Source organism: Natator depressus, chromosome 3 (assembly GCF_965152275.1).
Source record: "Natator depressus isolate rNatDep1 chromosome 3, rNatDep2.hap1, whole genome shotgun sequence".
NCBI lineage: Eukaryota > Metazoa > Chordata > Testudines > Cheloniidae > Natator > Natator depressus.
In genome coordinates, this window is record NC_134236.1 from 179,279,575 (window position 1) to 179,351,663 (window position 72,089).

Consider the following 72,089-nt stretch of genomic DNA (forward strand, 5'->3'; position numbering starts at 1 on the left):
CACGTACATAGCAAAACTTCCTATACAATGCTAGCACGTACAACTTAACAGGATATTATCGTTAAACAGATTAAGACTCTTAAAATGATACCTCACAAGGCATACTTTGTATGAAACAAGTCATTATTATAGCACCACAGTGAATATGAGGTGCAGAGTGTCTCACCCACCCTGCCATGGTCACTAAGGGGTTAAGAGAGAGAGTGGATTCCTCCCCAGCTGCAGCTAATTGGCAGACCAACAGCTCGGTTAAGAGCCTGCAGACCAGGCAGAAGGGGCTGCCTGGGAGCCTGAGTGGATTGTATCAGCCACAAACTGGCAAGAAGCCATGCAAAGAGCTGGAAATTCTTGGGAGAAAGCATTGGAAGGAGTTGCTCTGTTGAAAGGCCTAGTGGCAGATAAAAGTAGGAGGGTGGCCCAGAGAATCATAGAATCATAGAATATCAGGGTTGGAAGGGACCCCAGAAGGTCATCTAGTCCAACCCCCTGCTCGAAGCAGGACCAATTCCCAGTTAAATCATCCCAGCCAGGGCTTTGTCAAGCCTGACCTTAAAAACCTCTAAGGAAGGAGATTCTACCACCTCCCTAGGTAACGCATTCCAGTGTTTCACCACCCTCTTAGTGAAAAAGTTTTTCCTAATATCCAATCTAAACCTCCCCCATTGCAACTTGAGACCATTACTCCTCGTTCTGTCATCTGCTACCATTGAGAACAGTCTAGAGCCATCCTCTTTGGAACCCCCTTTCAGGTAGTTGAAAGCAGCTATCAAATCCCCCCTCATTCTTCTCTTCCGCAGACTAAACAATCCCAGCTCCCTCAGCCTCTCCTCATAAGTCATGTGCTCTAGACCCCTAATCATTTTTGTTGCCCTTCGCTGGACTCTCTCCAATTTATCCACATCCTTCTTGTAGTGATTCTGAGGAAACTGCACTGCTTAGTATAGGGTCCTTGGCTGGATCCCAGAGGAAAGGGAGGGACTGGGTTGTCCTACCAGGCACTAGGAAATGGGATGTCAAAGCTCTCCAGATGCAAGGGGGAAGGACTACTCAGCCCAGGGTGGGTCTGAAGATCAGCGGCCTGGCTGGAGGGTTGGGTCATGAGAAGGGGCAAACCACCACAGACTCAAGGGACCACTGTCAGGGGGTGCCAAAGTAGAAGAGGCTACTGCACTGTGACCAGCCAAAAGGAGGTGTATTGGCTGGTGAGTGACTGTTCTACATACTTGTAATAACTATACGGTGGGAAGATAGCACTTGCTATAGAACACTTCCCATGACAAGTCCTTGTTTTCAGTTGCTTATAACTTTACCGAATTTAAATAATTTGGACTGAAATTTTCCATGCCAGGTGTGCACCTCAGGTTGAATAGTTTTAGAAAGTTTTAGCTAAAATGGTTTGCCTGTTTCTAATACTGAGCACTAGGAAAAATACATTGTTTTTGCCCATGTTTAAAAATGTCTTTGTAATTGCTTTGTTGAGACATTTTGGTGCCTCCATACTTTGTAGCAGGGACTTGATTTTGGCAAGAGGGTCACCTTGGTATCAAGGATGTTCCTTTTGACCACTCGTAGAGGCAGCCTTAATTCTTGCACTTCCTAAAACTTTTGAGTGCTTGACTTTGCATCCTTAATTTTCCATGTAGTTTTTTGGATGTCACAAGTGCATATTCAACTATTGAAGGCAGGTTCCCAAGAAGTGTGGGATAAGCTAAGGTTTTTATTCTAAAAATGAACATTTCCTCATGCTATTCTTCCTTTCATATACTAAAATATGCAAGATTGTTCTCAACTCCTAAAGGAAATAGCTGCTCAGTTACACTTTTGGGCAACTTCACAACTCCATGTAGAATGAATCCCTACACTGAAAATTGTTTAATAGATTATTTATTATAAATTCATCATGATCTATACTCTCATTTCACAAAAAGAAGTGTCTAACTTTGCTTTAGGTGCTCCTTTAAACATTTTAAAAATACAGTTATAAAATAGACCATTCCAATACTTTGCCCAGTAATTAACATACAATAATCCAGGAGCTGAAAACATATTTAAGGTCTTTTCCAACTCCCAGCAGAATTCTTCCAATCCCTCACAGCTAAGGAAAACAAATATTGACCCTGTTCTTTGTTTCTAGTTGTCCTCCATGAGGTATCGATGTAGGTGGTTCTTGACATCCTTTACATTAGTACTCTTAAATATTCTTTTTGCAAAATTTGAAACAAAAATAAATAAAAAGCAAGTAGTTTGGTCTTCAGAGTACAAATGAGTGACCCATCCTGGGACCTAACCTCAGCAATTAGCAACTTGGCTTATATAAAAGGAGAAAGTTCATCTACATTCTGAGACATTTTTTGTGACAAACTTTATTAACCGTTTATTACAATGTACCAAATGGCACTCTATAGTAACATTTAAAAGGTAAAGCTTAGCTTACATTTTAAGTATTCTCTTTTAAATTCAACATTCTAGAATCTGAAAAAGTACTGTAAGATTGATTTTTTGAAATTAGACATTAAATTTCACTATCAGGAAGAGATTCACAATACTTAAGGAATGCTTTCTCTAGCTAATATGGCAATTCAGGCAACTTAATTAGGTAACACTAACTTTTTTAAGGCACTACTGGATCTACTCCAGCAAATAAAACTGAAGCTTTTCTGTTCTATTTCTTTTAAGTGGCTATGAATTATAAAACCTCTAGTAATGTGTACATCTACTGTGGCATTATAAAGCTATCTAACAGTACTCTGTCAGATCTTTCAAAGACAGAATGACTTCTTGATGGGACCTCCAAACAATAGGGCAGTAGAGAAAGTCATCCTGCTGCTATCAAACTATTTCAGTGGTTAACTGATCAAGATTCTTAAGGGCTATAAATGTTTTAATTTGGCATACTGCTGAAGTGCAGGAGGAAAAGGCACTATTTTCATGGTTTATATTTCATCACAGTTCCATGAGTCTTGGATCACACTAGCATATACAGTTGGAAATTGTCCAATAATAGAGATGTGACTGTTAATATTTGTGATGAGAAAAATTGGGTTTCTGTTCATAGTCAGTCTTCTGTTCCTAGATCCTTAGTGCTTCTTGTGCTGCTGACATATCGAGCAGTCCAGTTCCTTCACTGATTATGGTCGCTCACTAATTGTGGTACTTCTTCCTAGGTGATGCCAATACCATTCCACATCCTCTCTTTGTCTTCTGCTAGTTCTTCCTTAGCCTTCCTTGCTCACTGTCCTCCCTTGGACACCCAATTCAATGCTTGCTTAGCATGTCTCCCATCTTCCATATGGTGTATATGTCCCTACCACACTTCCACACTTATATTCTGCTTCTGTGCTACATGCAATCTCCTGTCTCCAGGCCATCCCCTACATACATTGCCCACATTTGTCTTCCCTTTCACTTCACAGTATCCAACCTCCACACTTTCCTTTCTCCCCTCCCCAGTTAGCCTGTACTTCCTCAGTGTCCTCACAAACCAGTTTCAGTTTTCCCTGCTCCCCACATTCTTCTGTCCCTTTTGGTGGTCTCCCTCTTTGCACTTTATATTCCATGTACATTTTCATTGGTATGCTTCTTCTCTTGCCTGATATTATATGCCCACTGATAGGTACTAAGTTTCAGGTTATCTCCATGTTGTTCCCAGGGTGTTCCAACTCACATTTCTTTAATCTGGTTCTTGTGTGAGTAATAGTGCCAAATTTACAAACAAATGATCAAGGCCATTGTGCAGCCACAGTGGAAATACTGTGGAAAATGAACATAATATATTTCAGATAATTCAGATCTGCTTTCCAAAAGCTTTTCCCTTGGAAATTAGGGAATTGCAAACACCAACTAAAATACCAGAATCTGTGGATATCAAAAGTGGCTTTGGTTTTTAAAACAATCAACTGATTACCAAATGGCAAAACTGACAGACATTCATCTTTCCTACTAGGAAAAGTTTTACTTCACATAGCTCCCCTGAGCATGTTTCTGTACCAAAGCCATAGGTGGCATGCAAGTGGAGTTATGAATATTTTCTCCTTACATTTTGTGGTGTGTGTGTAAACAGATGGAATTTTATTTTCACAGTTGCTATGAACCGAGAATAACAAGTCTTAAATGGCCACTGAATAGGTGGAAAGGTAAAATGCCAACATGCTGCAGCAGTCTGGACCCTGAAATACAGAAATATGAGCTGCTCTGCAAAATTACCACAAGTAGTTCATGATTTATGGATTACACTCCATCATACAACAGGCCCTCAACCATTTACTAATTAATTTAGTACTTACAATTTAAAGTCTTTTGACACATTAATAACAGACCTACACTTAGGAGGCAGAAATGAGTAAATGAAACCCCTGTTTGCCTCAGTGTTTAATAGCTTATTAAATAAAAAGGGGTAAGATATTACTTACTGAATGATAGGGACAAAAAGATATCACCACTGCTATGTTTCCATATGTAAACACCAGACAAATATATTACTAATAGTTTGTTTTCAGGTGCCAGCTTTCCTGGAAAACTTTTTTTACACTTTACGCATTACATATGTCAGCACAGATGCTGGGATGCTTTGCGGGTGCTTCATGTTGGCAGAGTCTGGCCCTAAAGGTGGTATATCTGGCTACAGGAGGGTCATCCCAGTGAAGGAAGATGCTCTGGTGTCATACAGCTGTGCAGGAAAAGGAAGTATTGGAAGTGTACCTGAGGCCTTCCTATCTACTCATCCCTGGCTGCTGTATCAGCCCTTTGAGACCATTGGCAGCTGTTCTGAGTTACTCCAGTCAACATGGCCTGATCCATGGCTAGTGCAGCACGGGGAAGCAGGCTCTTTGCACCCCTCCAGCTGTGCTGTGTTCTCCTTAGTGTGTTAGATTTCAGTTGACTTGGCCAAACCCCAGGCAAACATTGAAACTAAGGGTATAGCTACACTTTGAGCTGGAGGTGGAGGAGCAAAACCCATGTTAACTCTGAGATAGTGCTCTAAAAACAGCTGTGGTGATGGGAGGGCTAGCTGCCTGAGTACATGCATGGCATTGTGGGATTGCACTTGGTGGCTAGCCCATCGAGCTGCTTGTGCTGCTGTGGTTACACTTCTATTTCTAGCATGCTAGCTCAATCAGAGGTATTGTGAGTGTCTCCTTGAGCTGGGAATTACACTTCCAACTTGAACTGTAGATATACCTGCGACATTGCTTGGAATTGGCAACTGAACCATCAGTTTAGTCACTCTTTCCCCATTTAAGCCTTGGAGAGGGCTGACTAAAAGAGAGGAGTTCCTGATTTCCCAGCCCCCATCTGATCTGGTAGCTAGTGAGCTAATTACCCCATTAACAAGGAGACTGGATAAAAGCGCACAAGAAGGAGGGGGAGGGGAGAGCAGAAGCGAGCAAAAAAGCTAGCAGGGCCTATGTGATGGGGCATCTGCCCCACACTGACAGAAGGAGGGGTTAAAACAGCAGTGGAGGAGGCTGTGCAGGAGGCAGCCAATTAGGAAAGGGCTTGTAGAGACAGTCAATCAGGAGAAGGGTTAGAGACAGCTGATCAGGGCCAGGCTGGGCCGTATAAAAAGGGCTGCTGAACAGAGAAGCTTCAGTCACTCCCTGGAGTTTGAGGAGGGAGGACTGGTTGCCCTAAAGGAGGGAGAAGAGACAGCACCATGGTCAGAGCAGCATGAGTGAGCTGACTGCTGCCAGACTGGGGCCCTGATACAAGGGCAGGGAAGGTGCTAGGGCTGCAGGGAAATGGCCCAGGGAAACAGATGGTGGGGGTTGGAGGTGATGCAGTGCATGACTACCTCCCCCCCACCGCTTTGGCCCCAGTTGCCACTAACGCAGGTGGCTAGACCCTGGACTGCAGCCTGCCACTGAGGCAAGTGGCTGGACAGAGGACTGCTGCCCTCCACACCCAGAAAAGGGGGATGGGGGAAGAACCAAGTGGGGCACAGCCAGAGGGCTGTGGACAGAAGAGGGCACTGTGGTCCTGAGAGCAACATGGGTCCTCATGACAGAAGCGATGGCAGCAAGATGCCACTAGATGAGAGTGCACTGACAAACCAGAGCTAATTCCCAGGACAGCCAGCAGGAGGCGCCACAGTGGTGAGTTGTGCCCCGTCAGTCTGATAAAAGGAGTTCTCTGGGTGGAGACATCTTCCCTCTCTTGTTCTCCCCGATGGCCCCTTGAGGAGCAGGGGTAGTGAAGCTGGACAGTACTGTAAATAGTGACTGCACCAGTACTTAAAGGTGGCAGAGTGAAATGCTATCAATAAACTGCACAGTGGTATCTGCAAAAGAGAAGGTCTTTGAGTGGTCTTTGTGAAGCTTAGACCATGGGAGTAGTGAAGTGTCATTATAATACCCTAAAGGCAATCAACCACAAAAGGAAAAATATAAAGGACCATATTCTTCATCCATGTAATCCCATTGACTTCAGTGGGGTTGCATGGATGCCACAGAACATGGTTTATTTTTGCATTTGTTTCAGGGCTTAAACTGACAGAAGTGGTCATGGTAAGTAAGGCCCTGACCCAGAAAAGCATTAAGCATGTGCTTAACCTCAGGCATGTGAATAGTGTAGACTAACACCTTTTAAACCATGTTAGCTTGTTGAGTTGTAAACCAGGGGGCAGGGAAGGCCTAGACTACAAACCAAGACTGTCTTCCCAGCAGAAAGAGATGTGCCTTTACATCGAGACAGCCAACTCAAATTGGTTATCTCTGTGTAAAATTGTAGTGGAGACAAGGCACAGGTAGTTTGTTGTTTGTCTAGTGATGAGAAGCCCTGTGGGTGTTTAATGGAATTAGAATGCAAGCCGGGGGATAGAGGGGTCAGGGACAAGGATGGGAAAGTTTAATGCTGTTTCAAGCATAGTGCCCCGCAGGTACATGCAAAAGGCTTCATGTTCCATTTCGCAACCCCCTGCACAGCCTTCCATTGATTCTCTGCACCAGAGTGATTTTCATCCTCTGTTCATTAGTATCTCTTCCATGCACAAGTTCTTAAAGTAGGTAATGACCAGAGATGAGCAAAAGTCACTATCTTGTTTTGAATTTAATAAATATAATATGAACCTATTGTACATCTATGTGGATGCAACTGGGAATATTAGACAGTTACTCTAACTGGTAGGCTGACAAAAGTTATGGCTAGCAACTAGAAGTCTTAAAAACGTGGTAGAAACACTAGGAATTTCATTTTTATCTTCCTTTTGGAGAAAAAAGCCATGACATTCAAATTTACTATACATGTGCTTCACTAAACTGTAGAAAGATTTTTTGATTCTGTCATATGGAAATATGGACAACAATGCTTGAAATTGGATTTACACTTTAGTTCATTAGTTAAGCTCAAGAACTGCACAATCAACAGTTAGTAGCTGAAACTGCCACTATAATCGAGACTAATTGGGTATTGGAAAAATAAAGGGCTTGCAGGGATCAGAAATGCATCCTATTCCAGTCAGTGCAGGGATGCCAGCAGGTTTCATGACTGCATACGTTTAGGTTTTCATCATAATCGGGTATAATGTTTTCCCATAACATCTTGCATAATCTTTCCACTTAATGATCCTGCAAATGTTTTCTTTTACAGTATAAAAAAGTCCAGACACAATTTCAAATAGCATAAGATTCATTGTTTTAAAATAACCCTCCCAGACATACTCGTGCCTGCCCCACTCTCCATGTTGAATTTTTATTTATTTGCTGACTTAGGCAATGTCTACACCAGTGAGCTTGCAGCAGCACAGCTGTACCACTGCAGCGGTGCCACTGCAAGATCTCTCATGTAGCCGCTGTATGCTGATGGGAGATTAATATTTCCTTTTAAAACATGGATAACAGATACTCTGAATCCACTATTTTTCTAATTGGAACATATTCTTTCATGGTTTTGGAAATATCTGAAGTTTACGGATTGCAAAGAGAGCTGCAGTACCTAATTGCAAAGCCAAGGAAGACTGATTACATAAATCGGTAGAGAGGGGTACATAAAAAAACAAGACAAGCGGACAATGATACCAAGAATGAGAGCTCAGAAAGTAATAGTGACAGTTAATTCAGAAATTGGGGAAACAAAACAGCACTCTTTCAAACAGTGGTTTAGCAGTGTACTGGCAATGAGCAGAAAGGCCACAGTACAAATCTATTGCATTGGGAGAAACGAAATATTTAACTGAATGATTTTACACCATTGTGGCAGAGACAGGTCAGTGTTGCTGCTCCCAGGCAATCAAAGATTTTCTTTCTCTCAAAGAATTTAATAGTACTTTCCCCAGAGCTCAGTTCTTCCACCTGTTATGTTCTATTTATTCCACACAGTGATGAATAGTGGATAGGCCACTGAACTAGGAGCCAGGAGACTTGAATTCTATTCCCAGGCTAGCCACAGACCTGCTGTGTGGCCTGCAAGTCACTTCACACCTCCGTTTTCCCTCCCATTCCTTGTCTGTTTTGTTAATTTAGATTAGGGCAGGGACTGTTTCTTGCTGTGTGCATGTATCATGCCTTGCACAATGGGAGCCTTGATTACAGTTGGGGCTCATAGGCACTACTGGAATATAAATAACATGTAACAAATGATCCACAAAGCTCCATGCACAGCCACTTGGAGTAACTGTAGCTGTGGTATGAGGAGCTCACTTGGGCCTAAATCCCATGCAGCCATGCACAACCCCTGTATCTGGCTGTATGGTGGTCTGCTGTGTGTATGACGAATCCTAGGTTATGGAGCCATTCCACAGCCCTGAGACTTCAGTCGCCTCAGTCTGATCTGCCCATGGCCTGCTCCATCCTGCTTTACTTTTGCTGCCAGGGAAGTTTGAGTTGAGATTTGTCCACATTCTCTATATAAACAATTTTCAGGAAGATCCAAAACATAGGAGATCTTAAATGGCCCAGGGCTAGTTCAGGCCATGAAGGGAGTAATAGTTGTGGGATGAATGAATTGCAGGAAAATCAGGATATGTATGGCAAAAGGCAGTAACTAGGCCATAGCCTCAAACCCAAATTATAAGAGTACCAAGGAGCAGAAAATAGTCTTGAAGTATGGCTAGAAACATGTTCTTACATGACTTGCTGAACAAATGGGTCAGAGGCAAATATGGATCCAATCCATTATAATACATAGATGCCATGAGGTTCAGTGCCCTGTAAATAAATAAATGCTCAAATATGATGTACAAAATTGGTATTTCAAGGACTTAATGATTAGAAATTATGCCTATTACAATCTGGTATACCTCATCAATGTACTAAATGCCCCAATAACTACGTGTTTGAAATCATTTCTATTCTCTTGCACGAACTCACACAGACAAAGATAAGAAACACCATATCATCAGTGGTCAAACACCCCTCTCAAAATGATCATTCCATGTTTGACACCTCAGTCATCCTCAAAAGAAACCTGCACAACACCTTCAAAAGATGAGCCTGGGAAGCTAAATTCCTAACTAGGCTAGACACCAAAAATCATGGGTTTAATAAAGCACTGTAACCTGTGAAATCACTTACACTCAGCAAAATCTGGTGGCTATTGTGGGGGTCTTAAAATGAAACTCTTAAACAGATAGTCACTGCAGCTATCTTCCTAGGTACTTCTATGGGCCACGTTGTTATAACATGAATGCCTCTCAGACACTACTGAATTTATCCCCTCAATACTTCCGTGATGTAGGGAAGTGCTATTAATGCAATTTTACAGCTTGGGAACTGAGGCAGATGGATTAATTTGCCCAAAGTTATGCAGGAAGTCTGTTGCTGAACCAGGGCATCAAAGTCCCAGTCCCATGCCTTAAGTACAAGACTATCCTCCTTCCCCTACATACTAAAGGTAAGATACTTTGTTAGTATGAAAGCAGGGAAATTGGTGTTTAATTTAAATGGCAGCTGCTTTAGAAGGAAAGATATTATGAACAGAATACTCAATGGGATGTTTTTGAAACAGTTCTTGACTCTATATTATAGAATAATTTCATTTCTTCCCTTTGATTTTTCTCATCCAGAGTTTGCTGTTGATAAAAGAAATAGAGATATCAAGAAACAAACCAGTTGAAAGGGATATATATATATATATATATATATATAATATATTTAATCAATAGCTTGGACTAGCAAATGATGTAAATATAGGGGTAATGAACTAAAAGAAATATGAAAGTCATTCAGCACTGATCAGGACAGGGATTTGGAGGGCAAAAAACAAAATCACCAAGCTATCAGATGAGTATTGTCCAGCATTAATAATTTGATACTTTTGTTAATATATCACAGGAACACACTTTCTGTATAAAGCACTGGTTAAACTTAATTTAAGAAGGTGTTTGCTAAAGTAGCATTGCTCAAACAGGTGAGGAATTAAAAAGAATAAGGGCCACAATCTATACGGTTAAACACAGACCAACATTTTCAAATGTGGGTACCTAAAGTTAGTCCTCCTAATTTATAGTCAGACCCCTAAATAAAAGCAGCTTAATTTTGCTGAGCATCTGCAGCTCATATTGACTTCAGTAGAGTTGCAGGTTGTCATCTCTAAAAATCGGACCCCTTTTTTTATTGAGGCATCTGTTAGAAAATTTTTACCTGAGAGTTCAAAGAATTGAAGCGGAACTATTCATACACAGAGCAGTAAACACATAGAACAAAGACCCATCCTGTAGGATGATGGGCACCCCTGCTCTGAAGAACTGAGTATATTCCACCAGTGGGCATGGAGGGTGCTCAGCGCCTCACAGGATCAGGCCTGGAGTTACTAAGGACATCTGACAAGTCAAGGGCCTAGGGTCTGATACTAAGATGTGGAGCATATCTCAGGTAATGCATATGTACACCACTTCATTATTAGTGTGATTTCCTGTAATACACCTAGAAACAATATACAAACATAGGGTAGCTGTACAATTTGTACCCTCAGGTACATGCATATCACTCTTGTAGACTCAACAGGAGCTATAAGCACACTAGGGACAGAATACTTTGCCTTTCTCTCTAAGTTGGCACTATGAAATGTCTGTCCAGTTCAGAGTGCTAAGTGATAGAACAGAAAGGATTACTCTGTGGAGAACTGGATAAATTATTGTAAACTAAAATTTGAAAGATGTGGGGTACTTTATCTTTAAGTCTGTTCCATATAACGTGGCTTTTGACTGCTTCTATGAGATGGGTTTTGACAGAAAAAAAACACTTTTTTTTTATTCTAGAATTTCAATAGGCCTAAGACTATCCTGAGTTAATATATTGCTCTCAAAGCTTCATAGACTTCTTAGCAAACTTAGCAGGAGGTTCCATCCTCCAACCTTATTAAAATAAAATATTTAAAGTAAACTACAAGAAAATGACTGCAGTTTCCCCTATTAATCTTTGTGGCAGATGGCACACTGCATCTAATAGAGCAGTGCCCCTTCAATGCTAATCCTATGTATGTATAAAAGTCTGATGTATAATTGTTCTACAGCACTCACCATTAAAGAAGTAACATTTTGCTAGCTGATACTGCATAGTGGTATCTGAGAAACTACTACTCTATTATAACTGGAGTTGAATGGGAAAAATGCAGGTGCATGACATATCTGTTATAACAATGAAAATTTTGGGCTGAGGTTGCTAATGTTGCAGGGTTATTTATAGAGACCAACCCAGACAAATACCTGAATTTCAATAGCAGCATCCACCTACCTAAGGTATTTCTGTGGTCCCTGCTACCAAAGTATCTGTGCCTCACACTGCTCTCTGGCTGGGAACAAATTAATTTGTCCAAGGTCACACTGGCAGCCTCTGGCAAAGTCAGGACTTAAACCCACATCTCCTGAGCTCCAGGTTGGTGTGCTAACCACTAGACAATTCTTCTGTTCTTCCTTCAGAGAATGTGTCCATGTCTGTACTTGTTCCAACCACTGTTTTCCCCACTATTCTTTCCTATCGCAGCTGAGCCTTAGTAGTAATCTTAGTAATTGAATCCTAAACTGATGCTGAATTCTCACTTTGCTGTCAGCCTCTACAAGCTTCTATTTGTGCTTTACTCAACCTGTTTGGCTTAAGTATATAGTTGTCTTCTAGAGTAGGTATTTTAGACTCAACAGTAATATATTTGGAAATGTACAGATGCTACACATGTAAAATAGACACTCTAATACCCTAGTGAAAACATGAACTACTTTACCTTCTGTATATTGAATATATAGCATCCTTTGTATTCTTTGTGAGTTCTGAGGACTCTGTGCCATCCTTGATAAAAATGAAAATCAAATCAGTTGTCATATGCCATTAACCCATGCTGATTTGGCTTAGCAGCTTGCAACTCTTTTTAGCTTGTCAAATACTGTTGAATTAAAATGAGATCTCTGTAATGCATTTTGCTTGTAAATCAGGTAGATTTGTTTAACAACAATTACCTTTAGAGTTTTGGACTTGATCAATACCATTTTCCTGGGGGTATTTCTTTATTTGACACTTTACACAGCTGTCGTGCATATGAAGCACATACTGCATCTATTAATGAAATAAAAAATTGAGGATGCTTTGGAAAGCCAAAAGTCCAGTGTTCAAAGTGCTGATGTATTTCTATTAAGCTCCATACTCACTATATCCAACTTATTCAGAGCTTTGGAAATGTTAAGTAGAGACCCTAGCATTCTCCCATTTATAAATCACATTCTCTCTGCCTCTTATGTCTACATGGTGTGATGTGAGAGCCTGGATAATATTTAATTTATATTTAAAAATTCTAGAAACTCTCTCATGTTGGGCAATCATCTGGGGGATTTTGCACATCAGTGTGTCTTGCTTGGGATGTGTGCTGTAGCATTAGGATGCACTGTGGACAAGGATCTTATTCAAAGATAATAGAACAGTAGAGGAGCCATGGATTACCTCAGTTTGGCTTCAGGATTGGCAAACTAAACTTCCAAATCTAAGACTTCCCAAGTTGCTGATTTTCCTCCCCCTCATGGTCTTGATTCCCACCTGTCTCTTAGTATGCATTACTGCATTCAACTGATTCCTAAATACTTCTGTTTTTCCACTGCATGGACTGTAACTTTCCCTTGTTACTCTTTTTTTTTGTGTGTACTAGTATGCAGAGGCCCTAAATTGCCAAATAGTTGTTCTTAGCAATTTGGATTGTGTTTATAATCTGAAGTAATGATTCACTTTACTAGTGTGCACACACCCGTCTTCTTACCCCTGCCCTCCCCCACTCCCCCCGCAGCAGATAAAGCTCTTGAATAAGTGCAGAGCCTAAGGTACTGGGCATTCTACGTTTTTTTTACTGTGAGATTAGAGTGACACTGTTCCAGCTGATGTCAAGGTCCCAAACCTCACGGAACATTGACAAATGCATAGCTGGAAACCAGTCTGGCTTACCTGTGGTGTTAGTATTGTTAAAATAGATGCTAGTCATAAGAATGAGTTTAGTGTTTATTGAATGCTTGTAGGATTAATACATGCAGCATTCTAATTTACAATACCTTACAGCATGGAATACTGATATTTGCTCTGTAACTTTAAAAATGTTTGCTAAAACTGTAACTCTCCCACAGTTAGGAGAGAAGCATTGCCAAGTGTGAAATACTAGCTTACCACAAGAGGTTATCTCCCCAACAAAAGAAGGTATAAGACATCAGACAAGCCATTGTAGACAAAATACTTCACTTCCCTCACGCTGCTGAAGAATACATGTATAAGGTCCTTGTCCCATCAGAGCTTGAATGCTGTGGAAAAGGAATAAAATGCCTTTTAAGGAGAAATTGTTATCCTTCTGGTTGAACTCTGAGGGATGAAGATTCCTAAGCATAAGCAAGGGGTCCCAGCTGCTTAGCTTGGGTTAGTTCTAAAGGACATATAGAGTTTGCTTATTATAGAAGCTCTGATTTTATGGAACCTAAGACTATAAGTCATTTGTGTGTTTCTGCTTTAACCTTGTAACTAATTCTCATGTCTTTTTCCTAGTTAATGAAACTTTAATTATAGGTTTCAGAGTAACAGCCATGTTAGTCTGTATTCGCAAAAAGAAAAGGAGACTTAGAGACTAACCAATTTATTTGAGCATAAGCTTTCGTGAGCTACAGCTCACTTCATCGGATGCATACTGTGGAAAGTATAAGATCTTTTTATACACACAAAGCATGAAAAAATAGGTGTTTACCACTACAAAAGGTTTTCTCTCCCCCCACCCCACTCTCCTGTTGGTAATAGCTTATCTAAAGTGATCACTCTCTCCTTACAATGTGTATGATAATCAAGTTGGGCCATTTCCAGCACAAATCCAGGTTTTCTCCCCCCCACACACAAACCACACAAACTCACTCTAATCTTATCTAATCTTTAGATAAGCTATTACCAACAGGAGCGTGGGATTGATCCGTTAGTGGAGCTTCTGCACAGAAGGGAGAATAGGTTGTCTGCTAAGCTGTATCTGGGTAGGCAAAAAATGGCCAAATACAAGAAACACCATTTTCCTGACTCATTGAAGGAACGAAGGAATGTGGTGATATATTAGGTTATGCTTAGCTCATCAGGTTTTGCAAATTCTGCTCCTGGTATCTCCGAGCACATTCCATCCTTGGCTAAAATTCCACCCTACTTTTCGATTTTCTAGTCAAAACTGTGACCAAGCAAGAGAAATAGTCTAGATGAATGGATAGTTGGCATAAATTTTGAGGTTCACTGCACACGACTATATAAAGATTAGAAGTGATTTTGCGACTGGTGGAGTGGATGATGTTTACTAAATCTTCAAATAGCAGTGATCAAATTCCAGATTGTTCATTATGACTGAATCTGACCCTATATTGTTAAACCCTTTCTCAATAGAGTGTCAGCTCCTAGAAATCAGTGGGGGTGTTGAGGGTATTCTATCATCACAGCTATCTATGGTATCTTGCCCATTGTCAGATAACCATTAACTGGCAATACTCTTCCAAGATACCATTGCACTAAGAGCTCCTTAGATTTGTCAGATTAAAAAAATTCCTAAGAAACCTCTGATATCTTAACATGACTGAAGTGTGAAATCTCTGAGCAAGAAAACTTACAAGCTAAATGTACACACTTTGACACAGAGCCAGACACTCCCTGGTGGGTGGAACCCTGAAGGCTCAGGCCACCACGCTGGAAGCAGAAGGACAGGACAGGAACCGTAAATATAAGAGGCAGGCCCTGCAGCTCAGTTGAGCAGAAGCCACCAAGGGAGGCAGACGCTTCCAGCCCACTGCTGGAGCTGGAACCCACAGAAGACTTCTGCTGCCCAAAGGACACCTCCCTGGGACCAGAACTGCCAGATGCAACCAACGCTGAGGAGCTGCTGGGATTGCCACTGGCAGTATACCCCGAAGAGATGGAGGACAACCCCAGGGTTCAGGTACACCGGGAGGGGAGGAAGGAACCCAGGGATAGCCAACTGTAGTCTGGCTGCAGGGGTGTCCGAACTAGTCAACATGTTGTGGTGGGATTCCCTGCTGACCCAGTGGCAGACCACTCTGCCACTGGTCAGACCCTGGGCTGGAATGCAGTGGAGTTGGGTGGGCCTGCATCCCCCCTACTCCTGCCACCCTGCCCCTGGGGTGGAGTACTTCCCCTCCTTAGGCCAAGAGGCCTGCATTTGTCCATTGCCCCCCCAGAGTCAGGATGACAGACTGGGGTGGTGTTTGCCCTTGCCTGAGCCCCCTGTGCTGGGTGTCTAACCCCTGCTGGCTGCCTAGACCCTTTGTTCAGTGCCTCACCTTGGCTGAGGGCCTGGGCCCCTGAACTATCTACGGTGCTACCCTGCCTAAGAGCTGGAGTCGGCAACTGCTAACTTCCCCCTTTGTTTAGACTGGTTTCAGGAGTGTGTTAGCGAAAGGGCATGGCCTCCCACAGACTGACAGAGCCATACCCACTTACAGGTGGATTGCAATAATTAAAGAAACTTTGGGTAAATCTTAAGTGTTTGTGGCTGCATCTAGAGTCATACTTAAACAACCAAATACACAGCTTAGAAAATTAAGCTCACAGTATATGTTCATAAAGTATTGGTGCATAAAATGCAATTTTAGTTTTTATGTAATGTCCTTTCTTGGAATGTACCTGTGAAATCATACATGACCAGAAGTCTCCTGTGGAAACGATCTATAGCCAGTGGCCTTTTTAGAAGACCAGTTTTTCACATAATTCTTGATTTTTTGTAATTGTGTAACTGCTAGTCTTGGTATTACCAGTCATAATGAATCAAAGCAGAAATTCAGGCTCATTGGGTGCTTGGCTAATATTTGTAAAGCCCAAAAAGAATTTGAACTGTTTCTAATCTTTTGTTTTCCAGCTCTTAAAATATATATGTTGACAGACTGTGTCCTTTATATAGGAACTGTCCTACAAGAATGAGTGATGCATCCCAAGTGGTATATTCTCTCTGGTACACAATGCCAGATACTTACAGATGTTTAAAACCTCCATCTGATAGCTGTACTGGAATTTGCTCAAAAGTTTAATGCTCAGTTTTAGAATGACTTGACCTAAATGTTGTGGTTGTTGGAATGGATGAAATATAGAATTCTTTTTATTATGTGCATAAAATAAACTCTTTACAAAACTATGTAATAACTTATGCAAGGTGTCATGAAAGGATTTCAATAAAAAGTACTAGTTTGGTTTCAGTTATATCTGATTGCTGTAACCCTTATCTGCCTTCACCCCAATCCCTCTGTTTATTTCTGTCATGTTTGGGGTAGCTCACAACAGAGAGCCAATCTCAGGACAGTCTGTCAGGAAACAGGGCAGACACCTCAAAATGATGATGTAGTCTATAACTAGACTTCACCAAACCAATAACAAGCATGCACCCCTGGATTTCCATATTACTAATGGAGCCACAGACAGTCCCTCTTGAGCCGTTCTTTACCACTTGGATAAACTTGACCTTATGATGAAAGGTTATTAAAACCCCAAATCACCACATATTAGGTCACTCCAGACCCCAAAGGGCCAGTCACTTACCCCAGGTCAATTGAGGCTCTTGGTCTCACACCAAAGACAACACTGTAGACAGGTTTCAGAGTAGCAGCCGTGTTAGTCTGTATCCACAAAAAGAAAAGGAGGACTTGTGGCACCTTAGAGACTAACAAATTTATTTGAGCATAAGCTTTCGTGAACTTTTTTGTCAACTGCTGGAAATGGCCCACCTTGATTATCACTACAAAAGGTTCCCTCCCCCACACCCCCGCTCTCCTGCTGGTAATAGCTCACCTTACCTGATCACTCTTGTTACAGTGTGCATGGTAACACCCATTGTTCATGTTCTCTGTGTATATAAATCTCCCCACTGTATTTTCCACTGCATGCATCTGATGAAGTGAGCTGTAGCTCAAATAAATTTTAGTCTCTAAGGTGCTACAAGTACTTCTTTTCTTTTAACACTGTAGACAATTTCTCTAGTAAACTAACTAAAGATTTAATAGCTAAGGAAAAGAAATGAGTTATTGAGAGGTTAAAGCAGGTAAAATACATTACAGGTGCATCAGTTAGTAAATCCAAATGATTAGCAAAGGTGTCAATCTACTGGTTTTTCATAAATCTCTCAGGATTACCCAAAATGGCTTTGGGGATCTCTGTCAGAATCCATCAGTCCAAAGATATTGGATTGCTCCTAGGGTTCATTCTTACAGCTGTCTTCCCTAGAAAGCAGTCTGGCACATGTTCCCATCACAGCATGGGTTTGGTAGATTTCCCATTGTTGAACACAGCAACCCATGCTTTGAAGTTAGCATGCTTCTCATTTACAGTTCAAATGCTTCACTCCCCATTAGTGGGCAATCCAGTTAGAGACCTATATAATGCATTTAATTACATCCATACAGACAATTTCATTATTTTTCATAGCCAGAGACAATCTTTCTTTAGTTTTTGTGCAGTTTTACACATTAAGTAAATTCTCATCTAAACATTAATGTGTCCTTTGATCTAGGGCTAACTAAGTACAAGGATAGTAATCACAGGAAACAGATAAGCAAAACAATACTATTATGTTCCTTTCAGCTAATCTAACGTGTAAATGAATTGGTATGCTTAACACTTTGAGATTCACAACCAAATGAATTGTTCTGAGACTCAGATGTGGGCTGGCCCGCCAGCATCACAACCACCATTTGTCCTGTCCTGCCTCAAATTCGACTGCACTTCTCAGCACAGGAACCTGGTCTTTTTGTACAACTCACCTTTGAGCACTCTAAAAATAGATGATGACATAATTCCTACTATACTGAGAAGGCTTATGGCTGTATCATCGTCTTGCATAAGCACAAAAGGAGAAAATACACCTGGAATAATTTAGTGTTATGTTGAGGATCATCTGTGGTGTGCTCCCCTCTGTGCTACAGGGCTAGGATCAGTGAAGAACTAGCACAAGGTCCTGACTTCTGACAGTGGAGAGGCTGAGGATATGAAGGGGAAATCAAATTTTGAGTCTTGACAGCAGCTGTTCTCTTTATGCCTACTAGCCTACAACACACAGCTACCACTTCTGTTGCCAAGTCCCTTTGGTGGCTATGCTCCCATGGCTTTTCCAGTTTTCTTTGCATGAGGTAGAGGAGGACTTAATGCTCCTCAGAGCAGCAAGTACTGTATTTATTTCGTTGTATGCTGTAACATTTCCAAAGGGAATACATGTAGCCAATATTCCTCAACATTTCTCCTGACTCTGCTGACCAGCTTTTGTTTCCATTGCAACTCTGCTAGGTTATGTCACTGAATGTCTAGCAGTGGCAACACAAATAGAAATGCTAGAGTAATGCCGCACCATGCTGTTCCATGTGGTCTATCAAGCTTCACTTCCCTGAGAGAGATAAATGAAGACTCTGCCGTAGAGCAGAAGGATGAAAAGAAGCCTGAGCTTTAGATGCATCTTTTCTCCTTCAAATTATTTGATGTTGGAACAGTTTGGCAATCCTGGCCCACGTGAGATCCAGGAAAAAAAGGCAGGAGCCAGACTTTCCAAAGTGCTCAGCACTCACAAGTGAAAAGACTTATTCAGATGCCTAAATAGGAGCTGTTGGATGCTGAGCTTTTGAAAATCTGGTCCTTTTGAATTATCTGTGAATAGCATGGTGCATTTTGTTTCTATGAAAAGCATTTAGTTTTCTGTAGCATGTTTTTTTTATTTGCAATTGTTTCTAAACTGAACACAGATGTATTAATTACAGTTAGGTCCAATTACTTCATTTTTATGCTTTCATGCTGTGATTAACGTAAAATATTTGATTATTTTATACATTTGTTTTTGAAATGTTAAATTAAAGTGTGGCTGCAAGGGTAGTTTAGTGAGTCCTAATTGCAGGTCAATTAATTAATTCTTTGGACCATTGACTTGAACACTTTACTACCAGCAATGTAGGCACAACACTTGCTCAGTCTTAAGGCCCTACTCCTGCAACGAGCTACATCCTTGTGAATAGTAGAACTACTGCAGTGCTTAAAGTTAAGCATGTGCTGAAGTGTTTGCAGGATTGGAGCCTAAGACCAGTTTTATGTGTGTGTTAAACACGTAATTTGACCGAGGTTTGTAACTTTTGTTGAGGGGAAGAGTTGAAATGCCCAGCTTAATTAGTCCATTTTTTGTAATGCATGCTTCACTTACAATGTCACGATCTCAGAGATCATAAACCTGAACAGTCTGGGGAAATTCTGTCAGGCAACACTTCCAACTACTCTTTGCGTCTATCACTCTGTATGCACAACAGCTTTTACAGCTATACCTATCCCTTACTCAAGCATTGGTACAGCATTTTGGATACCAGCATAAAGACATACTCTTTTTTTCCCCTTTTTTTTAAGAGATGGGCATGCATGCCCCAGAATATTGATGGGGAAGGAATCCTTACTTGAAATACAAAGCTAGAGGGAAAGCTGTGAATATGTGAAGTGTAAGTAGTACTGGCTTCCAAACAAATTTACCAAATGTTCGTCTTATATCCACCTCCACTGAAATTTGCACTCAGTGGAACCACTTGCTATTGTGACTTCTGGACTGATAGTTGCAGAATTCCAGAATGGTGGCGTAGTTAGGGAAGATGAAAGGATATTTGCGCTTCCATTTCTACAGATTTCCCACTGAGGGCTCCTCAGGTCCTTGATGCGTAGGGCTTAGTGACAAAGTAAGCCCTCCACTCTATCCATCTGAATGAATGCCAGAGATCAGGCTGCCTTCTCTCAACAATCTCCTGTTGAGCTCCAATCAGAACAGATGTGCTCTGCTCTACCAGTAGACAAGCTAAGGGTTGGGGGAAGGTAAGAAAATGGAGGCCCGGGCTGCACTGACTGTTTCTCCACTATTTTCAGCAGTCAACCATTGTGGGTTTTCATGCACAGCTTCTCGCATATAAGCTGCTCCCAGCTACATGAGTGGCACTTTTAGCCAGCCACTGCTTGGATTGCACAGCCGAATGACACTAGCCAATACCTCCAGTCCCAGACACAACCTTAGGAACCTCCGTCCTGCAGTGTCCGGTTATGCCCGCTGGACATCGCAAGCTTATATGAGTTAGTCAATTTAACAAAGAAAGTGGTATGTACCGGGCTTGTTATCCCAAGAGGAGTCTCTGACATGCTTCAAACCAAATACACTGATTCAGGTAGAATAAACAAATGTATTAACTACAAAAGAGAGGTTTTTAAGTGATTATAAATCAGAGCACAAGTAGTCAGATTTGGTCAAATGAAATAAAAGCAAAACACATTCTAAGCTGCTCTTAACACTTTCAGTGCCCTTACGCACTTAGATGCTTCTCACTACAGGCCCTGATGAGGTGTGAACTGCTCCTGGAGAGTTTTTTCCTGGGCTTGTTTTAAGCCATGAGGACACATTTTCTGCCTCATAACTATATACATGAAATGATAACCTATAACATCGCTATAACCATGCTCAGTGCATCGTGAGCTTTCTGAAGACACCTAACATGACAAACTTTGCATTGGGTACCGCACAATCATATGAGGATGAGCATGGGAGGGGTGCAGGGTGTTCCCCCAAGGTACAGAGTCACAACTCCCCCCTTCGTTTACTGCAAGAGGGTTAGTCACTGACTAGCTTGAAGGCAGTTTGTGTTATAGCTTTCTTGGCACCCTGCCATGAGGTGGTGTGCCTCAGTTTCCCCATTCACACATAGCAAACCAGGTTTGTTATAGTTTCTTTGCTGTGATCAGCTTTCAATTTGTTTACAGGTATTAAGTGAGAATTAGCATTATCATAAGGTTTAACATCAGTAACAAAATTCTTGTCCCAAAACTTAATATTAATACGAATTTTTTTGTATTACAGATGGGTGTTTACAAGTATCTTTATGATACCATGCCCTCTGTTCTGATACTGTAGTTTGAAGTTAGTTTGTTCATTACCCATGGTGTCCTTTGACTCTCTCCCATGTAATCAGTCACCAGCTTTTCTTTCCCTCCAGTGTTCTGCTCTCTGTGGACTCTTAAATTCCAGAAACATGATTAAATTTGGTATCTCAAAGTCTGGCAAGATAAGGGTCCAGGGGGATCCTGCACATTGGCTGGTCCTTTGGGGAGTCGTCTCCCAACCACAGGACTGTACATATACAGAAAATCCAGCTCCCTTTTTGGGGTTACCCAGTGTTTCCCCCTCCCAGCAACAAGTCCTTCCTTGCCCCCTTTTCTTAGAGGACTATGATGTGTGCTCTGTGGGCTAGATGTGTTTACCCTTTGATCAGATGCAGCTTTCCCATAACTGCTTTCTGTGTCTCACTAGTGTGGGGGAAGACACCCCCTCTCTGTCAGATGGGTCATTTGTATTCTGGCAAACTACCACTTGGCAATTTCCTGGTCCCAACTCCTCTGGTATCACAGGTGTTGGATCTGCATCTTGATTTAAAGAGACACAGTTACTTTCCAAAAACTTATCAGAAATAGCATCGTGAAATCAGGACCTGGATTGGGGTACCCTCAATCACCCTTTTCTCTGTCGCTGAGAAGTCAGCTGTGTGACTGCTCCCCTCCAGGAAGTCGGTCACACAGTTCCCTCTCAAAACCTGGGTCACAGGCGGAGTGCCTGGGTGCACAGATGCTGACCCAGCCATCTTCCTAGTGTCTGGGGCATCCTGCCCCAAGTGACTAGTGAGGAGACATTCCTGTACCCACACTATTCCTCCCCAGTTTCCTCCTCTGTACCCCCTCCCAAGGTGCATTTCTCTGTGCTCCCTAGGAAGGGTTCTGTCAGATAACTGGGACAGTTTCGTTAATCACTGACAACACCTCTCTTGACCCTGCCCCTGAGGGCATGTTGCCTTCTGCTGGAAAGGAGCTAGTCTCAGCCTCTCCCATACTTGGAAGCACACTGCTTCCTTGTGTTAGAGTCATAGGAATCCTCACCCACCTAAATGGTTTCTGAGATTCCCTGCCCCATCTCTGGGCTCTCCTCTGGGACACATTTCTCTCTGCTCCCTAGAGCTGGGTCTGTCTCTGGTTCATCTGTTGCTGGCAGCTAACAACCTGGACCGTTCTCTCCCTGGCAGGCGTTACACCCCCATCCCTTCCTGGTGTGGTGTTGCCTCCAGCTGCAGTGCAGAAGCTGGTCTCAACCAACCTGCTATCTGGAAGCATGTGGCTTCCCCCTGCTGCAGAAGAATCAAGGAGACTCTCTCCCATTCTCTTAGCAGTTCCTGAGACCTTACCCTTTTCCTCAAGGGTCCCAGAATAAAACTCCTTCCTGCTGCAGGCAAATACTTTAACCTGAGCTACATGGAAAAAGTCATTACACAGAAGCAGGTCAACTACGAGGTGTTCCATTATCCCCACAGTGAAAACACTTTCCAAGCCTTCCCACACCACATGGATTTTAGCTAGTGGTATGAGGAATCTGCTTTCGCCCACCTCCACAATCTCTGCCATTTGGCCAGGTAGCATACTGGCTTTTGGGACCACACTCTGCTTAACCAGAGAGATCTGGGTCCCTGTATCCCTCTGCCTCAAGTACTCCCTGCCATTAATTTTGACAACCTTAATATGCTTCATATCTGGTTCTGCAGAGGCTAACCTCACAGAACCAATATGATAAGTTTCAATTGCTTGTGGGGTTTGTGTTGAGGACAGCAGAACTAACATGAGCTATTGGTTGCCTGCTTCCTCCTAGCACAGGGCATTTATTCCTCAGGTGATCAGTGGAATTACACTGATAGCACCTTCTCTCTTCCCAGGGGTAAAATGGGATCCTCCCTTCTCACAAGTTTTAAACCCCTCTTTTGGTGGCCTGCCCTCAACAGACACCTGAGTCTGTTCAAAGGCATCAGCTAAAAAAGCCATCTCATCCATAGTCTTTACATCTTTTACATCAGCCTTCCATATGCTTAGAAAATGCTCTTGAGCAACAAGATCAAACATTTCTTCAAAACTTGCCACCTCTTTACCCCTCATCCATTTTCCCAACAAATCTTTCATTTTGTTTACATATTCCCCATTACTCATCCCAATATCCCTTTTAAGCTTCCTAAATTTAATTCTATATTTTGAGGGTAATCTGAAAACTTTGTAAAACAGTATCTTTAATTTACAATTGTCTAAAGCATCTTCAATAGGCATTCCATTGAATACATTTCAAGTTAATTTCGCAATCAGGGTAGGAACTCTCATCAGGGATTTCATGTATTACACACAGCCTTTCAGAGGTAGTCAGATATTCAGCAATACCATCCTCCTCACTGTATGCAGGACATAAGTGTTCCCATTTGTGGATTTCTGGAGTGATGGGAGTAGTTGGGGTAGAAGGCCTCCGGTTCTGCTTCTCTAGCAGGTCCAGCTAGTGTGTTCTCTCTTTCTTTCTCTTTTTCTTCCATAGCCCTTCTGTGTGCAGCCTCCTCCCTGGCTGCAGCTGCTTCTTTGAGCCTCATTTCTGCCTGCCACATTTGAAACTCAGTCCTTTGCCTTCTCTGCTGCTTCCAGTCTGGCCAGCTCTAGTTTTGTAGCTGCCACAGGTAGTCATTTTTCTGCTTGCTTGTGCTTATTTCCCTCACCTGAAATAAACAGAAAATGACTGTGACCTTCTCCTGACTGTTCTTAGCCATTGCACTTATGACTCACTTAAAATCACAAATTTCAGTGCTTAAAATGTGAACTCCACTTGGAGTAACAAGCCATACATACACCCTGCTTGCTGTGCCACCGTGATGTTCCCCTGGTGTTATCTGGACTGGTGATCTGCTAGGTCACTCCAATCCTTGACTCTGGGTGCCAACCTTTCTCTGCTCTGCTTCTTAGATTCTTCTCACCACAGGCTGGCTGGTTGCCCTTCAGCCAGGCTCTCCCCTTTGATCAGCGTTTCAGTTGCTTGGTGGTGGTGGTGTCTGTAGATGGAGGTGGAAGAGAGAGCGCATGGCAAACGTCTCCCTTTTAGTATGTTCTGTCTTCCTTTTTGGCTCCCCCCCCCTCAGAGTCAGGTGAGCATTACCTCATCATAGTTCCAAATTGACCAAGAGAAGGGGGGTGAAACACTTGAGAGTCCAACAGATCCTTTGTTGCTGCTGAGGTCAGTGTCCTTTGTTCCTGTGAGGCTGGGCTGGGTTTGTCCCATACATGCCCCAATGAGATGTGAACCGCCCCTCTACTCCTGGAGAGTTTTGCCTGGACCTCTGCTCCTGGAGATTTTTTTGCTTGGGCTTGTTTTAAGCCATGAGGACACATTTTCAGCCTCTTAACTATATACATCAACTTACAACCTATAACATTACTTTAACAATGCTCAGTGCATCATAAACCTTTCAAAGACACCCAACATGACAAATGTTGCATTGGACAGCACACAGTCATATTAGGATGAACATGGGCGTGCAGGGTGTTCCCCCGAGGTATAAAACGTCACATCCAAGTATGTGTGTTCAAGTGCACTTCCAGTAGTCTGATATTTGGGCCATTCAAAGTTCAGATGCAGAATTGCATGCTTTATAGAGGACATTTAATATTAAAAGCACATATCTTTTGGAATTAATTTACCTGAAAAGTACCAAAATATATAAGCTGTGATTCGTCACAGCATTACTCCAGTTTTGCCTGGTGTAATTACATTGATTTTAATACTGTTATACTGGTGTAAAGCTGTAGCAAAACAATGGTGAATGAGTTCAGTAATCACTTTAGGGCAAGAATTCTAACAATATTTTTGCCAGAATTATTGGTATTACTGTTTAAGGGAGAAAAAACCATGCCTTTCTGGGAGGTCTGCACACTTATAGATGAATTCCACTCTGCAATGCAGAATGTTTCTTTTAGATCTCATTGGGGAGGATATTTCTCTATCTAAATATCAGATGTCACTGGAAGGCAAGATGCAGAATTCTGAAACACTGTTATGAAAGACAGATTCCTAAAAACTAATTACTATATTGTGATAAAATAAGAGATGCTTTGGGTTTTAAAAGCTGACTTCAGATCAGATCTACAATTGACTTGATTAAAAACTTAGATAATTACAAAAATACCTTTGGCAACTGAAACAGTTAACCAAAAGGGTAAAGAATAAAGCTCATAAGCCTTTTGTCAGTGACAGAGGGGTAAATTCTATTATAGGCTTAAATGTAATTTCAAATATAAATGTTTGTGTATTCATGATGTACTTTTGACAGTTATATTAACTGCTACAAAACCAATGATTTTTAGTGTAACATGTCAGAGTTTATAAAGGTTGCTGATCTGAGTGGGTTCAAAATATTAAAAATTTGTAAACAGGCTTCATTAAGGTGCATACATTCCATTAACTGAAATGATATGAGTAGCTCCTTAATTCACACTGAATAGTGTTAACTAATGCCTTAGCAGTTGTCATAAATCTGAAGGATCTGAAAAATTATTCAGGTTCTCTTGTTTAAATAGTTTGAGACAGGGAGACATTAACTAAAACAAGAATTTTAAGGTAGAAAACAATGTAAATACCAAAAAGAAAAGGAGTACTTGTGGCACCTTAGAGACTAACCAATTTATTTGAGCATAAGCTTTCGTGAGCTACAGCTCACTTCATCGGATGCATACTGTGGAAAGTGTAGAAGGTCTTTTTATATACACACAAAGCATGAAAAAATACCTCGTCCCACCCCACTCTCCTGCTGGTAATAGCTTATCTAAAGTGATCACTCTCCTTACAATGTGTATGATAATCAAGTTGGGCCATTTCCAGCACAAATCCAGGTTTTCTCACCCCCTTCCCCCCCACAAACCCACTCCTGCTGGTAATAGCTTATCTAAAGTGACCACTCTCCTTACAATGTGTATGATAATCAAGGTGGGCCATTTCCAGCACAAATCCAGGGTTTAACAAGAACGTCGGGGGGGGGGGTAGGAAAAAACAAGGGGAAATAGGTTACCTTGCATAATGACTTAGCCACTCCCAGTCTCTATTCAAGCCTAAGTTAATTGTATCCAATTTGCAAATGAATTCCAATTCAACAGTCTCTCGCTGGAGTCTGGTTTTGAAGTTTTTTTGTTGTAATATCGCAACTTTCATGTCTGTAATCGCTTGACCAGAGAGATTGAAGTGTTCTCCGACTGGTTTATGAATGTTATAATTCTTGACATCTGATTTGTGTCCATTTATTCTTTTACGTAGAGACTGTCCAGTTTGACCAATGTACATGGCAGAGGGGCATTGCTGGCACATGATGGCATATATCACATTGGTGGATGTGCAGGTGAACGAGCCTCTGATAGTGTGGCCGATGTTATTAGGCCCTGTGATGGTGTCCCCTGAATAGATATGTGGGCACAGTTGGCAACGGGTTTTGTTGCAAGGATAGGTTCCTGGGTTAGTGGTTAATGTAAATACCCTATTTATATGCATACTATACAGATAAATATTCAAAATTCAATGAGGTGTGACCTAAGCAGGTCTTGTTAGCTAAATAATCTTCCTGCATATACATACAGAAATGTAAAAACACTTTTCTCTATCGTTGATTAAAACAATCATTCCTTTTGAAAAGACAGATGTTTTGGGAAGAAAGGGGGGGAAATGCCTGACTTGACTAATTGTGACTAGAATATATTGAGCCTGCAGTTAATTAAAATCAATTCACTGTGTGTGGGAGAGCATTCTCATGGAACTCCAACTGTAGAAAGCATGAAAAATTATAGTCCCAGTATACTCACAACACTGTTAAAGTATAGTGTTAGAAAACCACTTTTTCTGACATTCTGGTTGAAAAAAGAGGAACAGGTAATGTAGTAGGAAAACCAGAAACACAAGCAAAGAAATAAGTGGTGTTATGGGCCAAATGCAGAAATTCTTGAAAAGAACAAAAAACAACAAACAATTGTGTTTAGGGATGGTGTGAGATGATGGAAGCATCTCTGATGGGGCTGTGTGGATGAAAGTCAGTCAAGATTTGAACCCCCAACTGTGGTGAGCAATCTGTTAGGCAGTGCCTTTCCAGTAATGGCAGCCTTTAATAGAGGATTTTTAACACAAGAATGAATCATAGAATATCAGGGTTGGAAGGGACCTCAGGAGGTCATCTAGTCCAACCCCCTGCTCAAAGCAGGACCGATCCCCAATTAAATCATCCCAGCCAGGACTTTGTCAAGCCTGACCTTAAAAACTTCTAAGGACCGACCCTTGGGGCACTCCACTTGATACCGGCTGCCAACTAGACATGGAGCCATTGATCACTACCCGTTGAGGCCAACAATCTAGCCAGCTTTCTATCCACCTTATAGTCCATTCATTCCACCACCTCCCTAGGTAACGCATTCCAGTGTTTCACCACCCTCCTAGTGAAAAAGTTTTTCCTAATATCCAACCTAAATCTCCCCCACTGCAACTTGAGACCATTACTCCTTGTTCTGTCATCTGCTACCACTGAGAACAGTCTAGAGCCATCCTCTTTGGAACCCCCTTTCAGGTAGTTGAAAGCAGCTATCAAATCCCCCCTCATTCTTCTCTTCCGTAGACTAAACATCCCCAGTTCCCTCAGCTTCTCCTAAGTCATGAGTTCCAGGCCCCTAATCATTTTTGTTGCCCTCCGCTGGACTCTTTCCAATTTTTCCACATCCTTCTTGTAGTGTGGGGCCCAAAACTGGACACAGTACTCCAGATGAGGCCTCACCAGTGTCGAATAGAGGGGAACGATCACGTCCCTCCAGCTGCTGGCAATGCCCCTACTTAGACAGCCCAAAATGCATTGGCCTTCTTGGCAACAAGGGCACACTGTTGACTCATATCCAACTTCTCGCCCACTGTAACCCCTAGGTCCTTTTCTGCAGAACTGCTGCCGAGCCAGTCGGTCCCTAGTCTGTAGTGGTGCATTGGATTCTTCCGTCCTAAGTGCAGGACTCTGCACTTGTCCTTGTTGAACCTCATCAGATTTCTTTTGGCCCAATCCTCCAATTTGTCTAGGTCCCTCTGGATTCTATCCCTACCCTCCAGCGTATCTACCTCTCCTCCCAGTTTAGTGTCATCTGCAAACTTGCTGAGGGTGCAATCCACACCATCCTCCAGATCATTTATGAAGATATTGAACAAAACCGGCCCCAGGACCGACCCTTGGGGCACTCCACTTGATACCGGCTGCCAACTAGACATGGAGCCATTGATCACTACCCGTTGAGGCCAACAATCTAGCCAGCTTTCTATCCACCTTATAGTCCATTCATCCAGCCCATACTTCTTTAACTTGCTGGCAAGAATACTGTGGGAGACAGTGTCAAAAGCTTTGCTAAAATCAAGGAACAACGCGTCCACTGCTTTCCCTTCATCCACAGAACCAGTTATTTCGTCATAGAAGGCAATTAGATTAGTCAGGTATGACTTGCCCTTGGTGAATCCATGCTGACTGTTCCTGATCACTTTCCTCTCCTCTAAGTGCTTCAGGATTGATTCCTTGAGGACCTGCTCCATGATTTTTCCAGGGACTGAGGTCAGGCTGACTGGCCTGTAGTTCCCAGGATCCTCCTTCTTCCCTTTTTTAAAGATGGGCACTACATTAGCCTTTTTCCAGTCGTCCGGGACTTCCCCTGATCGCCATGAGTTTTCAAAGATAATGGCCAGTGGCTCTGCAGTCACATCCGCCATCTCCTTTAGCGCTCTCGGATGCAACGCATCCAGCCCCATGGACTTGTGCACGTCCAGCTTTTCTAAAGAGTCCCGAACCACTTCTTTCTCCACAGAGGGCTGGTCACTTCCTCCCCATGCTGTGCTGCCCAGTGCAGTAGTCTGGGAGCTGACCTTGTTCGTGAAGACAGAGGCAAAAAAAGCATTGAGTACATTAGCTTTTTCCACATCCTTTGTCACTAGGTTGCCTCCCTCATTCAGTAAGGGGCCCACACTTTCCTTGACTTTCTTCTTGTTGCTAACATACCTGAAGAAACCCTTCTTGTTACTCTTAACATCTCTTGCTAGCTGCAGCTCCAGGTGTGATTTGGCCTTCCTGATTTCACTCCTGCATCCCCGAGCAATATTTTTATACTCTTCCCTGGTCATTTGTCCAATCTTCCACTTCTTGTAAGCTTCTTTTTTGTATTTAAGATCAGCAAGGATTTCACTGTTAAGCCAAGCTAGTCGCCTGCCATATTTACTATTCTTTCTACACATCGGGATGGTTTGTCCCTGTAACCTCAATAAGGATTCTTTAAAATACAGCCAGCTGTCCTGGACTCCTTTCCCCCTCATGTTATTCTCCCAGGGGATCTTGCCTATCAGTTCCCTGAGGGAGTCAAAGTCTGCTTTTCTGAAGTCCAGGGTCCATATTCTGCTGCTTTCCTTTCTTCCTTGTATCAGGATCCTGAACTCGACCATCTCATGGTCACTGCCTCCCAGGTTCCCATCCACTTTTGCTTCCCCTACTAATTCTTCCCAGTTTGTGAGCTGGAGGTCAAGAAGAGCTCTGCCCCTAGTTGGTTCCTCCAGCACTTGCACCAGGAAATTGTCCCCTATATTTTCCAAAAACTTCCTGGATTGTCTGTGCACTGCTGTATTGCTCTCCCAGCAGATATCAGGGTGATTGAAGTCTCCCATGAGAACCAGGGCGTGCGATCTAGTAACTTCCATTAGTTGCCTGAAGAAAGCCTCATCCACCTCATTCCCCTGGTCCGGTGGTCTATAGTAGACTCCCACCACGACATCATCCTTGTTGCTCACACTTCTAAACTTAATCCAGAGACTCGCAGGTTTTTCTGCAGTTTCATACTTGAGCTCTGAGCAGTCATACTGCTCTCTTACATACAGTGTAACTCCCCCACCTTTTCTGCCCTGCCTGTCCTTCCTGAACAGCTTATATCCATCCATGACAGTACTCCAGTCATATGAAAATAATGTTAAAATGTAAACTAAATGAGAGCTGGTTCTTTATGCAGTGTTTTAGACCCCTTTAAACCTCTGCTGTACAGAGCTAAATTTTTAGAAGTTATCGTTTGCAAGAGAATTACCATGTAGATAGACCACTGTTTGTGTAATATATAATGAAGTATTTTTGCAGTGACAATGGCCCAGCTTCACAAAAGGACTTAGGCACTGAACTCCCTACTCTAGGTGCCTAAAGGCCAAAATTTAGGCACCATGGATATCTTCAAAACCCCTACTCTGCTGCTGCCTAACCCTATCCTCTCTTGGTGCCTAAACTTTTTTTTTTTTTTTTTTTTTTTTTTTTTTTGCCATAAACGGTTTCTATGCAACCTGTTTCTGCTGCTGGCCATGTGCCCGATGCCTCATTCTAGGTCAGAGGTTCTCAGACTTCTTTCCATCATGACCCCCTTTTGACAACCAAAATTATTACATGATCCCAGGAGGTGGGACCAAAGCCTGAGCTCTCCTGAGCCCCACTGCCCCAGAAGCGGGGGTTGTAGGGGAGACAAAGCTAAAGCCCAAGCCCCACAGCCCTGGGTAGGGGGCCAAAGCCCAAGCCCCACTGCTCTGGTCGGGGGCCTGAAGCCAAAGCCCAAGGGCTTCAGCCCCAACTGGGAAGCCTGTAACCTGAGCCCTGCCACCAAGGGCTGAAGCCCTTCAGCTTTGGCCCTGGGCCCCAGCAAGTCTAACATGTGAACCACTTTGGAGTGCTGACCCACAGTTTGAGAACCACTGCTCTAGGTGTTTCAGATGTCAAACACTCTCCAAACCCCTAGCAGAAAGAATCCTCAAGCCGGATGAAGGTAAGCATTCCCTCACCTAGCTTGCTTGTAGGTCATGACCTGATAGGCATGCTCAGAGCTATTCCACTTGGGATAAATACTTACATAGTCTTTGGGCCAGAGAGAGTGTAAATGAATCTATACCCTGGTGGTCAGGGCACTCACCTGGGAGATTTTTATTTTCTCCTGAATCTGTTCTTTTAATAATAAACTTATTTTGGATTTCCCTATAACTATATTTAAAGGCTTTGGTGTTAAGCAAAGTGGTGATCCCGAGTTGAATCTTTAAACTGGTGTGTACTTTCCTTTGGGAACAGCAGGCCTGGTAATTCTGAGAGTGTCCAGTGGCTAAGGGGCTGGACACAAGAAGAACCCCCCACCCCAGAACTCAGGGATTGGGTGTACTTATCACTATCTGTCCAGAGCGAGGGAGGCTTGGAAGGTAGTGTTTGTGTTGTCAGAGGCTGATGGTTTCAGGGAGCTGATCCAAAGTTTAAAATCATAAAAGATTAGGGTTGGAAGAGACCTCAGGAGGTCATCTAGTCCAACCCCCTGCTCAAAGCAGGACCAACCCCAACTAAATAATCTCAGCCAAGGCTTTGTCAAGCTGGATAGAGATTTCCACCAGTCAGAGACAAGACTTCCTCATGCTAATGGCAGGTGGTGGTAGTGAGCATACTCTCTGGAAAACAGGTCCCTTATAGGTGTCTCAAACTGGTCATCCAAAATCACTGGTTGTGACATTATTTGATTAAAATATGACCATATAGATTATTGTTGCAACCACTGTTATATATTTGCAGAAAATATTGTACAAAGGTTGTTGAGTAAGGTGTCTATGAAAAGGTTATGATTTGCTGGTTACGATTAAGCTATCTGTAGGCATGTATCATTTTTGTATTTGAAGTTATAAGTATTGGCTCTATACTTGGCTTTCAAATGTTTGCTTCTGGGGTAACTCCCTCAAGGTAGCTAGCAAGCACATCTTGGAGAGACTATTCAAGTTAAGTGGTTCAAGAAACACTTGGTTGACAATGGACCATGGGAGACGCCCATCTACATTGAGAGGACTGTCATGTAAATGTGTTGTCTGGAGTGTAAGTAATGGCTTCCTGCAATGACTGAAGGAAATTGGTCATGAACATGTGACTTGCCCAGGTGACTCCAAATTCCATCTTGTTGCTGTAATTTTCCACAGTAAGAACAACAGGATGCCCTCCACACGGCAAAAGCTATAAAGGGCCATGGAAATACCTCCATTTTGTCTTCAGTCCTGCTTCTTACCTCTGGAGGAACTTTACTACACTGAAGCTCCGAACAAAGGACTGAATGACCCATCCAAGCTGTGAATGTGCTCCAGAGACTTGACTTAAGACAGCAGTTTATTCTATCACTGCTACAAGCTTGAACCAATAATTTTGCCATTACTGTATGTAATTGATTCCTTTAACCAATTTTAACTCTCACCTTTCTTTCTTTTTATGAATAAACTTTTAGATACTAAAGGATTGGCATCAGCTTGATTTTTGGGTAAGATCTAAGTTATATATTGACCTGGGTCTGTGGCTGGTCCTTTGGGATCAGAACCTATTATTTTATGAGACTGGTTGTAAAGAACCACTCATCTCTGAATCCAGTGTTTTTGGTGGTGATATAAGAACTGAAATGCCTGAGGAAACTGCCTTTATGTTTTCTGGTTAGCCAGTGTGGTGAAACAGGAGTTTACTTTTGTGGCTGGTTTGGTATATTTTATAAAAGAATAACCACCACTTCTGGGTTGTTTGCCCTGTTGGAGAGTAGGGATAGGATACAGAGGGACCTAGACAAATTAAAGGATTGGGCCAAAAGAAATCTGATGAGGTTCAACAAGGACAAGTGCAGAGTCTGCACTTAGGATGGCAGAATCCCATGCACTGCTACAGACTAAGGACCGAATGGCTTGGCGGCAGTTCTGCAGAAACGGACCTAGGAGTTAGTGTACAAGAAGCTGGATATGGGTCAACAGTGTGCCCTTGTTGCCAAGAAGGCTAACGGCATTTTGGGCTAAGTAGGGGCATTGCCAGCAGCTGGAGGGACGTGATCGTTGCCCTCTATTCGACACTGGTGAGGCCTCATCTGGAGTACTGTGTCCAGTTTTGGGCCCCACACTACAAGAAGGATGTGGAAAAATTGGAAAGAATCCAGCGGAGGGCAACAAAAATGATTAGGGGACTGGAACACATGACTTATGAGGAGAAGCTGAGGGAACTGGGGATGTTTAGTCTGCAGAAGAGAAGAATGAGGGGAGATTTGATAGCTGCTTTCAACTACCTGAAAGGGGGTTCCAAAGAGGATGGATCTAGACTGTTCTCAGTGGTAGCAGATAACAAAACAAGGAGTAATGGTCTCAAGTTGCAGTGGGGGAGGTTTAGGTTGGATATTAGGAAAAACTTTTTCACTAGGAGGGTGGTGAAGCACTGGAATGCGTTACCTAGGGATGTGGTGGAATCTCCTTCCTCTGAGGTTTTTAAGGTCAGGCTTGACAAGGCCCTGGCTGGGATGATTTAGTTGGGGATTGGTCCTGCTTTGAGCAGGGGGTTGGACTAGATGACCTCCTGAGTTCCCTTCCAATCCTGATATTCTAGGATTCTATTTCTCAAAGGTTCGTCCTGAATTTGGCATCCTCAGTTGTGACCCACTAACGCCTGATTGCACTAGTCGCCCCCAATAATTTAGACTGACAATACATTTCTTAGAAAGAGAACGTGGGAGAGTTAATATCTTTTTATTAGAGCAGCTTCTGCTGGTGAAAGAGACAAGCTTTTGAGCTTACACAGAGCTATTCTTCCGCTCTGGGAAAGGTATGGTTTGTTCTGCTGGACTTATGAACATAAGAATGGCCATACTGGGTCAGACCAAAGGTCCATCCAGCCCAGTATCCTGTCTACTGACAGTGGCCAATGCCAGGTGCCCCAGAGGAAGTGAATCTAAGAGGTAATGGTCAAGTGAACTCTCTCCTGCCATCCATGTCCACCCTCTGACAAACAGAGGCTAGGGACACCAATTCTTACCCAAAAAGAAAAGGAGTACTTGTGGCACCTTAGAGACTAACCAATTTATTTGAGCATGAGCTTTCGTGAGCTACAGCTCACTTCATCGGATGCATACTGTGGAAACTGCAGAAGACATTATATACACAGAGACCATGAAACAATACCTCCTCCCACCCCACTCTCCTGCTGGTAATAGCTTATCTAAAGTGATCATCAAGTTGGGCCATTTCCAGCACAAATCCAGGTTTTCTCACCCTCCGCCCCCCCCCCACACAAACTCACTCTCCTGCTGGTAATAGCCCATTCAAAGTGACCAGTCTCTTCACAATGTGTATGATAATCAAGGTGGGCCATTTCCTGCACAAATCCAGGTTCTGTCACCCCCTCACCCCCCTCCAAAAACCACACACACAAACTCACTCTCCTGCTGGTAATAGCCTATCCAAAGTGACCACTCTCCTTACAACGTGCATGAAAATCAAGGTGGGCCATTTCCAGCACAAATCCAGGTTTTCTCACCCCCCCCACCCCCATACACACACAAACTCACTCTCCTGCTGGTAATAGCTCATCCAAAGTGACCACTCTCCGTACAATGTGCATGATAATCAAGGTGGGCTATTTCCAGCACAAATCCAGGTTTTCTCACACACCCCCCCCGAAACACAACACAAACTCACTCTGCTGCTGGCAATAGCTCATCCAAACTGACCACTCTCCCCACAATGTGTATGACAATCAAGGTGGGCCATTTCCAGCATAAATCCAAGTTTAACCAGAACGTCTGGGGGGGGGGTAGGAAAAAACAAGGGGAAATAGGCTACCTTGCATAATGACTTAGCCACTCCCAGTCTCTATTTAAGCCTAAATTAATAGTATCCAATTTGCAAATGAATTCCAATTCAGCAGTTTCTCGCTGGACTCTGGATTTGAAGTTTTTTTGTTGTAAGATAGCGACCTTCATGTCTGCGATTGTGTGACCAGAGAGATTGAAGTGTTCTCCGACTGGTTTATGAATGTTATAATTCTTGACATCTGATTTGTGTCCATTTATTCTTTTACGTAGAGACTGTCCAGTTTGACCAATGTACATGGCAGAGGGGCATTGCTGGCACATGATGGCATATATCACATTGGTGGATGTGCAGGTGAACGAGCCTCTGATAGTGTGGCTGATGTTATTAGGCCCTGTGATGGTGTCCCCTGAATAGATATGTGGGCACAGTTGGCAACGGGCTTTGTTGCAAGGATAGGTTCCTGGGTTAGTGGTTCTGTTGTGTGGTATGTGGTTGTTGGTGAGTATTTGCTTCAGGTTGGGGGGCTGTCTGTAGGCAAGGACTGGCCTGTCTCCCAAGATTTGTGAGAGTGCTGGGTCATCCTTCAGGATAGGTTGCAGATCCTTAATAATGCGTTGGAGGGGTTTTAGTTGGGGCCTGAAGGTGACGGCTAGTGGCGTTCTGTTATTTTCTTTGTTAGGCCTGTCCTGTAGTAGGTGACTTCTGGGAACTCTTCTGGCTCTATCAATCTGTTTCTTCACTTCCACAGGTGGGTATTGTAGTTGTAAGAATGCTTGATAGAGATCTTGTAGGTGTTTGTCTCTGTCTGAGGGGTTGGAACAAATGCGGTTGTATCGCAGAGCTTGGCTGTAGACGATGGATCGTGTGGTGTGGTCAGGGTGAAAGCTGGAGGCATGTAGGTAGGAATAGCGGTCAGTAGGTTTCCGGTATAGGGTGGTGTTTATGTGACCATTGTTTATTAGCACTGTAGTGTCCAGGAAGTGGATCTCTTGTGTGGACTGGACAAGGCTGAGGTTGATGGTGGGATGGAAATTGTTGAAATCATGGTGGAATTCCTCAAGGGCTTCTTTTCCATGGGTCCAGATGATGAAGATGTCATCAATATAGCGCAAGTAGAGTAGGGGCGTTAGGGGACGAGAGCTGAGGAAGCGTTGTTCTAAATCAGCCATAAAAATGTTGGCATACTATGGGGCCATGCGGGTACCCATAGCAGTGCCGCTGATCTGAAGGTATACATTGTCCCCAAATGTAAAATAGTTATGGGTAAGGACAAAGTCACAAAGTTCAGCCACCAGGTTAGCCGTGACATTATCGGGGATAGTGTTCTTGACGGCTTGTAGTCCATCTTTGTGTGGAATGTTGGTGTAGAGGGCTTCTACATCCATAGTGGCCAGGATGGTGTTATCAGGAAGATCACCGATGGATTGTAGTTTCCTCAGGAAGTCAGTGGTGTCTCGAAGGTAGCTGGGAGTGCTGGTAGCCTAGGGCCTGAGGAGGGAGTCTACATAGCCAGACAATCCTGCTGTCAGGGTGCCAATGCCTGAGATGATGGGGTGCCCAGGATTTCCAGGTTTATGGATCTTGGGTAGTAGATAGAATATCCCAGGTTGGGGTTCCAGGGGTGTGTCTGTGCGGATTTGATCTTGTGCTTTTTCAGGAAGTTTCTTGAGCAAATGCTGTAGTTGCTTTTGGTAACTCTCAGTGGGATCAGAGGGTAATGGCTTGTAGAAAGTGGTGGTGGAGAGCTGCTGAGCAGCCTCTTGTTCATATTCCGACCTATTCATGATGACAACAGCACCTCCTTTGTCAGCCTTTTTGATTATGATGTCAGAGTTGTTTCTGAGGCTGTGGATGGCATTGTGTTCTGCACGGCTGAGGTTATGGGGCAAGTGATGCTGCTTTTCCACAATTTCAACCCGTGCACGTCGGCGGAAGCACTCTGTGTAGAAGTCCAGTCTGCTGTTTCGACCTTCAGGAGGAGTCCACCTAGAATCCTTCTTTTTGTAATGTTGGTAGGGAGGCCTCTGTGGATTAGTATGTTGTTCAGAGGTATTTTGGAAATATTCCTTGAGTCGGAGACGTCAAAAATAGGATTCTAGGTCACCACAGAACTGTATCATGTTCGTGGGGGTGGAGGGGCAGAAGGAGAGGCCCCGAGATAGGACAGATGCTTCTGCTGGGCTGAGAGTATAGTTGGATAGGTTAACAATATTGCTGGGTGGGTTGAGGGAACCATTGCTGTGGCCCCTTGTAGCATGTAGTAGTTTAGAAAGTTTAGTGTCCTTTTTCTTTTGTAGAGAAGCAAAGTGTGCGTTGTAAATGGCTTGTCTAGTTTTAGTAAAATCCAGCCACGAGGAAGTTTGTGTGGAAGGTTGGTTTTTTATGAGAGTATCCATTTTTGAGAGCTCATTCTTAATCTTTCCCTGTTTGCTGTAGAGGATGTTGATCAGGTGATTCCTCAGTTTCTTTGAGAGTGTGTGGCACAAGCTGTCAGCATAGTCTGTGTGGTATGTAGATTGTAATGGATTTTTTACCTTCAGTCCTTTTGGTACGATGTCCATCTGTTTGCATTTGGAAAGGAAGATGATGTCTGTCTGTATCTGTACAAGTTTTTTCATGCAGTTGATAGATTTCCACTCCATACGGCTAAATGCAGTGCCTTGCATAATGACAGGTTTCAGAGTAACAGCTGTGTTAGTCTGTATTCGCAAAAAGAAAAGGAGTACTTGTGGCACCTTAGAGACTAACCAATTTATTTGAGCATGAGCTTTCATGAGCTACAGCTTACCCATTCTGGCTAATAGCCATTAATGGACTTAACCTCCATGAATTTATCCAGTTCTCTTTTAAACCCTGTTATAGTCCTAGCTGTCACAACCTCCTCAGGCAAGGAGTTCAACAGGTTGACTGTGCGCTGAGTGAAGAACTTCCTTTTATTTGTTTTAAATCTGCTACCCATTAATTTCATTTGGTGGTCTCTAGTTCTTATATTATGGGAACAAGTAAATAACTTTTCCTTATTCACTTTCTCCACACCACTCATAATTTTATATACCTCTATCCTATCCCCCCTTAGTCTCCTCTTTTCCAAGCTGAAAAGTCCTAGCCTCTTTAATCTCTCCTCATATGGGACCCATTCCAAACCCCTAATCATTTTAGTTGCCCTTTTCTGAACCTTTTAGAATGCCAGTATATCTTTTTTGAGATGAGGGGACCACATCTGTACGCAGTGTTCAAGATGTGGGCGTACCATGGATTTATATAAGGGCAATAAGATATTCTGTCTTATTCTCTATCCCTTTTTTAATGATTCCTAACATCCTGTTTGCTTTTTTGACTGCCGCTGCACACTGTGTGGACGTCTTCAGAGAACTATCCATGATGACACCAGGATCTTTCTCCTAATTAGTTCGTGCTAAATTAGCCCCCATCATATTGTATGTATAGTTGGGGTTATTTTTTTGAGTGTGCATTACTTTACATTTATACACATTACATTTCATTTGCCATTTTGTTGCCCAATCACTTAGTTTTGTGAGCTCTTTTTGAAGTTCTTCACAGTCTGCTTTGGTCTTAACTATCTTGAGCAGTTTAGTATCATCTGCAAACTTTGCCACCTCACTGTTTACCCCTTTCTCCAGATCATTTATGAATAAATTAAATCGGATTGGTCCTAGGACTGACTCTTTGGGAACACCACTAGTTACCCCTCTCCATTCTGAGAATTTAACATTTATTCCTACCCTTTGTTCCCTGTCTTTTAACCAGTTCTCAGTCCATGAAAGGATCTTCTCTCTTATCCCATGACAACTTAATTTACATAAGAGCCTTTGGTGAGGGACCTTGTCAAAGGCTTTCTGGAAATCTAAGTACACCGGATCCCCCTTTTCCACATTTGTTGACCCCCTCAAAGAACTCTAATCGATTAGTAAGACATGATCTCCCTTTACAGAAATCATGTTGACTTTTGTGCAACAATTTATGTTCTTCTATATGTCTGACAATTTTATTTTTTACTATTGTTTCAACTAATTTGCCTGGTACTGACGTTAGATTTACCGGTTTGTAAGTGCCAGGATCACCTCTAGAGCCCTTCTTAAATATTGGTATTAAATTAGCTATCTTCCAGTCACTGGGTACAATAGCTGATTTAAAGGACAGGTTACAAACCATAGTTAATAGTTCCGCAGTTTCACATTTGAGTTCTTTCAGAACTCTTGGATGAATGCCATCTGGTCCTGGTGACTTGTTACTGTTAAGTTTTCTCAATTAATTCCAAAACCTTCTCTAGTGACACTTCAATCTGTGACCATTCCTCAGGTTTGTCACCTACAAAAGACAGCTCAGGTTTGGGAATCTCCCTAACACCCTCAGCCATGAAGACTGAAGCAAAGAATTCATTTAGTTTCTCTGCAATGACTTTATCATCTGTAAGTACTCCTTTTGTATCTAGCTGTCTGCCATCTTATACTCTTTCACAATTGGATTAAACTATGAAGAGTCCTTAAAACTTCTCAAACAATCCTTCCCTGACCATAACGTGTTAGAAGGAGTTGGTCAAATGTAATTAGCAGGAATAAGACTTGCTAATTCAATTAAAAGTGGGTGATGTATAGTCCGTCAGGCCTCCGTCCAAGAACTTATTTAAATGTCAGTAGAATTTAAGTACATGCCTAAAGTTAAGCATGTGTATAAGTGCTTTACTGAATCAGGGTCATGGCTATTCTTTGTGAAATATATTTAATTTTGGTCATTGGAATATTTGTCAGATATTAGCACAAAATAATGTTCTCATCCTGCCTCTGAAGCCCAAATAGATAACTTTGGGTTAGTGCCTCTCTGTGTAACATGTCTTTGACAACCTGTCTCCTACATAATAAAGTTATACAGATGTTGGGCACCATCTAGTAAAGTGTGAGCATAACTTTAAACACTAAGCAATCACATTCACATCAGTAGGACTAGTCAAGGGCATAAAGTTAGAAGTATGCTCAAGTGCTTTGCTGGATCAGGGTCATAAATGGGGAACACTAAGACCAGTAGGGCCGTCCTTAGGATTTATGGGGCCGTATACAGTATTATTAAACTGGTGCCCCTATGCCTGATGGCAGCCTGGGCTAGCAGCCTGGGGATGGAGGGGTTGGGGAAGGGATGAGGCAGCAAAGGATAGTGAGATGCCCGGCCTGCCTCAGTGTGGCGGAGAGTCTCAGTTCCCCGCAGAGACCCCCGTACCTTCTTTCTCAAGCAGAATGGACATGCAGAAGGTACCTAATTAAAAGCACTAAACTTGGGAATCAAAAATGTCAGTCACAGGTTTTCTGATATGCCCTGAAGTTTGTCAGAGGTTTATTTGCAAAAACTTCGTAGTAAGCGCAAGTCAGCTGTCTTGCTGAATACAACATTAAATATTATGCAATACATGATGCAGCTCTTCTGTTTTAAATTTTCTTAATCAGTATTTCTAAGATGATTTTATATTGTACTCTTAAGCCTTCATAAAGTAATCATTCCAGATTACTACATATTAAACTCACTGAAACAAAGACATTAATTTAAATTAATCAGTCACAGAGGTTTAGTGTGTTCATAACAATGTTCATTACTTTTAGAAAAGGGGAACACTCATTTACTTTGTGTGATCTCCATAACAATAGACAGGTTTATGAAATGTCACCAATTTAAAAAAATCTTTCCAAAGATTTTAGACATGACACAAAGTATTTTATATCTTACTAAGATACTGATTTTGCTGGAGGGGTCTCTTAAAACTAGTTAATCAGATAGTCAGAAGTAAAGAAAGGGAAACTCTTTGTCCAGCTATCTGGAAGGAAAGGGGTCCCTTTAAGGGCTCTCTTAAAGGGGAGGGGTGAAGGGAGAATGGGGTGGACAGGAAGACTTTGGAAGCAAGTTTTTTTGTTTTTTTTACTATAGTAATTAAAATGTGTATTTTAGATAAGGGTGGTCTTTTGAAGGATTTATTTAAAAAACTATCTGTCTGAAGATCCAAGCATTGTGTTCTTGCCCTATCTGTGTGGCCACAGATCTGTTCCCCCTTCGGGGTGGAGGGCGAAGTGTAGCAATAGCTCTGCCCATGATTGTTGTGGAGTTGTGTGTGAAACAGGATAGAGATTGTCTTGAGGATGATTTAACATATGAGTGAATTTCTTGCATGGGGATTTGGGGAAAAAATCTCAGCTGTATGTATTCCGTCCCAAATTCATGTGATTCGGGATTATTCTTTCTTCATGGTCAATAGGCCAAGAATGGGCAAGAACACTTAGTTTCTTCCATCACCATTAATATCAGCTCTATCAAATGATAAGATTCTAGGAAAGCATTAATAATTGCCCCTTTAATGTCTGGATTTTACTGGGTCTTATTGTCCTATATACTTTTAAGAATGTGAATAAATATTTAATACAGAATAAAAGTAAATGACACAAGGAAAACATAGTCAAGTGACAATCTGATAACTGGGAAACATGAAGCTGACTATAAAATTCTAAATGCCTATTACAGCTCCAATGGCATTGGCATGTTAATTTAAGGTGTGATTCTGTGTCCATTGAACTCAAGGGCAAAATGCTCACTGACCTTTTTTTTCAGGACCTTGACTCATGCTCATGGACCTTTTTCAGTTCAGATACCCGGAGAAACTCAGGCAGTCTTCTCACCATACTTAGCACATTGTAGCCTCATTGTACCATACAGTGACAGATTAAAATTGTATATTGTGTACAGAAATTGCATATGCTAGGTTCTATGTGCTCATGAGGGGATGGTTCAGGAGTCTGACAGCTTTGACAGTTTTTATCATCCCAGCGTTACTCAATTAAGTGCTTTTTGTGATGCCACTAGTGCAATGTTTGAATTTTGAGCAGCTAGTGATATTTCACAATTCAATCGACAGTTTATTGGTGCAAGACAGCAAGGATATTGAGAATAAAAATCACCAAACACACAGTATTTTATCTGCCGGCAGTAAGCCTTTGCATAACCAGATTCTGCTACCAAAATGTACCAGTTCATTAATTATTCTTGTTACAATGACCTCGGGAATGGATGGGTCTCTTCAGAAAGTGAGACTAATTTGGCATTTCAGTTCTTTCTCCATGGTATCAAATGCAATATTCTATTGGGCAGCTACTGAGCCAAGCACCTAAGCACGGGTTTAAATCCCATAGATTTAAATAAGATTAAAATACTTTGTTGAATCGGGGTCTTGTACGGAAAGTGATACACACTACAGTGGTTTGTAAAATGTACAGCTGTGAATTGCTTCTGGGAGAGTGTTGAAAATAATCACTGTGTATTGGACAGATAAATCTAAGAAGAGACTTGGGAAATAGGGCTTTCTCCATAATACAGCCAGAGCATGTTTTATTTGACTGATTTAAACGCATTACAGTGGAGTTAGTGAAACACAGTGTTTTACATGAGATAATCTAAGAAAATAGAGCCCCTGATAAACTATTTTTAAAGGTTTCAGAATAGCAGCCGTGTTAGTCTGTATTTGCAAAAAGAAAAGGAGTACTAGTGGCACCTTAGAGACTAACCAATTTATCTGAGCATAAGCTTTCGTGAGCTACAGCTCACTTCATCGGATGCATTCAGTGGAAAATACAGTGAGGAGATTTATATACACACAGAACATGAAAAAATGGGGGTTATCATACACATTGTAAGGAGAGTGATCACTTAACATGAGCTATTACCAGCAGGAGTGCGGGGCTGGGGGGGGGGGTGGGGAACCTTTTGTAGTGATAATCAAGGTGGGCCATTGCCAGCAGTTAACAGGAACGTCTGAGGAGCAGTGGGGGGTGGGGGGAGGAAATAAACATGGGGAAATAATTTTTAAAGCAAAACTATGGCAAAAATAAAGACAAAAATGATGGAAAATCTAAAAATTAAAAAAAAAATCACTGAACATGCCCAGATTAAACAAGAAATATCCCTGTACTGTCAGTTGCTATAAATTGTCTAGTAATAGTCATGTGACTCTAAGTTAATTGCCATTTAATTATGTTCCCATATACAGTTTCAATCTGAATTTCCTTTTTATGTTTGACACATTAATTCTATTCATTCAGTGTTAAAACAGTTATTCAAATTGAAATTTATAAGAAATAATTATATGATGATAAGGGATAGCATCTGACATATAATAATAAAATTTTATATAGGGGCTTTCAAAAAGAGTCAGGTGCTTCAGGCTTTTTAGAAAGTACGTAAGCAATTAATATATATATATATATGTTAGGATATAGATATTCAGGCCTGTCTGCAAAGGCCTGTACTTTAAGAATTTAGGGGTATTCTTATCACTTGGCTAGTTCTAGAGGTATAAAAGAAAGAATCAAAATCACTGTCTGCTGGTGTAAGGGCCCTCTCTTACTGTGACAGTTTGAGGCCCTGTTCTTAGGCTAAGGCCTTTGGCTAAGCAGCAGAGGCAGCCATAAGCTAGGAAGCGAACAGTCACATCCTCACATTCCAAACTAGTCACACTGAAATAAGGTGCTATTGGGCTGTCAGGCACTATCAGGACAGGATTGTATTCCTATCACCTCCAGAGAAAGGGAAGTGCCTAGAAAATGTAAAAGGAAACTTAGTTTGATAGCATCCTGTCTGGCAAGAACTCACTTATCAATAGCTGGGATGTGAAATCCTCACTTCTGTATTGTTTTGTCATTATAGTTCCCACTTTGCTATTGTTTGTCTGTATAATCTTTGTCTGGCTCTGTGATTGTTTCTGTCTGCTGTATAATTAATTTTGCTGGGTGTAATCTAATTAAGGTGGTGGGATATAATTGGTTAGCTAATCATGTTACAATATGTTAGGATTGGTTAGTTAAATTTCAGTAGAATGATTGGTTAAGGTATAGCTAAGAATATTACTATATAAATTAGGGGCAAACAGGAAGTAAGTTGGGATTCGAAAATAAGGAAAAAGGAACTTGTATTTAAGCTTGCTTGGAAGTTCACCCCAATAAACATCGAATTGATTGCACCTTCGGACTTTGGGTATTGTTGCTCTCTCTGTTCATGCGAGAAGGACCAGGGAAGTGGGAGAGTGAAGGAATAAGCTCTCTAACAATATAGCTTTTTTTTTTTTAAAGGAAAATGATGAAGCAAATGCTTGGAACACAGGGAAGTGGAGAGGAAAAAGTCTAAGACCAGCATTATCCCATAAATGGAACAGAAAATTGCACTGGAAGTTTGACATTAGAAGGAAGTTAAAGTATTGACTGTTTGTTTGGACCTAGCTAGTTTAGTTTTCTTCTAAACTGCCTTTTTCCATTGGCACAGCCTTTCTAGAAGTGCTTGATACTCATGCTAATTTCCTAAAATGAGGTTCTAATCTGAATATAATAAGTGTGAGAGATTATGTGGATGTGTTTCATCTTTAAATTATGCAAAGAACCCCTCCCCCAAACAAGAACAAAAAACCAAATACAGTGAAACCTTCTATCTTTACAATACAAACTCAAAGTATCCACAGGTACTTTTGTGCTTCACCTTTATTGGAAGACCAGCTCTGCTAAGCAACTGTTTTGTGATATCCCCTTAAATGTTTAATACTGATCTTATCTGTTACATACTTAAATATCATTCAAATACATTTCATGCATTCATGCCAGCTGTCTGCAATACTTTAAATTTTGCTAATAGTTATGGGAATACATTATGAATGAAAAGAACAGTGTTTTTTAATGTATTTAATAAAGTTGCATTGTACATCTGTAGCTATCCTCTGCTTTAACAAACAAACAAACAAAAAAGCCGTGCTGAAGACACAAATAATACATTTTATGATGACCATACATTTATTTTGTTGTATTAATGTTTTAAGAATGGCTACTTATGGCTTTCCAGGCTTATAATAGCATTAAATGCTGTGGTATCCACATATAACCTTGTCCTTCAGAAACCACACCATGTTAGAAATTAATAGGTTTAATAATGTGTTTTGGTAGTACACATCGCATTTAGAGGATCTTGAGAATTTAAGTGCTTAGTGTGACTGGGATCTTGAAATTACACATCAGCAGAAACAAAAATCTTGTCTATAAGAATAGTGGTGGAAGCCATTTAAAAAAGAGAATGTGTATCTTTAAAAAAAGTCCAAGTTAATAATCTAACAGAATTAGGAATATCTCATTATGTAGAATTTAGGAGTCGATATCAGTGGTAGTATTAGGACTCTGAAGGAGCGGGCTGGGGTAGAGAGAATTCTAATTCTGCTTAATATTATTCCCTGCAATAAAAAATTGCTTGTAATATTACAATAACTTGCACCTCTTGCAAACTATATGTATACCTCCTACTCAGATGATATAATGAAGGTTGGAAATCTGTGAAAAATAGGTTATAGGCAACAGTCTATTAATTTATTATTTAAGAGACAGTTAAATATTGATGGCCAGATTGTGAATTCCTAACTCACTGGTGAGCATCTGCTTACACGAGTAGACCCTTTGGCTTCAAGGAGACATTTGATAGGAATTTTTCTGCTGCTAGACCATGTATGTTCTGACATGCTGGTATATTGTATTACTTTGATTTTTGCAAGGCATATTCCCTGCATTTGGCCTTTTATCCCTGAGGGCTTTCTCAGATGAGTAGTAGGGTGCTGTGGGCTTACCTAGGACCTGATCTGCAAATGCTGCTGTAATAATCTTCTGTGACATAGGAATACTGGCTAGAAATTAAAATTATTTTCTGGCTCCAATCTCATCACTTGACATCTGGGGCAGGATTCCAAAGGGTAGTACTTCTGTACCATGACAGGAGCATGATCCACCGTCTCAGTGGCTAATATTACAACTACCAGGTGTACTACATACCGTGAATAGTCTTATTGATTTCTAATGGTAGTAAAAGTCTGACAGCATTTGATTCTTAGATTGTAATTTTTTTTGAGGAGAGACATTGTCATTATTTGTTAGCACAGTGCAATGAGTATTTATGAGGCTGTATAAATAAAGCTATCAATACATGTGGTCTTTCAGCTAAATCAGAAATCCAAATGCAAAATGTAGTACTTCCAGTTGTATTGTCTTCAGTTCTGTTGTAGCCTAGATAGGTTCTTCCACCATTATCATAACTGTGGTATACATAGGATTTTTAATATAAACACAGAGCAGCATGTACATTGGAGAAGGCAGGGCAAATAAGTAATCCTTGCACTTGAAGGTGGTGAGGTTAGTTCCTGTAGGAGGTTGCTTCAAAGTTTTACCAGCCCCTGAGAAAGCTCTATCTTCTGCACAGACAAGATATTCCCTCAGACTTCCTGTGTCACCTTTGGCAAATTGCTTGAACTTGGTGCCTCTTTCCTACTTTGTTTTATTTGTATCCTTTTTCTCCCAATATTTTATGGAACATACTGGATTTTCAGTTAAGTGAAAGACATTTCACACTCTGGTTCCACGGAACAGGCACGCCACAACTGAAATGTCAGCTTGTGATATGCCTTTCACTTCACAAAGATGCATGCCACATGGTGACAGCAGATTGTAAGGATAGACTGTGCAGTTCTGAAATCCACCAACAGAGTTTGAGTATGTCACAGCTTATAAGATCAGTGTCAGTAAGCCATTTTTAACTGCTCTGCTGATCAGATAATATCCTCATTATCTGGAGTAACCCATAGCTTGTGTCATGGGCTATCAAAATTTTAAACTGATTTTTCTTTTTTTGTATGAAGATTGATTTTTAAATCCTAGTATACACGCTTGGGGGGCAGGGAGAGAGAAGGGAGGCTGCTCCATATTTTCTAATTTAATTTTTGTCAGGTGTGAAGCAAACGCAGACTCATGCACTCTGAAAAAATTCCATCTGACAGAAACTTAAAATAACCATTCACATTCTCAGTCATTATCTTATAATTATTCTCTAAACTGTCAAAGTACTTTTTCACAAAGTTTCATTAGTTTTCTGCATGTTAATGGTTGAGAAGCTCTAGTTCAATGAATACAGACTATCACCACTCCGCCACACGAACCTGGAGGCACCAGAGCTTCAGGGATTGGACAATACGTCATCTGGTGAGAGACAGGAGACTTGGACTTTGAAAAGACAGTGAGAAACAGTTATTTAACTACAAACAAATGTTGGATTCTCTTTCTTGTGAAGAAATATGGACATTTTTTTTGTCTTCAAGGATTGGATCCTGCATGTTACAGAGCACTCTCAACTCATGCTGAAGTCAGCTGGCTGCAATGGGATTTAAAGGTGCTCAGCAACGGACCAGAAGATGCTCAGCCTCCTGCAGGATTGGATTGTAAGGGCCTGATTTGCAACTGCATTACTCCAGTTTTTTACACTGCAGTAACTCCACTGGAGATACTGTAGCATAAAACTGGAGTAATGTGGTGGTGAATCAGGCCCTAAGATTGTTGCACTGCAGCCCTTATTCACACGAATAGTCCCACTGAACTCAGTAGGTCTGATTCTCCTCTCAGCAATACTGGCTTTACATTTGTGTAACTCTAAAAAAATGGACCTACGCTGGTGTAAGAGAGAAGAGAAAAAGGGCCAATAAACTTGATTCTGTACTCTCACCTGTGTAAATCAGAAGTAATGAGCTGAAGTCAGTGGATTTACATTACCATAAAACTGGAGTACGATAGAGGAAGATCAGGCCCTAACTCTGTCATGTATGTTTTTATCATTAGAAAGCACTACATTACACATTTCTTTTCAGAGAGACAAAGTGGGTGAAGTGGTACCTTTTATTGGACCAACATCCGTTGGTGAAAGAGGCAAAGGCAAAGGAGGGCTAGTGGGTTACAGACTGTTATAACGAGCCATAAATCCAGTGTCTTGAAGTCCATGATTTTTGGTGTCTAGCAGAGTTATGAATTTAAGTTCTCAGATTCATCTTTTGAAGTTGTGCAACTTTCCTTTGAGGATGGGGACTGAGATAACAGATATGGCATGATTGTTTTGTGAAAAGTGTTCAGCCACAGGAGATATTGGTGGGTTTTTTTTGTCTTTTATCATTTTTTGTGTGACTTCATTTGAGGTCATAGTGATTCTTGTATCACCCACATAGTTGTTGTTGTGGCAATTTAGTGCACTGGATGAGGCACACCACATGTTGTGATAGGCATGTGTAGGATCCATTTAATTAAGATGCTTTTGAAAATTTAACTCCTAATCTTTCTAACCTTCATGTGAACCTGCCTCCCCACATAAAATTTATTATTGTTGCCCTTCTGTGAACTGTTTAAGATGATATAACTAAAACTAAATGCAGTATCCAAGGGGAGGATGTATATAGTATCAGTTTAAAAGAGAACCATATAAGAATTTTTGTTATGCTTTGCACACTTCCTAATACAGCCTAACATCTTAATTGCTTCTTATGCTTCTACTCCATATTGAACAGATTCTTCATGAGCTGTATATAGTGAGCTGTACATGGTGAGACCCAGAGGTTTAATTCATAGTAGAGCTGGCCAATATTTTGTCACCAGTAGCTACTAAGCAGCAGTTCTGCAGAAAAGGACCTGGGGATTACAATGGATGAGAAGCGGGATATGAGTTAGCAGTGTGCCCTTGTTGCCAAGAAGGCTAACAGCATATTGGGCTGCATTAGTAGGAGCATTGCCAGTAAATTGAGGGAAGTGATTATTTGGCAGTGGTGAGGACACATCTGGAGTATTGCATCCAGTTTTGGGCCCCCACTACAGAAAGGATGTGGACAATTTGGAGAGAGTCCAGCAGAGAGCAACAAAATGATTAGGGGGCTGGGGCATATGACTTATGAGGAGAGGCTGAGGGAACTGAGCTTATTTATCTGCAGAAGAGAAGAGTGAGGGGGGATTTGATAGCAGCCTTCAACTACCTGAAGGGGGGCTCCTAAGAGGATGGAGCTCGGCTGTTCTCAGTGGTGGCAGATGACAGAACAAGGAGCAATGGTCTCAAGTTGCAGTGGGAAAGGTCTAGGTTGGATATTAGGAAAACTATTTCACTAGGATGGTGGTGAAGCACTGGAATGGGTTACCTAGGGAGATGGTGGAATCTCCATCCTTAGAGGTTTTTAAGGCCTGGCTTGACAAAGCCCTGGCTGGGATGTTTTAGTTGGTGTTGGTCCTGCTTTGAGCAGGGGGTTGGACTAGATGACCTCCTGAGGTCTCTTTCAACCCTAATCTTCTATGATTCTTCCACAAGATAGAACCCCAGATGAAGTAAAGAGATATCTCTTTACTCTGCTGCCCTCCTGCATTGACACACATGTGCACATGCCCACCTTTTAGGTCAGCCCAATGTGTTTACCTGTATGCTCCCTTTGTTTCTATTAACTGTGCTCATCTCCATGTCTTTCATGTCTCCTATGTGTAGAATTCCCTTCCTGAGACTGTCTGGCATGCTTCCTCCTTCTTTTTACTGTTGCCCTTCCTGAAAACACTTTCTCAAGGCAATTAACCACAATTATATTAAATAAACCTTTTTTATTATCCTCAAATCATATGTATTAGTCTCCCAAATGACATTATATCATCCTCCGTCTTGTCCTTCCTAGACTCTTTATTTCTGTTTGGCTGTAAGCTCTTCTGGGCAGGTGGAACTATCTTTATTTGTGTTGTAAAAGGTCTATGCACATCTATGGCTTTTTAAGCAGGATCTGAATGAATTCTCCCCTGACAGCTAGTTGGGAGGAAGAGAGAGAGACCTAAGGAGCAAACTGTGTTTACATGAACACAACTACTCTGCTTAGATATCCAGCAGATAGAGCAGTGTTGCTCAAAGTAATCAACTTTGCCTGGTGTTGGGTTACAAATCGCTTTAGTACTGAATGCAGGGGTGGTGAAATGCTGTTACCAATGTTGTGTCATTATTGTATGAATTAAGGGGAGCAGAAATGTGCTTAATTCCAATTAATTTGCAAACTGGACACCATTGAATTAGGCCTGAATAAAGACTGGGAGTGGATGGGTCATTACACAAAGTAAAAACTATTTCCCCATGCTAATTTTTTTCCCCCTACTGCTACTCACCTTCTTGTCAACTGTTTGAAATGGGCCATCCTGATTATCACTACAAAAGGTTTTTTTTTCTCTTGCTGATAATAGCAGATCTTAATTGATTAGTCTTGTTACAGTTGTTATGGCAACACCCATTTTTTCATGTTCTCTGTGTATATATATCTTCCTACTGTATTTTCCACTGCATGCATCCAATGAAGTGGGTTCTAGCCCATGAAAGCTTATGCCCAAATAAATTTGTTAGTCTCTAAAGTGCCACAAGTACTCCTAGAAATTATTAGGGATATGAAACACCTTCTGTATGAGGAGAGATTAGAAAGACTGGGACTTTTCAGCTTGGAAAAGAGATAACAAAGCAGGGATATGATAGCAGTCTATAAAATCATGAATGGTGTGAAAAAATTGAATAAGGAAATGTTATTTATTCCTTCACATAACAAAAGGACTAGGGGTTACCCAATGAAATTAATAGGCAGCAGATTTAAAACAAAAGAAAGCATTTCTTCACAGTGAACCTGTGGAACTCTTTGCCAGGGGATGTTGTGAAGGTCAAAACGACAATAGGGTTCCAGTAAGAACTAGATAATTTAATGGAAGACAGATCTATCAATGGCTATTAGCCAGGGTGGGCAGGGATGCAACCCTATGTTCTGCGTGTCTCTAGTGGCTGTTTGCCAGAAGCTGGGAGTGGATGACAGGGGATGGATCACTTGATTGCCTATTCTGTTCATTCCCTCTGAAGCACCTGGTATTGGCTACTGTTGGAAGACAAGACAGGATAGTGAGCTAGATGGACCATTGGTCTTACCCAGTATGGCCAATTCTGATGTTCTTATATTGAATCCAGAGGTATCTTACTCCCCACTGTAACCCACTAGACCCCACTCCCCTCCCAGAGCTGAAATAGAACCCATGGGTCCTGATGGAGGCTCTCTCTCCCCAGAGTTAGTAACAAAGTAAGAATATACATTAAAATTTTTCACTAATCAGTGTCCCTTAAGTGACTTGCCACAAGACATCAGAACATGTTAGTATTAGAGCTGAGTGGGTCTAATTTTTTTTCTTTTATATAGGAATTATATACAATGCTCCTGTCAGCTAATTGCTAAGTTATCTGCTGAAAAACTAGAGTCTTCAAGAGCCTAAGTATCCCCTGGAATCATGGTTAAAGTCTTCCCCACCCCCCCACAAATCTGAAATGCCACCCATGCAGGGCAGTGGCCAAACTAGGAATAAATCCAGATATCCTGAGACCCAGACTTATCTGCTGGACCATACTGCCATACTCAAGATGTGCAAGCAGGAAATGGAAAGCCAGATGTTTATGTGGCATGCAGTCTCAATTTACTGGTCAGAACATTACAGTGGCAGAGAGAATGGCCTGTCTGGAGCTTCCATAGGTTCTATAGAGGAAACCTGCAGGATGGGAGCTGAACAAATATCTTGTCACAGTACTCAGCGTACCTATCTTTGGTCATAACTCTGGGAAATTGAAATTCTAGGCTGCTGGAGGAAAGTGCTGTGTGGAGCTGCCATGATGACTGATTTGCATAACAAAGTCAAAGCTGGCTAAGCCAGGCCCCAACATGCTCCCTTTGGCCAAATCTTGCTGTTTCCAATATCCCAGAACATCCATGTTCACATAGTGTCTTGTATACAATATCATTCTTGAAATAAGACATGTTTTTCTTATGATATCTATATGTATTTCTGCTTGTGTCTATGTTGGAACCAGTGTTCTAGCTTAAGGACAATTAATGTTTATAAGACATTGCCTTTGGACATAGAGGGGTGGGATATGGTTGCCCAGAGGTAAGGTCTAAGATACAGTTCATTCTCTTCAATACAAATTGATTGTGAACTCTTTCCCCCGTTGTCTTTGGTGAATGAGGCCAACTTCTATGTCATTCACATCACAAGGACATCAGTCACATTTTCAGGTTAAAGCTTGACAACCTCTTCTTTCCCCATGATAACTGATTGGTGCCTTTACAGTGGGACATTCTCTTGAAAACAAATTAATGTAGAGATGACCCTTTGGCCATACTTAGTAGGAAGTCTTGTGTGGTCACAGGTACAATCATGAAAGCTGTGTTAGAGAATCAGCCTCACTAAATAAGATGAATGGGTCAGTGAGTTGGGAACAAGATAGTGGATCCATCACTGTGGTCCACTTTCATAATGAGTGTGAGCAAAAGCTACTTATATGCGTATCCCATGAGAGATTGCTGAACTATTTTTGGAAAACTTGAATGGGGAGTGAGATGATCGTGTGACACATAGGGACAGGAAGAATAGTATTGGCTGACTAACACAAATCCATATACCAATGGGGTTTTTAACAAAGCATGTGGTTGGAGCAAGCCCCCATAGCTAGTCAATGGGTCTAGTGAGCTGGGCCTACAGTTTAGGAGTACATTTTTTCCCCATCCACTAGCTGCTGTTCTTTAGTTACAGTAGGACTCTGAGTTGAGTGTTATCTACTTCTGGTTACTGACTTTAATTTAGTCATTTTAGTTCAATCATAGGTTTTGCTATCTCTAACTTCCAATAGGTCATCTAGTCCACACCCTTATCACTTCAGGAATGTCTCCTACAGACTTGTTGAATCATATCCTTTTTCAAATGCTGCTTCATTCTGGCTGAGCCATATCTTCTCTTTCTATAAGGAATAACCACAAGACAGTAATTACTTTGTAATCCTCTTTGGTGAAGACTAATGCAAAGATATAATTCAGTCTTGCCAAATATAAGATCTCTCTCAGGACAAATTTAGACTTTTGTGTTGATGGGTTTTTCTATAAGAAGTATCACAAGGGAGCAGATCAAGGATACCCTGAACCTCAGACAATTTCAGGATTTTAAAGAAAACAATTGAGTTTGTTTAATCACAATGAAACCTCATTTTTATTTCCTTGCTTTGGTGCCCCTTGCCAAAGAGCCCCCCCCCCACACACTTTGGGCTATTGCCAAAATATAGTATTAATAGATTAGCACTTTCTTTTAGTCTGTCTGCTTTCACTGTCCTCAGTAACAAAGAATAAGCCAAACAGGAACCATGAAACTTCTTCTTTTTATAGTTCAGATTTAGACTCCTTGATATTTTTAGTCTTGACACAAATACATTCCTTTTTTGGAATATTAAATCACAATCAGATTGAATTCTATTTATTTGATTTTTTTGTTGTTGTTGTAGAGGGGAAGGAGTGGGGTGTGTGGTAGGGGAGTGGGGAAGAAGCGTGTTTATACACATGTATACGCATATGCTTTGTGTGTCTTGCTCTCTTGCAACTGCATGCATACACAAAATATAAAAACTGAAATCATTGCTCAGTAATTTCTTCCCCTAGGAGAAGTTCTTTATCAACTGTATTGCAGTAGCATCAAGAGGTCTCCATCAAGTTCAGACCTTGTTGTGCTAGATGCTGCATTGATTAATATTCTTAAACAATTTTCTTTTAAATTCTCCCAGTTAGAAAATTAAAAAATAAAGTACAATAAATAGGCAACATTTTCCCACAGAAACCTTTGATTTTGACACAACTGCATATTCTGCCAGGATAGATAATTTTTGGTCAAAACATTGACCAGCTCTATCCAGGTAATTGCTGAATTGTTAGTGTTGAACCAGTGAGTCTGAAGGAGAGGTAAGTGTCTACAGACCTTTTGAAGTTCATACTCCTGTTTTTGTTTATGAAAAAGTGTGTGAACTCACACTATTGTTTGCGCTTTGGACATGCAAATACTTTTGTGTGGTAGAACTTACATGATACTTACTCATAGATTTTAAGGCCAGAAGTGACCATCATGATCATCTAGTTTGACCTCCTGTACATCACAGTTCACATAACCTCACCCACCCACTTGAGTAGTCTAACATGAATGCAGATATAACATCTTTTACATAATGGACAAAGGGTTGCATTTGCAAAGAGTAGGCATGTTTGCATGTATATTCAGTTTTTCTCACCTACATATGCAGATAGAGAGAGAGAGAGAGAGAGCAATTTTCATTTTATATTTACCTCATACGAGAATAGATGCAAGTGTTAATTTAACCATGAGTATTGCTGAGGAAGTTTACAAAGCAATTGCAACCTTGTTGCACCAATTCAGCTAAAAAGAGATTTTTATACTATTCTGTGCTTTTCTTTTTTAATTGCCTGGAAGTAGGAGTTAGGATGACCATCTAGCACCAGGGGTTTATGAATGTATAGTGAATGGTACATATCCTGCACTTGTGTATTAACGCAAACATTAGGAAAATACTCACTTAGAAAACTGGGAGGAGGTCCCAGTTCTGCCTTTCATGTATCCTTTGTAAATGAATTAACTGGCCTGAATTGTAGTTTTAATTAACATAAGCGCTGAATTCCACTAATCTGTTTGTTTTGAAAATGTTGCAACATTATCACTGAAGGAAGCTTTGTCAATGAACATGGAAATAGTAATTTTTCCAACATGCCTTCTGTAACTGAGCTGCCTAGGCTTTGTGAATCCTAGAAGTCATAGGTGGCGCTCCAAACAGTAAATAGAGGCTTCCATGGGAATTGCAACCTGCTTACTCCAATCTTAGACTGGATCATTGATGGGGCTGCAGGGAAACTACTGCCCCTGGAGTTGGCACTCTCCCCAGCACAGTTCTGGGCTCAAGGGATGTTGCAAAGGGAGGGATAACCTCAGCTGGGCTCCATCTTTCCCACTCTTCCTCAGGGGCTGCAGTACCTACTTGCATATTCATCCTTCATGACTCACTTTAGCACCACTGCACAAAACAAGGCCTGAAGTTCAGATACCAGTTGTGGGCCCAGTTCCTCCCTTGCAACAGGTCTGACACTTCTCCTTTTGGATGTCAACAGCAAAACTCCCATGGATTTCAATGGTGCTGGTTCAGATCTGTAAGCAGGTGCAATTCCTGTTGATTTTTGTGTTTTGTATTTGCACCCACTGATACAGTGTGAATTTATATTTAATATTTATAAACCCTAAAAATGTAACTCAGAAAAAATAAACCAATTGGGTTAAAGTTATCGTTGATATGAACTCACTCCACTGATTTGTGGTGTCACACTAGAGATGAATTTGGATCTTTATCTAGATGCATGACAGCAGGATTTTCATGTAGTAATGCAAGCTGATTAAGGCAGAGCAGTTCATTAGTTCAGTGCTCCTAATTGTGGCTTTTACATAACCCTGCAGACTTCCTGCATGCAGCTGTAATTGTTTTAATATATGTACTCTTCCCCCCCGCACCAGCTATGTTCACAAAAATATTTTTGGAGATCAAACCATCCTGGTGACTATTGAAAGAATGGAATGTATAAACTGTAGCACTCCAAAACCTCATGCTCAGTATGAGCACAATTTCAGCCCTAGCGAGGCCAGAAAAATCACTTGATCACATGGAAAAATTAAAAGTAATGTCACTGATACTCCAGGTATATTTGTTTTTCTATTTCTACAGTTGATTTCAGTACTTGTAAAAAGCACAGAACAGCAGTACCCATTACAAGATCCCTTACCAGTCCTCATCAATGTGTCTCTACTCTCATCTGGAGGGTAGTTCTTTCTGCATGCTAATTCAGTACTTGACTTCTCTGCTGAACATGCCAAGAAAGGGGGCAGGTTAGTACTAGTTTTAAGGGTGTCTTGGGTAGTCCACTAGGAACTAGGCAGAAACCACCAGCTAGCTCACTTTTGTTTTACAGTAATCTATGGGAATGGCAGTTTCAGAGCAATTTCAGGTGATCTTAGATGCTTAGGACAGATCCTCAGCTGGAGTAAATGATCACTGCTTCACCAGCTGAGGATCTACCCTTTAGATTATATGAGCAGAAATACACAGGTGTTGCCTAGGGTCAGATTTTTGTCTGTCTCCAGCCTGGATGCACAAGATGAGGTATTGCACCATGCTATTCAAGAATGCAACATAAACTCTCTCCTATATACCTCTTGAGGCACATAGTTTCCGGTGCACATAGTTTCCTGTGGAGCCAGATTCTGGCACGAACAGAGTGAGTGGTGACAGTGCAAAGCATGTGTAATGTGCCTTCTACCAGGGGGCCTGTAGATGGTTGAAGTTACTTTCCACGTGAGGAGCACTGGCTGAAAAGAGGTTGTGATTGGGGTAAATTGATGCATTATGCTCCTTTGTGGGGACTTCTGCCAACAGAAGACAGCTTTAATCTCCACCAGTATTTTACAGAACTGCTGAAAGACTGCAGTGATGGAAACACTGTCTGAGCTCTTACAGGGTCTGTTCCCTTTGGGCCCAGTGCCACAATGGCATAGAGGTGTAACATGCATCTCCTTAAGCCAGCAAGAGATGAAGCTGGCCCAATTGCTGAAAAAAGTCCTATTGAAAAAACTGACTAAATGACAGGGGTGCCAATAGAGCGGGTGCAGAGGAGTGATTCCAGGTTTGTCCTAGAGTAACAAACTCCCTGTTTTAGCAAGACTGCAACTTCTTACCTTACTGCCTAAATCTGAAACTTGGAAGTAAGTAAATAAAACTACTCACTTTTGTTAGCTGTTTGGCTGCATGTGTGTGTTCTCCCTGTGTGCTGCCCCAGCTCTGCACAGACAGCTGGCACAGCAGACCTCGAGCAAACTGCTCAATGACCACAAGATCCATTAAGGGACGAAGACACCAGGCCAGGTTTATTGTCGACAAAGCATGGTAATAACACCTGGCAGACTCTGAGGATACTAAAACACGTATACCCCTGATAATGGACACAGCTCAGTGAATGGCGGGACTTTCCATTCCCCTCTTGGCTGGACCAAGACACTCTCTGAGAGATAGCTCTTTATACCCTGACACAAACAAATTACATGCTGCCCCTCTGACCTAGTTAGTTACTGCCCCCGGTGGGGCTCGTGATCACCCATCGCCTTGTACATGTTGGTTTGATCAGAATGTCTCTATTCATCACCCTGTCAGCCTGACCTGATCTCTTAGGAGGGGTCAGCATGTGCCGGATATCCTTGGGGAATGTTTTTATACCATTCTGGATATCGGGATGCTCTGGTACCGTTCTTCTGGAACGTGCTTGCATGAGCATGTCTGAGGGAATGTCTGTGTTTCCGCAATGCCAGCCCCATTCTTGCCGGGGTCTGTGAGCTTGCAGGCAGGCAGAGACTGACGTTTGCTCACAGCCTGACTTTTGCTAACTGTGCTTTATACCAGCAAAGCCTGCCCACTGCTCTAGCTCAGGCCTCATACCAGGCCTCTGATACAAATGTAAGGGGACTGTTGCCCCCTTACTAACATTCAGTGGGGGTGTTTTAGTTGCTAGCTCCCAGTACTAAAAAGGGGGAAGGGTCGATGGGGAATCAGAACCCTGAGACTGACAGCCCCCAGCTACAATGGGGAGAGGCCAATGCTCCAGGTCAGCCTGAATGACAGGGCGGGCAGGCTAATCAGGGAGTCAGGAGGCCAGGGAGGTCCCGTCCTCCGTGTGAGCTGGAATTGCCTGGGTCAGACAGAGTGGGGCCGAGCTAAGGAGAAAGCGGGGGTCCGAGCTGAGCTAGGGAGCTGAGCTGGGCCAGATCCAGAGGGACCAGAAAAGCAGCCCAGAGAGAGCAGACCCTGTCCTGGGAGCAGAACTGCAGCCCCAAAGCCAGAGGCACAACCCAGAGAGAGCAGACTTGCCCTGGGAAGAAAGCTGCAGCAACCAGAGCCAGAGGGGCCAGAAAAGCAGCCCAGGAAGCAGAGTCACAGAAGCAGCCTGCAGAGCAGACCTGTCCTGGGAGCAGAGCTGTAGCAACCAGAGCCAGAGGGGCCAGAGAATCAGCCCAGGGAGCTGGATGCAGAGCAGCAGCCGTGCTGAGTTAGAGGGGAGCTGGAGCCGGGGCTGGAGCAGTCCGGAGCCAGGTGTCATGAGTAGCTGGGGAGAGTTTGGGGGGACCCTGGGTAGTGGGCCCAACACAGGGAGACGCCTCAGCCAGGAGGCTCTGCAGGCCAGACTCGAAGCAGGATTGGTAACCCTGCCAGGGCGGGGGCAACGCTGGGAAGAAGTGCCCTGCCACCTAGAGCCTGTGGCCACCACCAGAGCGAGTGTCCAACCCACAGCATCCCTGCAGCACAGCCTGGGCCTGAGAAGAAGGCCTGGGACTTACAAGGAACAGACTGTGAACTGCCCGGACATTCCAGAGACACTGTTTGTGATGTTCCCTGCACAGAGCAGGTTGATGTGTTTCCTTTAACCTTTCTCATTTTCCCGTATTCTTTTTAAAATTAATTGTTGATTAAATAACTTGCATTTGCTTTAAATTGTATGTAATGGTCAGAGGGTCAGAGAAGTGCCCAGGGCAGAGAGTACATCCCGGAGTGGGGACACCCTAGCCCCTGTCCAAGGTGACCACAGCAGGGTTGGGGGTTGAGCCCCCCAGGAATCCGGGGCCCAGCCTTGTTGGGGTTACAAGGACTCTGCCAGACAGGAGAGTGGAAGGGGAGTCCTCAAGGGCAGGGAGGCCAATGGGTAAAGGAAGTGGGAGCGAGGACTCAGATCCTTTCGCTAGCCCACTTCACTGGGGTAGTGCAGAAGCCAGGAAAGTTCCCCACAATAGCGGGACTATTCCCCTGCTTACACAAGGGCTTATGTCTCAGGCTCTCTTCCTACTGCATTCACTTACTTTGGAGACTTTTTTTTTAAATGTTTCTGTGAAATCCCACTTTCTCTCTTGAGTGTGGCAACCTCTCCACTCTTGCCTCATCTTTCTGCATTATAAATAAAACACTGAACACAGGGATGTACAAGGGCATTGAACAGTTCCAATTTCAGATAGGCAGCAGTGAAGCCTGTAGGCATTTCAATTGTGCTGTTTAAAAATGAGCACACTTCTGCCATGTGGCACAAGACCGAAAACAGTCTTTTGTCTTCCATAACTTCATCTATAGAAACCATAAAAGCTTTCAGTTTGTTTGCAGTCTCATTTATTAACCTACCTAATAATAATCCTAACTGGAAATGGTCCTTCTACTAGATACACAAATTATCAAATCTGCCCCTTCATCATATTTAATTTATACAAATCATTAGTCTATAAGTAGTGATTGAAGGAACCTGAGCACACAGGTGCTGACTTCTTCTGGCGCCGGTGGGTGCTTGACCCCTCTCTGTCCCTGGTCCTGCCCTGACTTCACCCCTGCCCTGCCCCCTCCCACCCCCATTCCAACCCATTCCCCAAATCCCTGCTCTGGCCCTGCCTCTTCCCCACTTCCTCCCCTGAACATGCCACGTTCCCACTCCTCTTCCCTCCCTCCTGGAGTTTGCTACAGCTGTTTGGTGGCGGCAAGTGCTGGGAGGTAGGCGAAGGAGCGGGGACGGGGCGCGCTCAGGGGAGGAGGCGGAGCGGAGGTGGGGTGGGGGGTGGGGAGGGGAGGGGAGCTTGGCTGTCTGTGGGTGCAGAGCACCCACTAATTTTTCCCATGGAGTTGGCACCTATGCTTGAGCATATTCGTACCTTAGTCAACCAATGTAGGCATAAACACTTTTTATTGAAGTTGACCTCTTCAAAACTTAGATACCATCTGTAACTCTTCCTTAAGTAACATACATACATTGCTTGGCTTTTGAAACAGTTCCGCTTGCATCATTTATTTTGCTGCCATTTGCTTTAAGACTGTCCCAAATGCGGTGAGACTGAAGATGAGTCAGACTACTAGACAACTCTGAAATGAAAGACAATTTGTAGGCTCAGGCATCGCTTATGTGCTGGGAGAGTTCTCAGTTTTTTTTCATATCTTAATAGAGATTGCATTATGAGCCACATCCCCTCGCATTTGCAATTGCTTGGACCTCTTTGCCTCACATTAATGATAACATAAGATCTGTAATAACTACAGCAATTTCTTACATTGACTACTTTCCTAATATTACTCTTCCATGTATGTTTCACGGTCTTTCAATGAAATGTAAGTGGATACCTTTCAGCCCTAGCATTCCTAACCATAGCCTGGGGTCCCAGCACTCTGTGACCTGACCCTAGGTCAGGGAACCCTCCTGGCAGGAAGTCCTACCAGTTCCAACCATCACCCAAGCCTGGGGATCCCTACTGACCCTAACCCTTACATATTCAGCGGAATTGGGACTGGAATGCAGATGTCCCCTCCCAGGTGCATGCCCTAACAACTGGGTTGGAGTCATTCTCACTAAGGGTACATCTACACAACAGCAAGGAGGTGTAATTCCCATCATGGGTAGATATGTTCAAGCTATGGCCTAAAAACAGCAGTGTAGAGGGTGGCAGCAGGGGGAAAGCTTGGGGTAGCCAGCCAAGTATGTACCAAGGGGCTCAGGTGGGATTGCACTTGGGTGGCTAGCCCAAGCTGCTGGCTGTGCCACCATGAGCACACTACTAATGTTAGTGTGCTAGCTCAAGTAGAGCCTGTGTGTGTACATCTACCCAAACTGAGAATTGCACCTCCCAGCTATTTATAGACGTAGCCTGAATGTGTCTGGCTGAATGATTATTCAAGTATTTTATACAAAGTGGAGCAGCTTCAAGAGGAGAAACTTAGAGAATACCCTATAGCCTGGGGTTTGGGAGGGAGGACATTGCGGTTCAGGTCTCTGTGCAGGGACTTGAATCAGTCTCCCCCCACATCCTAGGTGAATGCCCTAGCCAGTGGGCTAAAAGCTACAAGAGGGCTCCTCCTGCTCTGGTTTTGGAGTCACTGGAGATCCTTTGTTAACATTGAAACAAATACTCCTTAGGGAACTCTGCACCAAAAAATTAAAAATTATGCACATAATATTTTAAAATTCTGCAAGATTCTGCAAATTTTATTTGTCAGTAAATACATGTGGCTCCAGCATGGCAGTGGGAAGCACAGGCCACTGGTTGCATTGAGGTGAGAGATCACCCTGAAGCCCCCACCTTCTCCCGGTGCAGGGACTTGGCAATGAGGCTGCACCTGACCCTGACACTGCAAAGGCTGGGCCTGCTCCAGAAACACCCTGGGGCTTAGTGTCAGGGGATTCAAGTGTGGGGTAAGAGTTTTCTATGTGGGGCAATCTCAACGGGAGATCTGGATGCAGAGGGTCATTGGGGGTTCTGGATGCAGGGGCAATGGGACTCTGCAGAGGATCCAGGTGAAGGTGGGGGGGTCTCGGTGTGGGGAGATGGGGCTCAGCAGGGGGGTCTGGGTGCTGGGGGAGTGGGGCTTGTTGGGGTGGGAGTCCAGGTGCTGCAGGGGAGCCCAGAGGCAGCCTCCTTCAGCTGGGCAGCTCCACGCTTACCAAAATGGGGGGGGCAGTGGCACATAACCCCATGTGTCCCCCCATGCCTCACCTCAGTTTGGAGGAGGGCAATCCGCTCCCACCTCCAACTGCACTCATGGTCGTCCCTCTCCCCCACGTAGCTTTCCTTTGTTTCCCTGCCATTTTCTGCAGGGAAGCACAGGAATTCTGGGGTGGGGGGGAGGCATTTTCTGCGGGTGCACAGTCATGCAGAATCCCCCGCAGGAGTAAAACAAACTGTTCTAATGTTTCAGTCAAAACAAAATAAAACAAAATTTTGGAAACAATTTGCCGAAAGTGACATGACATGAAATGTTTTGGAAATCCTGATCTCAGAAGGGTGGAGGGAAAGGGGGAGAAATTTGCACGGTTCCACCAATAACCCTTATCCTAGCTCTGGGACTCCTGCCAGCCACAGTTCTGACCCTCGCCTGGGGATCCTTACTGACTCTAACACTAGCCTTGGGAGCCCTACCCTTTGTAACCATTAATATTTAGAAATCAATTTAACTAAATTTAGTATAATTTAGAAACCAAATTAGTTAAATTGGTGCAACTTTTGTGTGCAGGCAAGGCCTTATAATGCCCTTAGTCCTGCGTTATCTGGCGGGAGCTGGCTCAGAATGTGGGATGGAGCCAATGTGTGGCCATAATATATAACGTTTTACACTTATGCAGGAGAATCATACAGAGAGGTGAAATTGTGTTATTAACTTGCGAGAACTTTTTTCCCTAAAAGAAAGAAGTTAGAACCTGCCTGAAAGGAAAAGTTAGGAAATTAAATCCACAAACTCAGCATGCAGGTTGCTAAAGAATATCTTATCAGCATCATAGATGCACACACTAGAATTTAAAAAGGGAGCAAGGAGAAAACCCCCTACAGCATGCTTAAGAGATACGATTTTTTTTGCCTGAATAATAAACTATTGTATCTTTTAAAAAAATAGAATTATAGGCCAAATAATTCTAATAAATTGAAAGCTTTTGGCAGATAAGAGAGGCTAAGTGGTAACTTGAAGAACTAATAGCCAAAGATATAAAGACAAAGCATAAATTAAAATAATCAGATATAAGATATCTGGGAGAGAGCCAGTGGGGTCTGCTAGACCACCAGGAGGTGCAGGGGACCATCAGGGAGGAGATTGATTACAGAGGAGCTTATTGTTTTGCTTTCTTCATACGGTAAAGGTGTTTTGCATTCTAAAATCAAGAAGGGGCTAAGCTGTAGCTTTCAGGAAAAATCTGATAACACCCTGTTGGTGGTAAATAGTGTGAGATCTGGGTTCCAGTCCACATCAGAGATTTTTGGTGAAATATATGTGTTCTCAGCTAGTTCTTTGATTGTTGATTCTGAAAGCTGGTTGATGTCATACACAGGTTTTGAGAACTACCTATTTAGGTGCTAATAGAGAGGGTTGTAATAACTTGCAAACTGTCTCTAATAAAAATAATAAATCTTTTATTGGACCAATGTCTGCTGGTGAAAGAGACAAGCTTTTGAGCTTACACAGAGCTCTTCCTCAGGTCTGGGAAAGGTATACTCAAATGCTTGTCTCTTTCACCTACAGAAGTTGGTCCAATAAAAGATATTACTTCCTCCAACATGTCCCTCTAATATCCTCGGACTGATATGGCTACACCAACACTGCAAACAACAGTGGAATACACTATTATTTTTATTATTATTCTGTACAATCCACTAAATGCTCTCAGCACTTTACAAACAAAATAAACGAGCCTTAGACAGTTAATCCTTCAAACACATGCACACTTGCTTAATCTTTGGCACGTGAATATTTCCATTGAATTCACTGGTACTACATATGTTCTGAAAGTTAAGCACATGTACAGGTGTTCTTTGGACGCGGGCCTAATTATAGACCTAATACAGTGCATAAAAGCAAACAATGGGTGAAGCTATAGGGAAGGGGGTGAGGATAACATAATAAGCACTCCTAGTTGTCATAGATTTGTGCTCTTATTGATAGGTTCCACCATATATTTAAACAGTGTGGCTTTCATTTTCCTTGTTTCTAACCCTTATATTCAAGAACCTTCATCAAAAATGTGAACCAAATGTTTTTTAAGGCTTGAAAAGTTCGGTTCACTTTTTGTTCTGTTTTTGCTTATTTGTGTCAGACTCTGAAAGACCAGTCTGTAAAAGCTGCATTGCTTTTGTCTCTGACATCTGCTAAAGGTACTGGGTTTTTCCGGAATTAGAGACAAAATTACAGAGCCAAAATTGCAGTAACATAAATGTAACATAATATGATACAATAAAAGCAGCTGTGACCGATGTAAAAACTACTACAGCCTGCAACACACCTATTTATTTCTGAAGAATGTGGGAGATACCTACTTCTGGGAATATTATATGCACCTCTGTCTATTGGATTACTATCATGTCTACTACCTGGGTGTATGTGCACTGAAAATGCTACAGCAGCACAGCTTCAGCGCCTCAGTGTAGACACTACAGCAATGGGAGGGATTCTCCATTGCTGTAGTTGATTCACCTCCTGGAGAGGCAGTCGCTAGGTCAATGGAAGAATTGTTTTCATCAACATAGCGCTGTCTATGCTCAGGGCATAGCTACGTTGGTCAGGGTGTGGATTTTTCATGCCCCTGACAGAAGAAGCTATGCCTATGTAAATTTCCAGTGTAGACCAACCCTTAATCTTGGGAGGGTTCACACTTCTGAAGTAAGGCAAACAATGGTTATAGATAGCCCAATCACTGATGATTAGCAAACAATGCAGTTGTCAAAACCTGTTGTTTTGTCAAAGACCAAGGGGAAACGATCAGCCAAAGACTACTGACTTGCTAATGACTCGGATCCACTGTAACAAACACAGAAGATTGGAAAATGGGGGGAAAACTCCAGGAGGACAGGAAGAAACAGATTTTGCTGTTCAAAGAGACTGTTTAGCAATGAGAGATGAGACCAGAACCAGCAAAGACTGTGCAGGAGGAGACAAGGAGAAGTACATCTTGGACTCTCTGAAGGGCACGAGCACTCAAGTTTCAGAGTAGCAGTCATGTTAGTCTGTATCCGCAAAAAGAAAAGGAGTACTTGGGGCACCTTAGAGACTAACAAATTTATTTGAGCACAAGCTTTCGTGAGCTACAGCTCACTTCATCGGATGCATTCAGATGGCTCTCAGAGAGGGTGAGGAAACTGGCATGCAAGTGTGTGTTGTTTTTTCATATATATGTATCTCTTGGGTTTTTCTCTGAATTAAGTGTGTGTGGGTTAGAGGTGCCATTGCCAAGTCTGTTATTTTCTTTAACTATCACAAACTCCCTAGCCTACTTACCCTGCTCTGTTGGATCCAGCCTTTCCTGGCCCTGTTATCACACAACACGACAGCAGGTGCTGCCACACACCCAAACTGAGTTACCTGAGTGCTTACCTAAGCCACTCAAGGACATACAGGAGACAACAGCCAATTTCCCAGCTCCCCAAGCTCTCCCCCCACCATTGGAATATAAACCCAAAATTATACCATCTTGCACTGTACAGGGATCTGTATAGTGTAAGCTCATTAATAAAGTTTGCCTCTCTCTCAATGTGGAGAGGAGAATGCACACTTGTGTTATTTTTCCCCAGACACTTTAGTCAAAGGCACACTGGTTTAGATAAAGCAAAAAACAAGTTTATTAGCTATAAAAGATAGATGTTAAGTGATTATAAGTGATAACAAACAGATGAAAGCAGATTACCTAATAAATAAACAAAACAGCAAACTAAGCCTAAGATACTAGAAAGATTGGATATGAATTAGCAAATTCTCACCCTGGCTGATGATATAAGCAAGCTGGAAGATTCTGAGGCGCGAGCTGCATTTGCTTTGCAGCTTGGGATCCCCTCCCCCATTTTGAGTCTTTTTTTGGGAGCTTTTCTGAGGTATTGAGTTATGGGGAACTGACGAACCACCAATGACATCACTCCCTGCCTTATATAGCTTTTCCATATGGTGGGATCCCTTTGTTTCAAAGCATGGTCCCCAGACCAGTTTGTGGAAAAATACAGGTACCCAAAATGGAGATCAGTGTCATGTGCTCTGGTCATAGGCCCTTGCTGAATCACAGCAGCCATTACTTACAGGTTGTCTGGAGCGTTCTCAGGAAGGCTCATCAGATGGGGAATAAGCTTCTCCTACAGCCTATTGTTTTCCCTAATGGCCCATTACCTAGAATAGGACCTTCACAACCACCTATCGAGACTGGAAGCATCTTGCCGAGTGGGTGTCACCCAGGTGTAACTACATTTGAAGTACAGATACATAGCCTTGGTCTACACTAGGAGTTGGGGTCGAATTTAGCAGGGTTAAATCGATTTAACCCTGCACCCGTCCACACGACGAAGCCCTTTTTTCCAACTTAAAGGGTTCTTAAAATCAATTTCCTTACTCCACCCCCGACAAGGGGATTAGCACGAAATCGGCCTTGCTGGGTCGAATTTGGGGTACTGTGGACACAATTAGACAGTATTGGCCTCTGGGAGCTATCCCAGAGTGCTCCATTGTGATCGCTCTGGACAGCACTCTCAACTCAGATACACTGGCCAGGTAGAGAGGAAAAGGCCCACGAACTTTTGAATTTCAATTTCCTGTTTGGCCAGCGTGGCAAGCTGCAGGTGACCATGCAGAGCTCATCAACAGAGGTGACCATGATGGAGTCCCAGAATCGCAAAAGAGCTCCAGCATGGACCGAACGGGAGGTATGGGATCTGATCGCTGTATGGGGAGAGGAATCCGTGCTATCAGAACTATGTTCCAGTTTTCGAAATGCCAAAACCTTTGTCAAAATCTCCCAGGGCATGAAGGACAGAGGCCATAACAGGGACCCGAAGCAGTGCCACGTGAAACTTAAGGAGCTGAAACAAGCCTACCAGAAAACCAGAGAGACGAACGGCTGCTCCGGGTCAGAGCCCAAAACATGCCGCTTCTATGATGAGCTGCATGCCATTTTAGAGGGTTCAGCCACCACTACCCCAGCCGTGTTGTTTGACTCCTTCAATGGAGATGGAGGCAGCATGGAAGCAGGTTTTGGGGACGAGGAAGATGATGATGATGAGGTTGTAGATAGCTCACAGCAAGCAAGTGGAGAAACCGGTTTTCCCAACAGCCAGGAATTGTTTCTCACCCTGGACCTGGAGTCAATACCCCCCGAACCCACCCAAGGCTGCCTCCCAGACCCGCCAGGTGGAGAAGGGACCTCTGGTGAGTGTACCTTTTAAAATAGTATACATGGTTTAAAAGCAAGCATGTTTAATGATTAATTTGCCCTGGCATTCGCGGCTCTCCTGGATGTACTCCCACAGCCTTTGCAAAAGGTTTCTGGGGAGGGCAGCCTTATTCCATCCACCATGGTAGGACACTTTACCACTCCAGGCCAGTAGCACGTACTCGGGAATCATTGTAGAACAAGTTTCAGAGTAACAGCCGTGTTAGTCTGTATTTGCAAAAAGAAAAGGAGTACTTGTGGCACCTTAGAGACTAACCAATTTATTTGAGCATAAGCTTTCATGAGCTACATCCGATGAAGTGAGCTGTAGCTCACGAAAGCTTATGCTCAAATAAATTGGTTAGTCTCTAAGGTGCCACAAGTACTCCTTTTCTTATTGTAGAACAAAGCATCAGTGTATGTTTGCTGGCATTCAAACAACATCTGTTCTTTATCTCTCTGTGTTATCCTCAGGAGAGTGATATCATTCATGGTCACCTGGTAGAAATAGGGTGCTTTTCTTAAGGGGACATTCAGAGGTGCCTGTTCCTGCTGGGCTGTTTGCCTGTAGCTGAACAGAAATGTTCCCCTCTGTTAGCCATGGGGAGGGGGGAGAGGAGAAGGGCTAGCCACGCGCTGGCGGGAGGCAAAATGAGACCTTGGAACGAAAGCACATGTGCTATGTATGTAATGTTAACAGCAAGGTTTACTGTGAAAGAGTGTACCCATTGTTCTATAAAGTGTGTCTTTTTAAATACCACTGTCCCTTTTTTTTTCTCCGCCAGCTGCATGTGTTGCCAGGGTCACAGGATCTTCTCCTTCCCAGAGGCTAGTGAAGATTAGAAGGCGAAAAAAACGCACTCGCGATGAAATGTTCTCTGAGCTCATGCTGTCCTCCCACACTGACAGAGCACAGACGAATGCATGGAGGCAGACAATGTCAGAGTGCAGGAAAGCACAAAATGACCGGGAGGAGAGGTGGCGGGCTGAAGAGAGTAAGTGGTGGGCTGAAGAGAGGGCTGAAGCTGAAAGGTGGTGGCAGTGTGATGAGAGGAGGCAGGATTCAATGCTGAGGCTGCTGGAGGATCAAACCAATATGTTCCAGCATATGGCTGAGCTGCAGGAAAGGCAGCAGGAGCACAGACAGCCTCTATAGCCCCCTGTGTAACCAAGCGCCCTCCTCCCCAGGTTCCATAGCCTCCTCACCCAGACGCCCAAGAACGCAGTGGGGGGGCCTCCGGCCACCCAGCCACTCCACCCCAGAGGATTGCCCAAGCAACAGAAGGCTGGCATTCAATAAGTTTTAAAGTTTTAAACTTTTAAAGTGCTGTGTGGCCTTGTCCTTCCCTCCTCCACCACCCCTCCTGTGCTTCTCTCCTCCACCACCCCTCCTGGGCTACCTTGGTAGTTATTCCCCTATTTGTGTCATGAATTAATAAAGAATGCATGAATGTGAAGCAACAATGACTTTATTGCCTCTGCAAGTGGTGATCGAAGGGAGGAGGGGAAGGTGGTTAGCTTACAGGGAAGTAGAGTGAACCAAGGGGCGGGGGATTTTCATCAAGGAGGAGCAAACAGAACTTTCACACCATAGCCTGGCCAGTCATGAAACTGGTTTTCAAAGCTTCTCTGATGTGCACCACACCCTCCTGTGCTCTTCTCACCCCCCTGGTGTCTGGCTGTGTCCAGGCGATTTGCCTCAACCTCTCACCCCGCCATAAACGTCTCCCCCTTACTCTCTCAGATATTGTGGAGCGCACAGCAAGCAGCAATAACAATGGGAATATTGGTTTCGCTGAGGTCTAATCGAGTCAGTAAACAGCGCCAGCATGCTTTTAAACATCCAAATGCACATTCTACCACCATTCTGCACTTGCTCAGCCTGTAGTTGAACAGCTCCTGACTACTGTCCAGGCTGCGTGTGTATGGCTTCATGAGCCAGGGCATTAAAGGGTAGACTGGGTCCCCAAGGATAACTATAGGCATTTCAACATCCCCAACAGTTATTTTCTGGTCTGGGAATAAAGTCCCTTCCTGCAGCTTTTGAAACAGACCAGAGTTCCTGAAGATGCGAGCGTCATGTACTTTTCCCGGCCATCCCACGTTGATGTTGGTGAAATGTCCCTTGTGATCCACCAGTGCTTGCAGCACTATTGAAAAGTACCCCTTGCGGTTTATGTACTCGCCGGCTTGGTGCTCCGGTGCCAAGATAGGGATATGGGTTCCGTCTATGGCCCCACCACAGTTAGGGAATCCCATTGCAGGAAAGCCATCCACTATGACCTGCACATTTCCCAGGGTCACTACCCTTGATATCAGCAGATCTTTGATTGCATTGGCTACTTGCATCACAGCAGCCCCCACAGTAGATTTGCCCACTCCAATTGATTCCTGACTGACCGGTAGCTGTCTGGCGTTGCAAGCTTCCACAGGGCTATTGCCACTTGCTTCTCAACTGTGAGGGCTGCTCTCATCTTGGTATTCTTGCACCTCAGGGCAGGGGAAAGCAAGTCACAAAGTTCCATGATAGTGCCCTTACGCATGCGAAAGTTTCGCAGCCACTGGGAATCGGCCCAGACCTGCAACACTATGCGGTCCCACCAGTTTGTGCTTGTTTCCGGAGCCCAGAATCAGCATTCCACCGCATAAACCTGCCCCATTACCACCATGATGCCCACATTGCCAGGGCCCGTGCTTTGAGAGAAGTCTGTGTCCATGTCCTCATCACTCTCGTCACCGCGCGGACGTCGCCTACTCGCCCGGTTTCCCTTTGCCGGGTTCTGGTGCTGCATATACTGCTGGATAATGCGTGTGGTGTTTAATGTGCTCCTAATTGCCAAAGTGCTCGGAGCAGGCTCCATGCTTGCTGTGGTATGGTGTCTGCACAGAAAAAAGGCGCGGAACAATTGTCTGCCATTGCCCTGACGGAGGGAGGGGCAACTGACGAGATGGCTTACAGGGTTGGCTTACAGGGAATTAAAATCAACAAAGGGGGTGGCTTTGTGAGAAACAGAATGGCCCCCTCAAGGATAGAACTCAAAACCTCAAGGATAGAACTCAAAACTGGGTTTAGCAGGCCGTTGATTTCTCGGCAGGAGGGAGGAGAAAATGAATACAAAACAAATCTGGTCTATTTCTTGTTTTGATCCACTTCATCTATCTTTATACATCTTGCTGGCAGCAGACTGTGCAGTATGACTACTAGCCATCATCATCTCCTGGGTGCTCGGCAGAAGATGGTGCAGTATGACTGCTGGCCATCATCTTCTGCTGGCTGCTGATTAAAAGACAGTGCACTTCCGGTAGGACTGAATCGCCATGAGATGAAACTTAAAAGGGAAATGACCTGGCTGAGTCACTCCCATGTTTACCCAGGCGCCCCTGACCTCATCGAGGTCGGTTAAAAGAGCACACAGGACTACGTCGACGACGGCTACCAGTCATACTGCACTGTCTGCTGCCAAAAGGCAATAAACTGCTGCTGTGTAGCAATGCAGTACCACGTCTACCAGCACCCAGGAGACATATGGTGATGGTTAGCTGAGTGGGCTCCGTGCTTGCCGTGGTATGGCGTCTGCACAGATAACTCAAGAAAAAAGGCGCAAAACGATTGTCTGTCCTTGCTTTCACGGGAGGAGGGAGGGAAGGGGGGCCTGACAATATGTACCCAGAACCACCTGCTACAATGTTTTAGCCCCATCAGGCACTGGGATTTCTACCCAGAATTCAAATGGGCAGCAGAGACTGCGGGAACTGTGGGATAGCTACCCACAGTGCAACGCTCCAGAAGTCGACGGTTGCCTCGGTACTGTGGACACACTCCGCTGATTTCATGCACTTAGAGCATTTGTGTGGGGACACACACAATCAACTGTATAAAAATGCTTTCTACAAAACCGACTTCTATAAATTCGACCTAATTTCCTAGTGTAGACATACCCATAGTCAGTATTTATAACTTCAGATACAAAAATGGGAGAATCATATTCAGCAAATCATAACCTTTTCAATGACATCTCACATTACCCATCTTGCATAAAATGCATCATAATATGCTGTAACCATATGATAATAAAATCACTATGAAGAATATGGGGTGCAGTGGTACATGGGGGTTGGAATATTGGACCACAGGATCCTATATCCAGAGAAGGGGTGCCAGACATGGGAGTCAGTACCCTGGCAGTGTGCTTAAAAGACCAGATACAGGAACAGTGTCTAGATACTACTCAGACTCAAAAGTATGTAGGATCCAAGGTTTGGGTCCAATTGGGTCTACCTGGTGGCTGTCCATACTGGAGAGATGAGCCAGGGCTGTAACACTAAGGTACTTATATGGTCCCCATTACTTTAGTATCTGAGCACCACATAACAATAAGAAAAGGAGTACTTGTGGCACCTTAGAGACTAACCAATTTATTTGAGCATAAGCTTTCGTGAGCTACAGCTCACTTCATCGGATGCATACTGTGGAAAGTACAGAAGACGTTTTTATACAGGTGTATAAAAACATCTTCTGTACTTTCCACAGTATGCATCCGATGAAGTGAGCTGTAGCTCACGAAAGCTTATGCTCAAATAAATTGGTTAGTCTCTAAGATGCCACAAGTACTCCTTTTCTTTTTGCAAATACAGACAAACACGGCTGTTACTCTGAAACCACATTACAATGTATTTATCCTCACAACACTCCCCTGAGTTAGGAAAGTCCAGTTATCCTCATTATATAGATGGGGAATGGAGGCAAAGTCTAGACTAAGGGTGAAATCCTTGCTATATGGGAGTTAGTGGGAGTTTTGCTATTGACTTGAACGGGGCCAGGATTTCACCCTAAGTGACTTACTCATAGTCATACAGGAAGAACAGGGAACTTCTCTCGTGTCTCCCAAGTCCCAGGCTAGCTCTCCAGCCATCGGACTGTCCTGGCTTGTTTAAAAAGTTTAACTCATGGGAAATTACAATTAGCAAAAACAAAACAACCCCCTCATTCCCCTTCTCTATTTAATTTTCATTCACTGTTCTAGAATTCCTCAATTTATTTCTTAGTTTTTCAAAATTCACTGTAATTGTATTGATTGGAAAGCAGAACTTCAGTATGTATGGCAAAAGCTACACATACTCTTGTAATATAAAGTTCAATTTATTTCCTCTGAACTAGTACGGTTTAACAATGTTATACTTAAAAAAATAAAAAAGGCTGAACTGTTGCTCTTAAGATTTTCATATTACCCTCTTCAATTTATTTGGAATCACTTCTCATATTACAACAATAGCAATAACATGTCAGACACTGGTATCACTGACTTCAATTTTGCCCACTTGAGACAACATGCCTACTTTAAATCTGTTTAAACAGTACCAAGAGCGCCAGAGCACAGGAACAACAACACCAACACCAGATCTAGTGCATTATGCATAAGACCCTGTGAGACCTCAAACAAGGAAAATAGCATTCATCTATCACTTAAACAACTGCTCTGAGATTTTAAAAACCAAACAAAACACTATATAAAATTGCTTCAACTAAATACTTTGTTCAGAAATGTGACTAATACTTAGTGGTGGTGGTTTCTTCATATTCACTAGGGAGGCATTTGTGGTGCTTGCAAGAATTCTGCTTTCTTCTGTGCCCTAGTTCCAACTGGTGTCTGGGAACTCTGTCTAGGAAGCTCAGCCCTTAAAGGCACAACCTCTAGTAACAAAGGATGGTTGGGGCTCTTCA